At 35.6% G+C, this 72,089-nt stretch overlaps 1 protein-coding gene and 2 long non-coding RNA genes across 3 annotated transcripts in view; 1 reads left to right on the forward strand and 2 right to left on the reverse strand.

Moving 5' to 3' along the window:
* Positions 1-25,108: 25,108 nt before the first annotated feature.
* LOC139190064 (uncharacterized) lies at positions 25,109-33,046 on the reverse strand. Its single transcript, XR_011574050.1, has 2 exons — positions 32,626-33,046; positions 25,109-26,232 (listed from the first exon to the last, which is right to left on the reverse strand). It is a non-coding gene; the product is annotated as an uncharacterized lncRNA (long non-coding RNA).
* Positions 33,047-34,284: 1,238 nt separating this feature from the next.
* Positions 34,285-34,937, reverse strand: LOC103449692 (uncharacterized). Its single transcript, XR_531394.3, has 2 exons — positions 34,799-34,937; positions 34,285-34,613 (listed from the first exon to the last, which is right to left on the reverse strand). It is a non-coding gene; the product is annotated as an uncharacterized lncRNA (long non-coding RNA).
* Positions 34,938-68,034: 33,097 nt separating this feature from the next.
* The window catches only part of LOC103415227 (bZIP transcription factor TGA10-like), an 8,949-nt gene continuing 4,894 nt past the window's right edge, over positions 68,035-72,089 (forward strand). Inside the window, exons 1-9 of the mRNA XM_008353565.4 lie at positions 68,035-68,703; positions 68,981-69,111; positions 69,806-69,900; positions 70,080-70,226; positions 70,368-70,439; positions 70,538-70,597; positions 70,768-70,845; positions 70,929-71,004; positions 71,127-71,398. Coding sequence (XP_008351787.2) covers positions 68,420-68,703; positions 68,981-69,111; positions 69,806-69,900; positions 70,080-70,226; positions 70,368-70,439; positions 70,538-70,597; positions 70,768-70,845; positions 70,929-71,004; positions 71,127-71,398 — 1,215 coding nt within the window. The 5' untranslated portion in view covers positions 68,035-68,419. The remainder of the gene's footprint in view (positions 68,704-68,980; positions 69,112-69,805; positions 69,901-70,079; positions 70,227-70,367; positions 70,440-70,537; positions 70,598-70,767; positions 70,846-70,928; positions 71,005-71,126; positions 71,399-72,089) is intronic.

Below are 72,089 nucleotides of genomic sequence, written 5' to 3' on the forward strand. Positions count from 1 at the left end.
AAAGGCTTTCGTGTGGCAACATTTTTCCTACCCGGTTTAAACTTTGGTGTACATAACTCCCTAGTTTATTTTGTTTAAAATTTTGAATTACCGATTTGTAACGTAAAGTTAAGATAAACGGTGTACGTAACTTCCTGGAATAAATGGGTAACCGTTTAACCATTTATTTTATATATGTAAATTTGGTGAGGAAGGGGAACTGTTGAAGGCTTTTGTACAAGGAACATTTTTCTTACCCGGTTTAAATTTTAGTGTACGTAACTCCCTAGTTTGTTTTATTTAGAATTTTCATTACTGATTTATAATAACATAGCGTTAACATAAACGGTGTACATAACTTCTTGGGAAATGAGAAGGGTATCATGAATATATTACCGATTTAGTTGTTTAGAATTTTGAAGATATATTGCATATAGAAACATTTCAACATTACAATAAGCCATATATGACATTCATCCAAATATTTGACAAATGGTAATCGAATTCGCACAAATATCTATTTCCTTCCACCACATATTCCTGGAATTTACTTTTAAGGTTAGAAAATCAATGATAGCCTCAAGATGCCAATCAAAATTCTAAATCGGTATTATGAATATATTACAACATTCCAACTAAATCGGTAATATATTCATGATACCCTTCTCATAATCGGTATCATGAATATAAATTTTGGTGTATGTAACTCCTTAGTTTGTTTTGGATGAATGTCTTATGTGGGGAACTTTTTGTTATTATAGCCGGTTTAAACTTTATGAATATATTACCGATTTGGTTGACCTTTTTGTTTTGTTATTTCTCTGAGAAAAAAGATAAATGGGTTAAAAATGGTAAATGGGTAAACGAGTACTAAATGGTTACGGTTAAATGAGTATGCGGTTATGAGTATGGTTAACCGTTTATAAATGGTTATAGGTACGAGTATAACCGTTTAGACAATTACCCAACGGGTAAACGGTTATGCAGGTATAAGCATAAACGGTTATGGGTAAATAATCGCGGTTACCCGCCCGTCATAACCGTTGCACATCCCTACGTGCATCCAAATTATTGGATTAAAAGTACAAAAAGAGAAGTTTGTGCACATGCCAAAATGTATTTGTTTGTGTTTTCCAAAAAAAAAAAAAAAGGTGAGATTTGTTTGTAAGGAGGAAGTAATGAGCGGGATATTTTCAACTGTTTCCAGATAAAATAGCTTTCACAAGATGTAGGCTGCCTGCCCTTCGTGGTCGTGGATGCTAAACCAGAAGTCTGGTCTAATTGAATTTGAACGTATGTGTGGTTTGGTATGATTTTATTATGGACATCGATCTGTCGTGCTAATTTATTATTATAATATGGTCATCTGGAATTTGGTGACAGCGACATAATATTATGTTAATATATGTGTGTATATTATATAGCATAAGGAGGAAAGGGATTCCCTCCGGATCCTTTCATCTTAATTCATCAAATCAGGAAATTCGTGTTGAAATTTAATCTAACAACTACAAACAAGAGTCAACTTTAAAATTTATAATAACTTCAGCCGTTGGATAAAATTTCAAATATATGAATCCCGTAATTTGATGAATTAGGAGGAAAATGGAGGATCCCTTTCTACAGAACGAATATAACTGCTTGTGAGCCGTGACAATGGTGTATTACTGTATTTGGATAGTGATGCAAATGGTTAACCAAAAACAGGGACATTTGAAATTTGACCTATTTAATTCGAGTTGGACTATTCTAGTTAGATAGAAAATTCAAGTCATGGTGACAGACAAGTATTGCTCTGCTCTTACAATTTAATCTCTTTTTCGTCTCCTTAAAGTTTTGTTTCAAGAATCATCTCGATATTGGTTAGGCCACTTGGTTCACCGTTATGAGGCTTGTCGGTCTAATAATGTCATGTCATTTGTAAAGTTTTTTTTTAGTGATAATATATTATTGGACTAGATGTAAAGATGACAATGAATTCATTTTATATAAGTTGATACCTTGCGTCTGAATTTGTAAAAAGAACAAAGACTGAATAAATGTGGGGAAAAGTAAAATGTAAAAAGTTAAAATTTAACCCTGTTAACCGGAGACTGTTTAATGTTCAACTGCAATTGTTTGACTGCTAGGAGCAGGACCATATCAAAGATTCAGGGGGGGGGGGGGGTGGGGGGCTCTCTTGTTTATTTAATCTTTACAGCCTGTAACCTATAACCCAATTTATATTCGGCTCCGGAATGTTGTTTGGACCACATTATTCGCCTTTTTAATACATATAGGTTTATGAGAAATTTTTAATTGTGACGAAAATATAAGTGGTACATCACGTGTTTTAATAGAAATGGTAATAAATTTTATTTTTTAAGATGTTAACTTTTTATGTCACATATCTCACCATTTGTTTAGTAACACGTGGTGTACCACTCTGTGTACCGATCACATTGAAAAATCTCTCATTTCGGGCTCATGTCTATGAGAGAGATGCTCATCAAGGGGTTCAATAAATGAGTGAGGATCATCTCTAGATTTTTTTATGAGGATTTTGGGGATCCTTCAATCATGTTTGTTCATAGTATATCGTAATGTCAGAAATTATTGTAAATTTTTTTTATTTAAAATTGAATATAATAGTACTTGACGAAAAATGGCCACGCGATATACGATGAATGAATATGATTGAAGGATCTTCAGGATCCTCACAAAGAAAATCCTCATTCTCAATAAATGTGGTCTAGAGACTAGGGTTTCTTTTCCTTTGGTTTATATACCTAATGGGGCCTTAGTATAAAATGGTTGTTTGAAACTTTTTTTCAAATAACTGATAGCGCTTTTAGAAAAAATATTTTTGGGTTTCAAAAAAATTTCAAATACTTTTTGCATAAAACACCAATTATGTGCTTCTTGTTTGAAGCAATTTTCCAGGATTCACCTGCCACTTTTACAAAAAATTGGATCCAAAAATATTTTCATCAGAATCGCTTTTAATTATTTTAAAAGCATTTCCAAATAAACCAAAAGTTTGGATCTTCTCTTCTACAGAAATAGCACGCGTAAAGCACAAAAAAATTCAAAATTCAGTCGATTTTTTTCAAATTTTGTCATCGAGGCATTTGGTTGAGCATTTAATGGGCTTGTGGATAATTGGCAAGCCATGCTATTGGTTGAGGCATTTCTACATTTGTCCAGGTTATTTAAAAGAAGAAAAGCAAATGTCATCTAACCATGTGCTTTTCTAGAAGCGCTTTTATGACTCAAAACGCTTTTAAGTTTCTTCTATTGAAGGGGGTAGAGTTTTTGCTTCTCAAGAGGCACTTTTACTTATTTCTTATGCAACGATATTTTCCATTAAGGAATTGGGAATTTGTGATCGAACTCGCCATTAATAATAGTCGAACCTAGCTACCTGTAAGCGAGTGGAATGATATTTAGACTATAGTACTAGCAGAACTTAGTAATTATCCGGTGCTAGCATATCTCATACTCTCATAGTCGAAGCAACTAAGTTTACATATAGGCGACTAAATTACGATGTTCGATATTTTGACAGAAAACATGGACAATTTTTCTTCATGAGTAACATTTAACTTGGACTAAATAAGGAAGTTGTCATTTATTTCTTTTTTCAAAATGCGTATAATATGATGAATAATCATATCTAAGCGGACCAAGCCAATCCTCTTTATCAAACGAGGCCTATATTTCTTCATTTTAGAAGACAAGGGAATAAATCGATAATATCAAACTCTTTGATCAGAGTGACACTTGGAAGATTTACAAGATAGACCGTGTATTTCTGTAAAACTGTGTATGAAAGTAGGCATTGCACAATCTTCTTTATAAGTGAAGAGGAATACCTTAAGTGGCACAAATAAGCCTTTTTTATTGTTGGTATTTGGATCATTTTTGCTGACCACAATATTGCTAGCAACCTCTCTAATAAAATGAAATTCGCATACATACATGGGGTTCACTTGTATTTAAAATGTTATTGACAAACTAGTCAATAAATGTGGTACAAATAACATTATTCTTTTTTTTTTTTTTTTTTGTTGATGGGATCATATCGAAACACTGACAGAACTGAAGAGAAGGTGGTAAATGATGCCATCAGAATGCTAAGAACTTCTAAGTTAGAAGCCTCCTTTCCGAACAACATGACCAATGAAACAAATATGACGAAACAACATTCAGCCGCTGCTTTAGCCTTGGCTTTTGCTACATCCATATCAGCATGAATGATGTTTCCGTTGCCACCAACTTGCGATGAATTTTAATGGATTATCTGGCGATTAATTTATCTACTGAATCACCAATCCGGTGAAATCTGCTAGCTCAATCAGTCCTCTTGCTAGCATTTTGAAAGCAGTATTTCATGGAAATTACAGCTTTGGATTTTGGTTAGAAACTACATATAAACCATAACACATGGAATTAAGTAGCAGCAGAAAATTGCATTACATAATGATTCGAAGAAATGGATCTGACTCTGAATAAATTATAGGTCTAAATATTTGTGTATTTACGATGTTATACATCTTCAGCTATGTTGTGAATGATCACTGGAGCTACTGCTACCCACACGCGTTGTCAATCAAATAAGGCTGCTTACCGCCTTGCTCTCTCTTGTCCCCCGGATCGTTCGTGGTTTGAAGAATCACCAGATGCCATTGTTGATGTACCTTTTTCAAGATTGTACTGCTTGATTGTGCTGGGTTCTGTCCAGCCTCTCTGTATTGTGTTGCTCTTTATCCAAATCAATGAATTAATGACATTGTTTTTTTTAAAGGTATATTTGTCGATTTTCTTCCGAACTTGTATAGAGATATCAATTTTCTCTCTAAACTTGAACTTTAATTTTGGCCGATTACCTCTAAACTTTTATAATTAGTCAATTCTCACTTGAACTTTAATTTTAACTGATTACCCCCTGAATTTTTATAAAATAGCCAATTTCGCCCATGACCCTAGATTTTAAAAACCTTCATCCATTTTGATCACGTGGATAACACATGACAACTATATGAGGACAAAAAGAATGGAAGATTGGATGGATGAAAATTAGATTAAAAATTTTAAAATCTAACTGTAGGGGTGGAATTGGCTATTTATAAAATTTTAGGGGAGTAATTGGTAAAACTTAGAGTTCAGGGGGGAATTGGCTAATCATAAGAGTTCGGGCAGGTAATCGGCTAAAATTAAAGTACATGAGAGAAATTAGCAGCTCTATACAAATTCAAGAGGCAAACCGAAAAATATTTATGGAAAAAAAAAACTGTTTTAGAATCACTTAAGGTCCATTTAACCATTATTTTTTTTTGTCAAACAATAGATTTGTTAGATTAGATGTTAGAATAACAAGTTAATATGATTCGAACTCATGCTGTAATAGAAGCGTAACACTCCTCTCTATCACTGTGGTAGATGGCCATTTGCAATCATTAAATTCTTTAGCTTTTCAGTTTTTTTTTTTAATTTTAAATTTTTATCTAAGAAGATTCTTTTCTTTTTCTTAGTTATCGTATTTGTCCCATATATACTTGGGACTCGGTACGACCCTAAACTCAGATCTAAACCAGACTTTAGGCATAAATAATGACATGTCAATATTTCAAAAACTATTCGGTCAATTTAGGCATTGATGATCAATTTGGATTGGGCTTTCACAAGTTTTATAAGATGTTAGGTGAGCGGCAGGCAGGTTGGGGTTTGGTGATTAAGCTGTCTAAATAAATTTAAGTAAATTATTATATATTATGTAAATAAGTGTCTATTTATTCTTAAAAACACATAATTGTATTGGAATAAATAAATTGTAAAATAAAATAACATATAGATTAAAAAGTATAGGGGAGACTAAATTTGTAAATAAAATTTACAAACTAAATGATGTGTCACCAATAGGAATGAGCACATTTATTAACGCATAAGTAGTAATCCAATTATCAACTTCTATGTCATTTAGTTTATCAAGTTTTGTCTACAAATTTAGCCTCTCAAGCATTACCCTAAAGTGTAAGACCATATTGAAAACATTGAGAATAAGCATATAATGAGTGTTTATGCAAGCATTCAACAAGTCTTTTTTATTTTATTGACAAAAATAAAAGGCAAAATGAAAGTTGTCAATTTTCTGTCTAGGTGGGAGTCGCAACCAAAGCTGGTTTAGGCGTGTTTTATTATTTTCAAACACTTAAGAACTAATCAGGACGGTGGCCATCCCCCCAAATCCTAGGCAGGGGAATTAAGCGTGCCCAACGGAAATTACGGAAATTTTTAGAACAGTTGTGACAGCCCTTCTCGAACGTATATATTATTTTATCCTCGAGAGAGTGGAAATTTCTATTATGCCCTTTAATTGTTGAGTTGTGTGTGTATAGGCGAAGGTTTTGGACCAATTAGTTATATTCCTAATTAATTGGACCTAATTAGAACTAAAAGGCCTAAGGTTTTGGTTGATTGACTGCAAACTGGACCACACACACACACCAACCAATCCTGTTGACCCTCTCTCTCTCCTCCTCTCGGATTTTCTTCCATTTCTGTACAACCGTACGGATAACCTCGAAAATAGCTCATTAATCGCAGTCGGGGTTTTGGTAGTTGTTTTCATGCTTCTTTCAAGCTCAGGAGTCGAGTAATACTTTTGGTTGGACGTGAGGACGTCGGGAGCTCGGGAACCAGGAAACCCAGAAAAGAGGTGCACAGTGACTCGACGTGATCACATAGGTTTCAGGTAGTTTTGAGACTTAAGAAGGCTCTATTCTTGCTTTTCTGGTACTTTGGATTAATTTTGGAAGGTTTTGGACGTTAGGAAGCTCGGGTTTGACAAGTTGCAGGGTGGTCGGATTATCGTGACTTTTTCGGCAAGTTTCCGTTGGTTTTAGGTTCCCCAAAGTGGTAAGAATGTGTTCTACTCATTGTAAGCTTCATTTTGGTTCAAATTTCATCGAATTTGGTTGAGAAATGGAAGAGATATGAAGCTTTAAATTTTTTCCAGAATCCGGCAATCGCATCATGACCGGCGCCGGACTCCGGCGAACCAAGGAAGAAGGAAGAGAATACTCTGTCAAAGTTGACGGAATATTCTAACAGCGTCAGGTATCTTTAACAGCATATTCTATATTTTAATAGAATATTCCCTAACACCGTTAGGGAATCTGTCAGTGTGCTAGGCACATGCCTGCACGTGGGCGGTGTGTCTGGCCATGCCTTGGTCGACGCATGAGGGTGCGTGGGACGTTGGAAATTTTTTCTAAAAATATGGGGTTGTTCCTGAGGTTGAGTAGGTTACGGTGGTATATTCAAATACCCCAATTGAGCAATGTATGAGAAGTTATTACCTAGTTTTAGTTATGTGCTTAAAAATAACGTTTAAATAGTTGTTTCACATATAAGTGAGATCTATCATGAGGACGAGCATAGTCAAGCAAGGCTCGGGGGTTACAACCCTTCCATATATCAGTGAGTGGGCTTTTGGTTTTCAATATATACTTATATACTTGGTATTTTTCCCAGAAAATATGTTTACATGAAATTATGCTTTGAATGCCATGCCTATTGATTTATGCTTAGACTATGAATTAGTATAGTAATTGCATATATCTATGTTCGATGCTTTGGACGCTCAGGTAAGTACAGGTGAGTTGTAGATCGTTTATGTGAATGGATGATTATGTGAGATGTGTTGAGAGCTCATAAACCTGCACCCCGGTGTTAGTGCTCCCATCCATGGTTAAGACACATTCCTTCACGTGATGTTCACCCCTTGCACCATATGCTCACCTTGGATCCAACTTAGGTGCATAACCCTGTTGTACAGACCACTTTAGGTGGTTCCGACTCGTAGGTGACCCGCGATTATTCGCACAGTCTTCACGTGATCGTAGCACTTGAGCGAATTTATTTACACCCAACCTTGTCATACAAATCACATTAGGTGGTTTCGACTCGTGTGTAGGCATACTTGTTGAGCTATAGATTCAACCGTACATGCCACTTTAGGTGGATCCGGCTGATATGTTATATTTCATGAGATTATTTCACCTGAGTTACTTATTTTGGTACTTTGAGATACATGGCATAGTATACTATGATTTCCACTATTCTGAGTATAATTTTGAGATATGTCTACATATTCTATTCTCTGGGAAGTTATACATATTTTACGGCAAGGGGTTAGAACTTTTGATAAATGAAATGGTTTTGAAAAACTTTGTTTTTGCCCACTCACACTTTCTATTTTGCGCCCCTCCAGGTTTTAGGTAGGAGTGCTTGTTGGTGACTCACAAGGGATTCACGGCAGCTCTGACAGATTATCACTAGTGTAGGACCATCTTTGGTACTGTATAATTAGCATTCGTCCTGTTGGACTGCACTTAGGCTACTTATGCTCTGGTTATGTGTAGTCACACTTATTCTCGTCTTGCACCTTACCTTATCTAGTGCTCTAGTTGGTTTGGTTTTATTTATTCGCATTTCTGTATATCTTTTGTGCTTCCACACTGTGCACATGGCTACGTCACCCTCACGTGATGACCAGCATGCCTCGATCTAGGTCGGGGTGTGTCAACAGTGGACTTCCATAATTTTAACATAGAAAAATGTTTTACACTGTGGTGTGAAGGAATTTGGGCTAAATCACATAGTGGACCTACCATAATAATGCGATATCGAATTCTTCATTCACAAGAGTCAAATCTAAAAATTAGTATCAGATCTCTAGTTTTTAATGTTTATTGATTGAGACCTTATCAATTTTTAGATTTTGATAAAAGTCCCTAGTATTAATGTATTAATGAATTAAATGTTAGTTACATAATTTTTTAAAATAAAAATTAGTAATTGATTTAGGGTTTTAATACTCACAGCCTTATTAAACTCCTAACTAATTTTCAATTCAAAACATTTCCCAAATATAATAAATAAAATTAGAATAAGTTTGTACCCATTAATTTTTCAAATTTTTATATAATATTTCGATATGTTATAAAATATTTCAATTTTTTAATCTTATATGTACCCATTCATATAATTCTTTAAATTTTTTCTAATCTTAAATGTAACCATACTTAAATATACCAATTTGTTATCTGTAAAATGTACCTATATATATATATATATAATTCATTCAATCTTTTTTCTAAATCCATTTTTTTAACCTATACCGGTACATTCTATGATTTGAGAATTTATTGAGGTCAAGTTTAATAGAAGAAAATTTAATAATGTTATTAAGCCTAATATATATATATATATATATATATATATATATATATATATATATATATATATATATATATATATATATATATATATATATATATATATATATATATCTAAGGCTTGAAATTATACTAAACTTTCATACCAAATGACGCCGATCTAATGATAATAAAAACGGTGAGGACAATTATACCAACGACAATGATGATTAGGGTTGAATGAACTATTGAATGAGTTGTTAATTGAATTATGTGGAACTTGATGTGGTAGATAACTAGGATTAAAGATACCATGAAACCAGCTGTTATAAACAAATAGAAAGAATTGAACAAATGATTGACCGGTGTTTACCTTAAATTTGAGATACTCGATGAATTGACTGTGAGTAGGAATTTTATGCCATTCAAAATCAGTTGTTATGAAAATATTCTTCATAGTGAAAATAATGAATTTAAAGTAACGATGCAAATATATTTGAAAATAAGTTTTATTAAAAACTTACTTAGAAACTTACAATTGATTTACTGACGATTGAGTCAGCAAATGGGAAAATAACTGATGAAAATGATATTAGTGCATGCAGACATCCTTGTCATTTGAAAAAGTATTTACAATTTTGAACTGAGAATTACAAGCTGAATATTGCCTCTGTTCTAAGATGAGAATGCGCAGAAGTTTCAACCTTCCTTGGAATGAGACATGAGGTGTCACATCTCGGCCTGGGCTCCCACCACATCTCGGGCTCGACTCCACCGTAGCACGATATTGTCCGCTTTGGGCCCCGACCACGCACTCACAGTTTTGTTTCTGGGAACTCACACGAGAACTTCCCAATGGGTTACCCATCTTAGGATTACTTTCGCTCGAACTCGCTTAACTTCGGAGTTCCTACGGAACTCGAAGCCAATGAGCTCCCAAAAAGCCTCGTGCTAGGTAGAGATGGGAATATACATATAAGGCTTACATGATCCACTCCCCTGGGCGATGTGGGATGTTACAATCCATCCCCTTTAAGGGCCCGACGTCTTCGTCGGCACATTTCCAGCCAGGAATTGGCTTTGATACCAAACTGACACACCCCGACCCGGGATGTCCACTAGGACTCAGAATCGAGCTGTGCTGGGCGACACCTGGAAGGTGACAAAGCCATAAGGTGTGATGATATGGAAAAATGTGAATAAATTTAAACCTAAGAGTGCCTAAGAACCAGAGTGTGCTGGTGAGAGGGAATGAACCCACTTCACACGTGATGTTAGAGCATAAGTAAGTACAATAGAGTGGGTTGAGAATCATACCATCGAAAGAAATCTTCAATACTACGATTTGCCACGAATCCTCGTCGATAAGAAAGCTCAACTAATAAACCTAGAGGGTGAAAACAAAATAAAGGTGAGTGGCCTTGGAAATAAAATTTTAATAGAAACTATTTGTACCATACTTAACCAATTCCAAAACTACTGAGCACTGGTCAACGTTATACCGTCAAGGACCCAGAAGAGTTTCCCTCCAACCAAGAGGCCAATCACAGCGCGACACGTGTCGACATCAGAAGACAATCATAGCGCAACACGTGTCAACATCAGAAACTAATTACAACACGACATGTGTCAATGTCAGAATGAAACTACAAACTCTCTTCTATAAATAGAGATCATTCTCTCACAATATTTCCTAATGTCATTTGTACTAAATCATTCACTAGTACTCACAAAATGAGAGCTTGAACCTATGTACTTGTGTAAACCCTTCACAATTAATGAGAACTCCTATACTCCGTGGACGTAGCCAATCAGGGTGAACCACGTACATCTTGTGTTTACTTTTCTGTCTCTATCAATTTACATACTTATCCACACTAGTGACCGGAGCAATCTAGCGAATGTCACAAACTTAACACTTTCTGTTGTACCAAAGTCCTCACTGATTTTGTGTATCAACATTTGGTGTCGTCTATAGGAATGGCACTTATTCCCACTCTCTTCAGCTTTGCCAAGCTGGTTTCCACCATTCGTACACTCTTTTTTGACCAGGCATCCCTCTCCAACATGGGGAGCGAAGGAAGCCACATCACACAAAATGACACTCCTCTTGCACCTAGTGCGAAGTAACGAAAGAAGGAATGAAAGAGGGTTGCTCTTCAAGCTAAAGTCGATGAACTAGAAGCTAAGAACAACAAGATAACAATAAAGAATGAGGTCCTCTAGGAGTAGTATGAGAAGCTCTTTGAGACGCTCCACGAAACTAGGCGTACTCAAACACGCGAGCTCGTTGCCCCTGTGGTCATCAACCATCATCTGGGTGCCCCCCAACACGGAGGGTCACCTCCATTCGACATGAGTATCCCTAATGAGGAGCGAGCTAATCATCAAAACATTGATCAACATGAGACTTCTCTCAACCAAGATGCTTCGACCCGAAGTAGAAGAAGTGGAGGAAGACACCTCATTGCAGAAGGGTTGAAAGGATCGAAAGTCGTTTATCATGACTGCCGAGACTTCCTAAAGCAACGTCGAGAGAATCCCCTCCACACATGCTCGAAGATCAATGACCTAAGGGTTTCTGAAAGACTCGGTCCCCTCCTACGACCCAGGCCAACTGCCAATCTAGAGAAGGAACGACATGTCCCAGAGGAACATGAAGGTACGGGGGACTCTGAGGTATTCCGACAGACTCGCCCTAGAAGTCAATACGGCGAGTCCAAGAAAAAACCATATGCCCTTGCTCAAATTTTCCTACTTTCAAGAGGCGATGAAGACTTACGAAAGAAAATTCCAGTGGTACATGACTCCACTCAAGACCCCATTGTCTAGCTCATTGAGGAAATAAACAAGTTGAAGGCCAAATGTCAGGCTGAGATACCTGACTGGAACCAACCCAGGTCTGGCCCTCTCACAAGAAGGATCATCGACACCCCCTTCAAGCGAAGACAAAACAAAAGTTTGGTTTACAACTCTATACTGCAAGGGAGGACCCAATTGAACACCTTAACCTCTTTGAGTCCACCATGGCATATCGGATGCACACCGACGAAGAACGATGTCTTCTATTCCCCTCCACCTTCTCTGGCGGAGCACTAAACTGGTATTGCCGTCTTCCACATGAGACAGTAGACTCATTTAAGGAATTGAGGAAACTGTTTGTCTCTCAACACATCTTCCAGACCGATCATTTGACATTTTGCAGATAACTTGTACACTTTCGCCAGAAGCCGGACGAGTCAATACAAGAGTATGTCGGTCGCTTTAGCCATGAGTATTCTCACTACACTGAGGCAGATGAAAAAACCACCCTCAAGGCCTTCACGGAAGGCCTACGTGATTGTTTCTTCAAGTACATGATCAATGCCAACACTTGGAAAACTTACTCTGAGGTGATGGCACAGGCTTACAACCACGCCTCCGCCAAAGCAAAGACATACCAATGGAACCCCCATATGGTTAACCCTTATCAACAAATGGGAAGTGGAAGTCAAGTTCTACCAAGTGAGGAGATATTAGCCAGTCAGACACTTATTGCATCATCTTCTGCCTCATTTAACTACTCGCTAAGTCACCAAACGTATCTGTCTCTTGGTAAGAGGAAGGATTTTTACTCTCAGTAACCCCATTACAACAAGAGGGATAAAAGTTCGTATCAAGACAACTAGGGGTGAACGTACCGTCGACTATTATGACTATGGGGCCAAGCCTCACTCTTTCAAAGTGGAGGACTAGGTACTGAAGGAAATGCTATTATAAGAAGGCATACACTTTACAAATGTTTTTACTCTCAACCGCTTGAGATCTTTCATCACACGAGCCATTCGGCAAATATTTAAAGAAGAGGGAATTCAGACAACTTCTTCTGAGTCTTTTGCATTCCTAGCACTGGAACACGTGGTCTATGCTGACCTACCCTTATACTCCAACTCAGAGCTTCAACATGCGTACTTTGACACAAAGTATGTGATACTAAGTGTTACAACCAACATGGTTCACATATCAAAAACATGGATCCCTTCATGCATAGCAAAACATTCATAAGCATCACTCATATCAATCAACATAAACATTATACATTCCAACACCAACATGGTTCACATATCAAAAACATGGATCCCTTCATGCATAGCAAAACATTCATAAGCATCACTCATATCAATCAACATAAACATTATACATTCCAACACATTCATACATAAACATCATACATTCCAACATATCCATACATAAGCCAACTGTGCTTTGAAAGGGTTCAACATACTTTGTGTCTTCGAGACTTGCTACAATGTGCCTCGACACCTTGCCCTTATTCTCACCAACCAGGTGATGAAATATGAAGAAGGAACTCATCTTCATGCCACTAACCAGGTGATGAAATGTACAACCCGTACTCTCTTTCATGCCACCAACCAGGTGATGAAATGTACATCCCGTACTCTAATATCATTTGGCAACTTGCCACTCATGCCACCAACCAGATGAAGAAGGAACTCATCTTCATGCCACCAACCAGGTGATGAAATGTACAACCCGTACTCTCCTTCATGCCACCAACCAGGTGATGAAATGTACAACCCGTACTCTAATATCATTTGACAACTTGCCACTCATGCCACTAACCAGGTGAAGAATGAACTCATCTTCATGCCACCAACTAGGTGATGAAATGTACAACCCGTACTCTTCTTCATGCCACCAACCATGTGATGAAATGTACAACCCGTACTCTAATATCATTTGGCAACTTGCCATTCATGCCACCAACCAGGTGAAGAAGGAACCCATCCTCGTGCCACCAACCAAGTGATGAAATGTGATGAAAGGTAATGAAGGAACGCACCTTCGTACCACCAACCAAGTGATGATAGCAACTCACCATTCATTCCACCTACCAGAAGACGAGTGGTACAACTTGTACATGTGAACTCCTAACATTCACAAATAATAAAAAACCCTCAAGCTTGACAACTCAACTAGAGGAGCACTTATGCCCAACAAGAGTTATAGTCACCAACAAAGTCTTATTGCAAGCCAACAACAACTTCAGTGCATGGCATACGAAGATCAAGCTATTCCGCCCTCTTGCATCTAATTCAGATATTTCCCTTCTGTAACAATGCAAACACTACAACTCGTAGAAAGCTTCACACTCTTGATCAAGACAGTGTGAAGCAAAAACCAATTTATGGTGCCAACAAAAGCTTCATCAAAGAAGTTCAACCACAATTCCCAAAAGCTTCACACACTTTTGATCAAGACAGTGTGAAGCAAAACCAATTTATGGTGTTAACAAGAGCTTCATTAATGGAAGGCAACCACAATTCTCAAAAGCTTCATACACTCTTAATCAAGACAGTGTAAAGCAAAACCAATTTATGGTGCCAACAAAAGCTTCATCAATGGAGTGGAACCACAATTCTCAAAAGCTTCACACACTCTTGATCAAGACAGTGTGAAGCAAAACCAATTTATGGTGCAAACAAAAACTTCATCAATGAAGGGCAACCATAATTCTCAAAAGCTTCACACACTTTTGATCAAGACAGTGTGAAGCAAAACCAATTTATGGTGCCAACAAGAGCTTCATTAATGGAGGGCAACCACAATTCTCAAAAGCTTCATACACTCTTGATCAGGATAGTGTAAAGCAAAACCAATTTATGGTGCCAACAAGAGCTTCATCAATGGAGGGGAACCACAATTCTAAAAAACTTCACACATTCTTTATCAAGACAGTGTGAAGCAAAACCAATTTATGGTGCCAACAAGAGCTTCATCAATGAAGGGCAACCACAATTCTCAAAAGCTTCACATTTTTGATCAAGACAGTGTGAAGCAAAACCAATTTATGGTGCCAACAAGAGCTTTATCAAAGGAGGGCAACCACAATTCTGAAAAGATTCACAAACTCTTGATTAAGACAGTGTGAAGCAAAACCAATTTACGGTGCCAATAAGAGCTTCATCAACAGAGGGCAACACAATTCTCAAAAGCTTCACACACTCTTGATCAAGACAGTGTGAAGCAAAACCAATTTATAGTGCCAACAAAAGCTTCATCAATAGAGGGCAACCACAATTCTTAAAAGCTTCACACACTCTTAATCAAGACAGTGTGAAACAAAACCAATTTATGGTGCCAACAAAAGCTCCATCAAAGGAGTTCAACCACAATTCTCAAAAGCTTCACACACTTTTGATCAAGACAGTGTGAAGCAAAACCAATTTATGGTGCTAACAAGAGCTTCATTAATGGAGGGCAACCACAATTCTCAAAAGCTTCATACACTCTTGATCAAGACAGTGTAAAGCAAAACCAATTTATGGTGCCAATAAGTGCTTCATCAATGGAGTGGAACCACAATTCTCAAAAGCTTCACACACTCTTGATCAAGACAGTGTGAAGCAAAACCAATTTATGGTGCCAACAAAAGCTTCATCAATGAAGGGCAACCATAATTCTCAAAAGCTTCACACTCTTGATCAAGACAGTGTAAAGCAAAACCAATTTATGGTGCCAACAAGAGCTTTATCAAAGGAGGGCAACCACAATTCTGAAAAGCTTCACAAACTCTTGATCAAGACAGTGTGAAGCAAAACCAATTTATGGTGCCAATAAGAGCTTCATCAATAGTAGGCAACACAATTGTCAAAAGCTTTACACACTCTTGATCAAGACAGTGTGAAGCAAAACCAATTTATGGTGCCAACAAAAGCTTCATCAATGAAGGGCAATTACAACTCGTAGAAAGCTTCACACACTCTTGATCAAGACTGTTCGAAGCAAATTCAATTTATATGGTTCATCCAAACCTTCGACTACTACAAGGTGTGGCTTGCATCACAATCTCTTGCTCAACAATGTGGAAGCAAAATTTGTATATGTTGTCTCTACACATTTTCAAATTTCTAATTTTCCAAAAAAAAAAAAAAAAAAGAAAAAAAAAACCTTCATCAAAGCTTCACCAACAAAAGCTTCATCAATGAAGGACAACTACAAATTCTCAAAAGCTTCACATTCATGAGATCATATCTAAACATGCTTATTAACTCCAGAAATTGTTTTCTTTGTTATAACATATGTGAGTACTAGTCTTTCATGTTTACATCAATCTTCTCACATATAACTAGTGTAGGGTGTGTAGTCAGAAAATGTGTGTGAAAATAGAGAGTATCTAGTAAGGAATTGAGTGAATTCTCTAAGGCATGTTACTACATTCAAAATGTTGTTTTAATTGATTAAATGTGAGCTAGTGAATGGTGACTATGATTAAGTATGCTCGAGGGTAAAGATTGCTTAAATCTATGTAAGTGATGATCTTTGGCATGTCATATTTCATTGAAAATCCCTGAGGCAAATGTTGGAAGGTCTAGGTTATGTTTTGTTTGTTTCGTTTGTTTTGTTTTGCTCGAGGACTAGCAAAAGCTAAGTGTGAGGGTATTTGATAAGCTCATATTTATATATATTTTACATCAAATTTGCTTGTCTTTTCTTAGTTAGTTCCTTATATTTTTGAGCTATTTACTTTGTTTTTGTGTTTTGTGTGATTTGTCAAGCAAAGAAAAGAAAAGTAGCACAAGTGGGATATTAAGTAATAAATTCGTCAAAACTGCCTGTGCAGATTAGCTGACTTTGGAAGCATGTTGGGAATGGCTCCGAATGAATGAGAGAATGAGCCTTATATGCTTGGAAAGCTACGAATGTCTATTTTCTGGAGCAATTCACGGATTATTAATATCATTTGTCTAGAAGAAGTTATGGGCATTGTAACCTAACACTGAAAGGTTCAGAAAAGGGCTAACCAGATTTGGCTTATAAAATGAGAAAGCAAAGGCACATGTTTTGTGTTTTGCTTTGTCATCAACACTCAGCAGCAAATGGGGTTATGATTGCACTCATTTGCCTTTGGAGCAAGTGGAAATGCACAGCTAGAAAAGAGGATTAAGTGGAAATAGTAGGCAGCCAACGATGCAACAGAAAACAAAGGAAAAAGTGGAACTTTTCCTTTGTCAGCAAATTCGAACAGCAATCATGAACACAAATGGGTGGAGAAGATGGAATTAGCTGGTCTTCCACTTGGTTTTTGTGGCTTTGGCAAAGAAAAAGAATCAAATAAAACAGGAACATAAAACATACGACAGAGGGAGTCGAGAAAAAGAAGAAACACACAACAAAAGAAAGAAAAAAACATACAGAAGAGAGCAAGAGGCACGACAGAGAGCAAGGAAGGAAAGAAGAAGAGGCTTCACTCAATTTATCTTGGTTTTATCTTCTCAAACCCATGTTTTACTTTTGGTTTAATTTGAGAATTATGTGTAACTAAATTTTAAGTAGTTAGGGGCTGTTTTGAAGCCCCGAATATGATTGTAAGTTTGTTATGACATTTCGTTGAATTGCTTTTATGAATGGATGAAAATTGGTTTACTACTTATGTCAGTGATGAATTCTTTATATGTTTTCTATGGATGCATACTTAGTAAGCATATATAGGATTCAAATGCTATGAATATATGTGGCCCTTGTTGAATGAGGACCTACATATGTTCTAGAGTAGTACTTGTTAGTTGCGATTAACATGTGAACCAATTTCTAGGATAAGTAAGACAACGCCAATACTTACCATGCCTTGTGATGACTCAAACTTTTTTCGTTCTTAATGATTTCTACTTGTTAAATCTATGAACACGCCATTCTAGATTGCATGCTAGGGACTACGTTAAGTTGAAAACGTCATTCTCTTAACATACTACGTAAGAAAGAGTAATAGGTTGTGTTCTGACATTGAGTCAACTTGAGCATCTTCTTCCGGAAATAAAAGGAATTTGAATGAAACATAACATGTTTGCATGATTATTTGGTGGTGGATAACAATTCCCCTAACTCGTTTTTCTTAAACTTGTGATCTACTCAAAATCTGTTTCTGTACTGTTTTTGTACGATTTAATTTAAATAGAAAATCAACTCCAAAAATCCCAAAAATTTGTGAGAGTGTCGTACTGTGTGTCTAGTGTTTGCATATAAAATTTCATAGACTTTAGATCAGTGTAAGTCAGTCTAATAATTATTTTTTGGTGGCTGTTCAGTAGGGACAGCAACCAGTTTTTGTGACATTTTAAGTAGTTAGATAAAACAATCTTCTGCGGGAAAGACCCTTATTTTCATATGCTACAATTGACAAATCTTAGTGTTAATAAGGAAAATTAATAGGATATTTGTGTGCTACTTTGTGGTGTGCTTTTATGCCTACCAACCAACAAAAGCTTCACCCATAAAAGTTTCACCAACAAAAGCTTCACCCACAAAAGCTTCTCTCACTACTACCACAAAAGCTTCCCCTGCCACCACCACAAAAGCTTCCCCCACAAAAACTTCCCCCACCATAAAAGCTTCCCCCACAAAAGCTTTCCCCACCACAAAAGCTTCACCAACAAAAGCTTCACCCACCACAAAAGCTTCACCCACAAAAGCTTCACCTACAAAGCTTCAACACAAAAGCTTCACCTACAAAGCTTCAACACAAAAGCTTCACCTACAAAAGCCTCACACTATCTTAATCAAGATAGTGTGAAGCAAAATCAATTCATGGTACCCAACAAAGTTTCAACCTCAAAGCTTCACCTACAAAGCTTCACCTATAAAGCTTAATATATATATATTTTCAGAAATTCAAAAATTCAAAAATTCAAAAATTCAAAAATTCAAAAATTCAAAAATTCAAAAATTCAAAAATTCAAAAATTCAAAAAAAAAAAAAAATTGCCTAGGCCTCCTCTTCTTTAGGCTTAACAACTTTCATAACAAATGTATATAAATGAGGAGTTTTAGGCTACCACTTAGAAAGGAAAATGGTGAAATTTTGTTACTTTGGAAACTTGGCTACTAGCAAGACACCTCCTTCGCCAACTCCCTTGACCGGAGACTTGGGGGACTCCTACCATATGCTACTGCACCTTGATACTAGGAAGTCTCACGACCACTCAATGACTTGGATTTTTTCAAGTCTCCAACCGAGAAGTTTTCCTCACTTGGGAAATTAAGGGAGCACTACCTTAACGTACATGCTTCACTCACAAAGCTTCAACATACAAGCTTCAACAAAAGGAAAAATTCAAAGAACTTAGTAAAAAAGGCCTTGGTGTATTTAAAACAATACGTTGAAATGAAGCAAAGTTTGTTTATAGATATCTCCGATAAGTTACAAATATGTACATATACATGAATCAAAATAAACAAACAAAATGGTACCTTCACAAAGGTTGCTCAGGAGAAGTCTTAGCAGTCGGTAGAACCCCAGAAAGAGGAGGCACCAAAGAGTGATTATTCGGAGCCTCAGTACTAGGCAGAACCCCAAAAGAATGAGGCACCGAAGGTTGATCATTTGAAGCTTCATTACGCAGTACAGCCCCAGAAGACAAAGGCAATAAATGCATTTGGAACAAATCCATAAACCTCTGATGATCAAGAAAAATCTAACCATCAGATTCCTGCAGTTGGTCATGCTTCCTCTTCATGTTTGTAGGATAGTCATGTGCGAGCCTGTGTAACTGTTTATTCTCATGCTTGAGCCCTTTGATCTCCTGTTTGAGACTTATCACTTCAGCCGCCAATGATTCAACTTGGCAGGTTCGAGCAAATAGGCGTTGGGCCATATTAGACATAGAACCTGCACATTGAACACTGAGAGCCAGAGAATCATTAACAGCTAACTCATCATACCGTTTGGAAATTAGTCTGTTATCTTTAGGAGTGAGAAGGTTCCTGGCCACCACCGCAGCGGTCATATCATTCTTTATCACAGAGTCCCCAATGGTAAGAAGACCAGTAGGGGATAAGAAGGATGGGTGCCATATGTTGTCTTGAGAAGGCATGGCTGCCTCTTCACCAAAGTTCAAGTCAAAACAACGGTCAAATGGGCCAGACATTCTCAGAAATGATGAAGGAGAAATGAGGTGCAATAAATCTTTGAAGTAAGGGGAAAATTTCTACAAGCAATAACTCTTTGAATGTACTTCTTGCACATAATTGGTGCCCTTATAAAAGAAATGACAACTGGGTCGTTGGTTCAAAAATTGAAGAGGCACCACTCTCCGGATTTCGAAGAGGCACCACTTTCCACACGCAACATTAGCTCCTCGGTTACCACAGATAACTTTGCCAAAGATCTCTGACAAAATTTAGACACATAAATTTTGAAGGTCCAGCTACCCTATTATTACCCACAAGGGTAAAGGAACAGCACCACTGCTTGATAATTAGAAAGTCCCAATGTGTGTCAACCTCTGTGCTTCATGGCAAGGTAGACTAGCAAAAATGCCCAACCTTTACTCACATTTGAGAAAACACTCCTAACAAGATTGCTTGCTCAAAAATCGAAGAGGCACCGCCCTCCGAATCTCGAGAGCCAGACTCTCAACATGATTACTTTCTCAAAAATCGAAGAGACACTGCTATCCGAATCTCAAGAGTCAGACTCCCAACAGGATTGCTTTCTCAAAAATCGAAGAGGCACTGCCCTTCGAATCTCAAGAGCCACACTTCCAACAGGATTACTTTCTCAAAAATCGAAAAGACATTGCTCTCCAAATCTCAAGAGTCAGACTCCCAATAGGATTGCTTTCTCAAAAATCGAAGAGGCACCGTTCTCTGAATCTCGAGAGCCAAATCTCCGACAAGATTGCTTGTTCGAAAATCGAAGAGGCACTACTCTCCAAACTTCGAGAGCCAGATTTCCTTGGATAAAGCTTGTCTGCAATCTTTACACGCAACATTAGCTTTCCAAATACCACAGACCACTTTTTCAAAGTGCTATGACAAAGTTAAAACACATGAAGCTTGCAGCTCCCACTACATTGCTATGACCAAGAAGGGTAAAGCAATAGCACTACCACTTGTTGTTAGGGAGACTTTTATATATGTCGACCTCCATCCTCCACAGCCAGGCAGACCTGCAAATAAAAAAAATGCTCAACTTTTCTTCACATCCGAGAGGGCACTCTCAGTAGAGTCTCTCGAAATACTCAGCTTCTTTTCCTCCCGATAATACCTCTGCAAACAAGCCACACCAGAGCAAGAGTATCTCATATCATCAGGGTTAAAAGCAAGAGTATCCCATATCATGCTTTTTCCCTGTCTTTTCCTTTGGCCTTGTTCTTACCTGCAAGACAAGAAGAAAAAGAGCAATCAGTCAGCACTTGGAATCAAGCTTCCAATCAGGAACTGACTGCCTGGAACCCCTTGCTTGATTACTTACCTGGAATTGCTCTCGAATACTCATCTTCAACATCTTATGCTTCCAGAGAAGATACCACATATGCCTGAGGAACAGATAGGGCAAGTGAGAAGGATACAAGGAAGCATGTGGAGACAAGTGTAACAGAACACGTGCCGATACATCCACTACTTTGTCAACAACAGAAGTATCCCATATCATCAGGGTCGAACGTACTCTAGATTTGATGGACTTGTTTTGATCCTCAAATTCTTGAGTCAACCTTATACTCTAGAGGAAACGAGAAAACCCTCCAGCCCAGTTCAAGAATAAGCATGTGGAAAGTTACTTTTTCAAAAGCAAAAGTATCTCATATCATCTCTTCTCCATTTACTTCTCCTTATCCTTGTTGCTGTTTACGACACAAAGCGAAGGAGAACAATCAACCGGAAGCCGAAATCGAACCTTCGATCCAGGTTGCTTGTTTGGAAGTCTGATTGTTTACCTTGTCTGTTACCTCATTCGGCAAATCTCCTAGCTCGGCGACTTGGGGGACTCCTACTATAGGGTTTGTATCGCACTTGACCAAGCCCGAAACTACAAGTAAGCTTCAAGTGAAATTGATACATTACCTTGTGCATCTTCATCGGTTAAAAATACCACCCCTGGATAGAGGAAAAGTACGTCCAAAGAAGATGCAACATCTACATATGAGACAGATAAGGCAAGTGAAAATGATACCACACTTCGGTACTTAGAAGTTTCGTGATTACTTAATAGCTTGGATCTTGCAAGTCCCCAACCGAGGAGCTTCCCTCACTCGGGAACTTAGGGGAGCACTGTTTGTACCATACTGAACCAATCCCAAAACTACTGAGCACTTATCAACATTATACCGTCAAGGACCCATAAGAGTTTCCCTCCAACCAAGAGGCCAATCACAACGCTACACGTGTCGACATCAGAAGCCAATCATAAAGCGACATGTGTCAATGTCAGAATGAAACTACAAACTCTCTTCTATAAATAGAGATCATTCTCTCACAATATTTCCTAATGTCATTTGTACTAAATCATTCACTAGTACTCACAAAATGAGAGCTTGAACCTATGTACTTGTGTAAACCTTTCACAATTAATGAGAACTCCTCTACTCCGTGGACGTAGCCAATCTGGGTGAACCACGTACATCTTGTGTTTGCTTCCCTATCTCTATCCATTTACATACTTATCCATACTAGTGACCGGAGCAATCTAGCGAATGTCACAAACTTAACACTTTCTGTTGTACCAAAGTCCTCACTGATTTTGTGCATCAACAGAAACCTTCTAAGACGTTATAACCCCTCGTTGCAACACCTGTATAGTTTCTAGAAAATCATACCACGTATCCATGTGAAATCAAAAGTATATTAACAGTAATTCCATAAATATACCACGACACAGCATCTCATTAGCAATCTAAATAATCATGTACTCAATATTCTATATTAGTAAGCAAGTCGGAGTCAACTAATGTGACTTATACGACTGTACCCATAACTCATCAATCAATGCTAGCACAGAAGTCGGAGTCACCTATAGTGACATGTACGACTTACCCATGTCTCATCAATCAATGCTAGCACATAAGTCGGAGTCACCTATAGTGACCTGTACAACTTACCCATCTCATCAATCAATGCTAGCACATAAGTCGGAGTTATCTATAGTGACCTATACGACTTACCCATATCTCATCAATCAATGCTAGCACATAAGTCAGAATCACCTATAATGACCTATACGACTTATCCATATCTCATCAATCAATGCTAGCACATAAGTCGGAGTCACTTATATAGCTCATCTACCAATTTCTGCACACGAGTCAGAACCACCTAAAGTGGTTTGTACGATAGGCTAGGTGTAAATAAATACACTCAAATGCTACGATCATATGAAGGCTATGCAAAGTATCACAAGTCACCTACAAGTCGGAACCACCTAATGTGGTCTGTACGACAGACTAGCACCTATCTTGGATCCAAGGTAAGCGTGTGGTACGGGAGGTGAACGATCACGTGAAGGCTAGGCCCTATCATCTGGCGGAGCACTAACATCGAGGTGCAGGATAATGAACATTAAATGCATATAAAATAACCATACATACTACAATCACTATCATCAACATGTACTCACCTGTAGCTTACCTGGCTTCCGCAGCGTCATTTGGCATAACCACTTTAATGTCCCAACATTCTTAATCGGACCTATACCAGTGATAGGCCAGAATAAAATCAAGGTTAATATCTATGTTGTTAACCATCATAACTTCTTTCTTTAAAGAAATCAAGTACCATGTTAAATTCGAATTGTTTTATGGAATTATCAGTCATAACTATATACGATAAAAGGAAAAGACCCACTCACCTGAGATCCGCACTACGACTCCCTAACACGTATATCGAGACATCACGAACCATTGTCGCCTAGAATAATTATCAAATCATGTCTCAGAGTTTTTAACGATAGAACACGTAACTTACATAAAACATATCTTCAAGGACGTTCTAGAATGATTTGTAACTCATTGACCAAAAGTCAACCGTCGATCAAAGGTTGATGGTGTCCATAACCGTACATAACTCGATATGGGGGATCCGCACCCCAAGTTTCTGATACGTAACTTCCACATATTCACATTATACTTCTAAAACATTATACTAACGTTTCATTACGATCCAACGGTTGGATCTCTTCAAATTGTCAATTCAAGTGGCGATTAACGTTTTATTTTATTAACTTACAAATCCAATTCACGAAGATCCGTGCGTCGGATTCCCAGTCCGTAAGTTTCTATGATCCTCAAATATTACGTACTATAATGTATTAAAATTTAATGACGATCAAACTGTCGGATCATCCGTTGCTGTAATAATCAAGTGGCGGACCTTAATGGAACTAAGTTCAAACGATGGAATTTCGTCAATCAGACTTCACAAACGGAACCAAGGTATTCAACTTTAGCCTAGGAAGGTCAGGGGACCCATCGGCCCACGCGCCGTTGCAGGTGGTGATTGGCCGCCTCGACTTGCTGGAAAATTCAACTATTTCTAAAAATTACCAAAATTCACAGAAATGAAGATCTCAAAGAGAGGAAAAACTTTCATTCCTGCCATGAAGTCCAAAAGTGGACGGAAGATAGTCAATTTTTCCCACAAAGCCGGCGGCTGCCTAAAGCTTTCCGGCGTTAATTCGTTGTCTACGGTGGTCCAACGGGGTTAAGGTTGGTTGGGATTTTCTCCTGGGATGATGGGCTACAAAGCCCAAGTGGTAGCATCGGCTATTGCTTTGCCGATTCACTGGAAAATTGAAAATGGTGGCCGAAGTATTGTGAGAACCGTCGACTTTCGTGGTCTCAAACCGCTTCATACAGTGGTTAATCAAGGTGGTTCTTGGTTGGGTTTTGTACAGGGGAATAAGAGCTTCAAGATGGTGGTGGTGGCATCGAAAAACTCCACCGGAGTTGGCCAGAATCGGCCTTGGAAGATGGGATGTCGAATTGGGTTGGTGGCGTGCACGGGAAAGTTGGGAGCTTTCTCCTTTTTTTTTTTTTTTTTTGATTAGCTGATTGGTCCCTTTAACCCATTTATCTAATTGGTCATTTACTAACACAAATCTGATTGGCCACTTTCCGACAAGGTGGGAATTCAAATAATTTATAACTAAACTTTGAATAACCAAAATCAAACGTCCATAACTATACCATTATAATTCGGACTCACAAATGGCTTTCATCTATGCGTTCGTACCAACGAGTACTATGAGGATAACAAGTCATACGTCTCACTAAACGTTGGTCAACGAAAGTCAATACCCTTAGCTCTAAGGCATTTTCGTAAAATAACGCTTTTAAAATTTGTAACAACATAAAATTAGGGACGGATCGTCACATGAGGTTTCTTTTAATAGACTGGAAATAATTGAATGGAATGATTGAGGCCGAGAATCTCGCTGTCTTTTGAGTTGGAGGATGATGATTAAAGTTGATGACTGTTAAATCATGCGGCTCCTGTTGGGAAGCAGAATGATGGCTTGCTTTTACTGCTAATGAATAGTGAAAAAGTGATTTTACTATTCAAGAATAGTGAATTGTCTGGAATCTGGAATGATGGTACTGCTTTCGGTGCTGGAAATGACATGTTTCTTAGTGGGGTCACATGCCTAATTATTGTATCTTCACATGTTTGAATTATTCAGATATCATATGGGTTTTGGGAATCCTGATAATATGTTGCTTGAGATTTTTGACTTGTTAAGTTGGCTGGATGCTGTGAGGATGCGTCCGAAGCGTCAAAATCTGAGTCTTCGTCATGGAGCAAAGCTGCTTCTGCCATTAGTTGTTGAGCTAAATCCTTAAGCTGAGATGATTTTTCTTTCTTCTTTGAATTTGTTGATTTGGATGACTTGGTTGTTCATTTCAGGGATGATGACGGACTAATGTTTGATAAAGATTGTTCTGGAATGGTTGACAACGCCATTGTTGGTTGAGCTGGAATAGCTGGAGCTTGAGTGATGGAAAACTCTAAGAGGACCATGTTGATGATCTTCTGAGGATTGAATTTATCCCACCACTTGACTGATCTTAATCTGTAGACTTCACCAATTTCAACTTCATAATTCCACTTTAAAATCCACGGGACTTTGTACTTGGCCATGAACAATAGGAGAAGTGTAATTCTATAGTTAAATCGACTTTTGTCAAATTTCTTCTAGAAACCAGCTGATTGGACTTGCATAAGTTCTTCTGGTAAAAGGCTGGCTATTGGGCCATGAACTGACCACCATTTTGGAAACCATGCTGGAAAATTTAATTTGAAACTTTTGTCAAAATTGATAAACCATGAATGACTAAAGTCTTCTGTTTGATGGAGGAAAATATTAGTCCATGCTTGAATATAATCAAAATAATTGTAATGATTATTGGGGATGAGAACATGCTGGGTATGAAGGGGTTTGGTCTGGTAGAGGGGGAGTCCCCATTCTGATTCAGTTAAAAACTTTATAATGTAAAGAGAATGGTAGAGGATTTTGTTTTCATAGGTTTTGTCGTAAAGTGGTTTAATTGAAATGGATTCAGTCTCACTAAGAATGGCTTGGTAGTATTGAGAGTTTTATATGATTTGGTTCGCTGATAATGAAAATTGGGTGGAAAAACTGCTTTAGCTATTTTTTTTTTTTTTTTGTGCTTGTTCTTGGTGAATGTTGAAAAAGATGTTGAAAAAGATATTCATTGGGGTTTTTCTTGACATATGGTGATGTTTTAGTGTAACTGGCTGATTGGGATAATGAGGATTGGTAAGTTGAAGTTGAATATGGATCATATTGATTGACTAATGCCGTTTGATAATTTGGACGGGGTGTTTGATAATTTGGTCTAAGGTTTCCTATTGTGGAACCTAAAGGAGTGAATCAGTTAGTAATGGCTAAGCCCGATGAAGAATCTGGGCTTGATTCTTGTTTAACTAGTGGTGGTGGTAGAGTGGCTGGAAGCCTCATCTGATTAGTTCTTTTGTCTGTCATTCTTCCTTTACAAAAATTCTCTGGTTAGGAAATCATGAATGCAATTTTGGCTGCATTTAATATATTCAATGTCAAAATCAAAAATACTTAATATGGCTTGCCATTGTGCAAAAATCTGTTTTGATGCAATGTTTTGAACGTCATTTTGTAAAACATGTTTTGCTGATTTGCAATCGACTATGACTAAATTTTTTTGATTTAATAGATCATCTTGAAATTTGCTAATGCATAATACAATAGATAATATCTCCTTTTAATAGTACTATAATTACTTTGTGTTGGATTCCATACTCTGAATGAAAACGAACAATTTGTTCAAGAGATCCGGATGAGATTAACTGTTTGAGAATACCTCCATAATCAATTTAAACAATTTTGAATGAATTGGGAGTTGGAATGCCAAGACAGGGCAAAGTCTTAACATGGGATTTGATTTGTTTGACAATGGAAGTATGAGTATAAGACCAAGGTGAAGGATTTTCTTTGAGACGATCAAATAAAGGTTTGCATTGTTGTCTAAGATGGGGATATAATTCTGCAATATAATTTAATGATCCTAGAAATCTCTGTAATTGGGTTTTGTCAGTGATTTCATCTGGAATTTATCTGCGAATTGGATTACTCTATCTATTGGTTGAATAGTGGACTGGTGGATATTATATCCTAAAAACCTGATTTTGGTTTGAAATATTTTAATCTTTGTTGTTGAGACAACTAATCCATTTGACTTAATTATCCTAGCAAACATATGCAAATGTTTCCAATGCTTATTTATCAATTTGGAATAAATAAGAACATCATCAATATAAACAATTGAGAAATGACTGTATTGATTGAATATTTCATTCATGATATTCTGAAATTCACTAGGTGCATTTTTTAAGGCCGATAGGCATTACATTTCATTCATAATAACCAAAAGGGGTGACAAATGCTCTTTTGTATTTATCATCCTCATGTATTTGGATTTGCCAAAATCCAAACTTCATGTCAAATTTTGAAAATATTACAGCTTGACTAAGTCTCTTAATTAAATCTCTTTTATTAGGAATTGGATACCTTATCCATTCTAAGACCTCATTAAGAGGTTTATAATTGATGACTAACCTAGGGGTTCCTCTTTCTAATTCTGCATTCTTTTGGACATAGAAGGCATGACATAACCATGGTGATTTACTTTTTCTAATTATTCCTTTATTAAGAAGTTATGGAATTCTGCATTCCTTTATTAAGAAGTTCTTGAATTTCTGTTTTGCAGAATTCTATAACTTCTTGACTCATTTGAATTGGTCTAGCTTTAGTAGGTATTTTCTTTTCATCAAAATCCTTATTGTAAGGAAGTTTGACAATGTGTTGTTTTCTGTGCCAAAGGGCGTTGGGAATATCAGAACAAATTTCATTTACAAGTTTCTCTTGAAAATTGTCAATGCTTTGTAACAAAGATTTATTTGTTAATTGTTCTTTAACTCTTTTGTAATTAATTTCTTCCTTTAAGAAATTAATTTGTTGTGATTTATTGGTGACTAAATTGATGGTTTTTGAAATACTATCCTTTTTTTGTAATTGTCTTAATTTTTTGAGGTATGTTTCCTTGCAGAATTCAAATGTGATTTTCTGACCTAACATTCTAGTAGTTATACGATTATGATGAACCTTAAAATGATATAAAAGGGCTATGAAAGGAAGACCTAAAATGACTGGGTCTGAGATATTCTTGATTAAAACGAATGGGGTTTTAAAACAGACATTGTTTTGACAAACATGGGCTTTCGGAATTTCATATTTTAATTGCATTGGTGACTAATTTGCAACACTAAGTATTTCTGTTGATTTATGAAAATACTTAGTAGAAATTAATCCTTCTTGAATACAATTCAAGTCTGCTCCTGAGTCAATCAAAGCAATTATGTCTAGATGAAAGTCTTCAATTATTATTTTGATTTTAGAATACCATTTCTGGATTCTTATCTTGTCTAGAAGTCCTAAGATTAAATTTTCTACTGATTTTTCTTCAGACGGAGAGTCTGAATTTTGACTTGAGGAAGAACCATTGTGTTCTTCATCATTATTATTGACAAGTATTTGTGTTTGGACTCTACTGAGATGTGTACAAATTTCTAGGTTCTCTGATTTTAGAAACCTAATTTCATCTTTGATTTTATTGACTTCTCTTTGTAGATCCTTAACTGTAATTTCCTTTTTAGACTTATTGAACCTTTCTAAAGTTGTGCTAAGGCTTATTTTTTGGGAAACTTGGGGTTGATTGGTATTGGCTTCTTCTTGGGAGACTAATTTCTTAAGCTTTTTTAAGTAAAATGATTTCAATTCTGGATCATCTACTTTACTCATTAATTCGATAAGAAGATTTTCTTGTTCTTCTTATTTATTGAGGACTAAAATCTTTTTACAACAAGTATCAATGCATCATATTTTAATGTCGGGGATGAAAGACTACTTGAGAAATTGTTGGAAGAAGACGAATTAGAACTTAAATCATCTTCGGATTGACTATGGTATATGTCCCTTAATTCTAACACTTGAATTAGCTGTAGTTTCTCTTCTTCAGAGATTTTCAGTTGGCTAATTGTTTTCTTAACTCGACATTTATTTGCATAATGACCGAATTTGTCACACTTGTAGCAATTTCCATTTTGTTCTTGGTTTTTGGATTGGAATTTTCCTGAGGGTTTCTTTTTCCACATGCTGGACTTGGGTTTTTCATAAAATTTATTCATTTCAAAATTCTTGTTTTTGAATTTGTTATATTTGGGATGTTTCTTACTGGAATACCTATTTAGGTGTCTATTTGGATACCTATTGTAGGCTTCTGATTTTTTTCTTTTTGTTGGATGGAGCAATAGGAGATAATCCGTATTGTTCATGTAATGTTGATTTGTCTTTATTCACTTGTTTTGAAGTTTTCATATCAATACACATTTTCAATCCTTCATTCTGGATAATATGAATAATATTTTCATAAGTAAGGGTATGATAGGTATCATTCCTTCATCGTTGACTAAAACATTCCTAATTTTGTGGGCGAAAAGGTTTGGTAATCCATTGATGAATTTTTCTTTCCAAAATGGTTGATTACTATCTTCTCTAAGCATGATTCTGGACATAAACATGTCTTTATACCACCTGAAGTCACTTAAGGTTGGACATCTTAGATTGCTAAGTTGGTCATGAATTCTGGATGTGACATTACTGGGTGTACCTATGAAATGTTCTATGATGGTAAAGAGTAAGGTGTTGATTGCATCTAGGACTCCTTGTCATATATGCTCATGAAAGATGGGTGTTCCATTTTCATCTTTTTTAACTGCATGTTTAATTTCATTTTGTGATTGTTCAATGAGATGTTTTTCCCACCAGGAATGAAGCATTCCTGTAAATCCAGTGAACAAAAGGTCGACAACTTGGGTTTGGCTAAGATTATGATTGGTAATATAACTATTAGCAACCACAGAGATGTGTTGTAATTTGTTTAAAAGTTCTTGTTCTAATAACCCATCTATATTCCATTCATATAGTTTATCAGTCGAAACTAAGAATTGATTTTGGATATTTCGTTCCTCAAATTGAATATCCGGAGTTATTGGTCTTGGATACCAATTTTCGATAAGAGTTGTTGGGTTGACTCGTTTATTTGTGATTCTTTTGAGTTCAAGGTTTTGAAAAGCTTGTTCTACCTTCCTAATGGAGTCTGTTTTGGTTTCATTTTCTGAATCCCATATTGTAGAAATTGTTTTTACATGAGACTCATCTAGATGTTGTAAAACATTGACTGTTTTTTCTTGTTTTAATTCTTGTAACATTTGGTCTATTTTTTTGACTTGTGGAAATTGTTTTCAAAGCGATTATGCTAGAAGAAGACTCTGGGAAGTTGACTAAGGGTTTTTCCCTACGTGTTGGTTTTGGTTGGGAAAGTTTGTTTATTTTTGTTTCAATTTTGTCTAACTGTTTTCCTATGGTGTGTAAACTTTGGTTTGTGAAATTGTTTTGTTTGATGACTGGCTTGACTGCTGCATCTTCTTTGGAAGTTTGAAAGGAGTAGCTGGTATTTGGGTGTTTGCAGTGGAAATTAAAATAGTTTCTTGTGGGGGATGACTAGAGGAAACTAAGATTGTATCTTCTTTAACCCAATTTTCTTTGGTGATGACCTCTAATTTGTTTTCAGGTTCATAATACTTTTTCAACAAAATCGAAGAAAATTACTTCAAATTTGTGCTTTTTCATTAAATTGGTCCACTTATTCAAATCTGTGCTTTTTCATGAAATTGGTCCACTTATTGTAAATGTCCAATTTTTTTTCTTTTGTATACTTATTATGGAAAATGTCTCAACGGGGAATATTTTCTATAGCTTCGATGTCAGCATTAAGTTTCTTCCATCAAATCTTGAATGGTTTATTTAAGACTAGTAATTGATGGTTGACTTGACTTGCTTCAAAGTCTGAAGTTGTTGGAGAATTTTGCTCTCCTTGATTTTGGGTATTGGGTTGATAAACGGGATGAGTGACTTGAGAGGTTGTTTCTATTGATTTTAGCTTGATATTAATCAAGTCATTGATTAATTCTTGTTGGGTGACAGTTGAACTTGTTTCTACTGCCTTTAACTTTTTGTTGATTAATGAATTAATTAAATCTTGATCCTGACCTACCATACTGGCAGATGTGGATCCAGAAAAAGCATTCCTACTGGTGTTAGGGATCTGTGTGACTGGGGAAATTCTTGCAGGTGAGCATTTGATTTCCTGGCTGGTCGGTCAAAGTTGATTTTAACTGTTCCATCAAAATATTGTTCTATGTTGACTAGGTTAAGTAGACTATTTTGAATATTGACTAGTTTGCTTTCGTTAATCAAACACCAATCTGAAGGTAGACTGATATCTGACCACCTAATGGTTCTGGGTATTTTGATGTTAGCATTTTCTTGGTTTGTTTGGATTAAGAGTGTATGGTCTCTAGGACTTTTGACTAAGGCCTGGAAATTCATGTTTGTTCCTGTAACCTTGTAATAGACTCTAAAAATTAGAGTTAATGGTTGGACTCCTTCAAGGACTTGGTATCCTAAAGTTTTTATGTTTAATGTGAGTGCTTTCAGCATGTGGGGGTCTGAAAGACATATAGTGAGATCTGAGAAACAATCAAAATGAATAGGTCCATTGTAAAGGCTTGATTTGATCATTCCAAGTATACTATCACTGAAGTCAATGAATCTTGCATCTCGGAGACATAATAAAATAGAGGTATTAAGGCTTCTTCTTGTTAAGGGTTTGACTGCTATTTGGACTAAACCTATATGAATGTAATTGTAACCATCTTTTCTGTGAGTTCTTATTTGTTCAGGTGTAAATAATTGACAAGTTTCATGTTCTTTGCTAAGAGTATATGCCTTTTCAACTGTTTTGACATGGTGTTCACTTCTAAAAAAGGCTACTGACCATTTCTTTTTATAAATATTTTTAATTGAAACCTTGGGAATATTCCAATCTCCAAAGTCAACATTGTCATCTGTTTGAAATTCTAATTTTTGTTCTTCATTTACCACATCTGGAATTGTTCCTAGACTGGATCTAGAGCTAGTGTTGGCCATTGAATTAGATCTAAATAATCTACTCATATTGCTCAAAATACAGGCTTACAAAACAGAAATCCTATTGGCTTACCTTCCTCGAGTATTTGCTAAACTCCTTCTCCGCTCATGCGATCCGCTCATGCCAATTCTATGGACTTATTGTTTGGAACACGCCTTACTGTTTGGGTTGAGAGTTAAACAAGACAGCTTAGAAGGTGAACAAACAAAATAAACTAAATTGAAAGGTGGAAAATGAACAATAAAGACGATTAAAGAGATAATAACTCAATTACCACTCACTTGGCTCTAATACCAAATAACGCGGAACTAATGATAATAAAAACGGTGAGGATGATTATACCAACGACAATGATGATTAGGGTTGAATGAACTGTTGAATGAGTTGTTAATTGAATTATGTGGAACTTGATATGGTAGATAACCAGGATTAAAGATACCATGAAACCAATTGTTATAAACAAATAGAAAGAATTGAACAAATGATTGATCGGTGTTTACCTTGAATTTGAGATACTCGATGAATTGACTGTGAGTAAGAATTTTATGCCATTCAAAATCAATTGTTAGGAAAATATTCTTCATAGTGAAAATAATGAATTTAAAGTAATGATGCAGATATATTTGAAAATAAGTTTTATTAAACTTACATAGAAACTTACAATTGATTTACTGACGATTGAGTCAGAAAATGGGAAAATAATATATATATATATATATTAGAAAAATGTACTCACGTTTTGGTGAAATAACTTTTTGGTTAGTTTTCATGAACATACGTACCCATGTATATATATATACACACACACATGCATACAATATATTGGAGAATATAATTTATCTTTAATATTTTTTTATCCCATACATTATGGGTTTTATTTAAAATCTCATTAATATAAATAAGTACAATTTTTTTTTAATTTAAAAATTAGAAATACATGATTACATTAATGTCAAGGACTTCGATCAAAAACTGAAAATCACAAAGGTTTCAATCAAAGAACATTGATAGTTAGGGACCGCATCGAAGTCTCCCAATCTAATATTAGTATTAATGACATTTTTTATTGTTTGATACAAGCAGGAATCTAGCCAATATTTCCACAAGCTACCACACACTAGAGAGAGGCATCAAATGGTATCTTATTATCAAATAACAAGTCGTTTCCTTGAGGATCGGTGCTCATTCTAATCACTCAACAAGAAAAAGAAAAGAAAAATAAGCAAGGCTAAACTATAAGTACATGACAATTTATAAAGAGAAAATCTTACATGACAACAAGTTTGTATTCCTAACTAAAAAGTATAAAAACAAAGAAATCTCAATGCATAGGTCCAGTACTAATCCTAGGAGAGCCCAAAATAATAGGCACAATGATAGGAGCATGCGATTTGAGAGATAGAGAGACATGTAAGTAGGTAAAACAGATGGGCACGTAAAGGTTGTGGCCATGAATATTAAGGTTTTGACATTCTAGTTTGAGACAAGCACTTTTTATCTATAGCAGCTAGCAGTGATTCCTATGGACTAGTCCAGTCTGTTAGGGAGAGGACTATGTGGGCAAGAACAACTACGTTATCTCGTTTTTTGAATTCGCATTAGAGACAGACGGTGCACTCTTTCGAGAAACAATTAAAAAGAAAAATGCATTGGTGGAAAATCTTAAGTCGTTTAAATATAAAAATAATTCATGTCCGTTCAACGTAAAAAAAAAAAAAAACAAAAAACAAGGGCACATGGAAACCCATTGTGAATTAGGGTTCTGTCATTTATTCTCTTCAAACAAACAAAACAAAAAATTATTTTATTCCCACGCATGCATCCAAATATGTATGTTAGTTTTTGTATGACTTAACATTTTTTAGTGCAAACACATCTCATCCGGAAACCAGCACATTTGCCTCCCATAAATCCCTCTTTTTTGCATGTAGTTGCACAATTGCTTGACCGAAAGCAAATACCTCGGTATTTATGGCTCGGAGACTCACAAATCTTGGATGACTTCTCATTCTTTGACGACTCCTCTTTTGTCTTTCCCTCAGCAACCATTGGCCCCGTTCCTGCCAAACATGCATCAATATATCAAAGTATCAAACCACATACATGATTTTATAAAATTCTGGTTTTCCTTTTTATCAACCGGAGAAGGAATATTCGAATTCAGAATTTCTTTGACACATATAAATACTGTTATATCTTCGGTTAGGTATAAAGATCAAATTAAGATAATGAAAGAGAAAGATACCAATAGCCACCAAAAGCAAGATGAGAATGAAGACAGTTGAAAACAAACGCCCGGAACGCTCCATCTTGATTTTGTGGGGGATGTGTGTGTGTTTGTGCACGCGTGTGAAATATGTACAAGTGAGATAAAGAGGGAATCGTTGATTCAAAGAATTAACCTTGAAGGTCCTTATATAGAGTTGGTATGAAAAAAATTAAGTGTATTTCCTTAAAAGGCGTTCCTTGATAAAAATAGCGAGTTTAGGGAAAACTTTCAGCTCCGAGAGACAAGAACAAAACCCTATTTTGGCTCATCATTCATCCTACATTTGAGGAGAGACAATGGCTCTTTTATTCCTCCCTTAAATTGAAATATTCCTTTTTGAGGTTACAAATGAGGAGTTCGTGAATCTTTAACCTATTTGTACATATCACCCTACTCACCCACACCACTAGACAACCCAGTTGAAATTGAAATATTACATTGTTGAAATGCCCCCTACATTTTCCCTATCATAGTTGTCTCTTTCTGTTTTTTTTGTTTTTTATTTTTGTTTTACATAATGCTAAAATATTTGGAAATTTTCAGGGCCTTGTGGTGGCTGTAGCTCCTAGGTTAGGCTTGTTTGTTGGACTCAGACCTGCTCATTGTGAGGTAAGTTTTTGTTTGATGCTTGGCCGTCCTAGCCTCTGTAGACTTAGCAAAATCTTAAGCAGTCCATTAAACATAATTAATAATGTGTTAACTCAAACATCAGACAATTACTAGACAGATTAAATTATTGTTTTGATCTAAGATTATTGTTGAACCATTTGATACGATCACTTAAACGAGTGAACTTATGATTGGCTAGCATTCCACATGAACACCAAATAAAATGACAACACTATTAGTTGATACACATCGTGTACTAAGAAACATCGGTTTTTAAACTGTACACCTCCAATTTATAGTTATCAACAACTTCAATTATTCACTCATTTCTTTTTTGGTCGAAAGGAGCATTCCTTAATTAAGTAGAAAATGTTACACCAATCCAAACGGAAAACAAAAGTAACCCAAAGTAAATTGGGGGGAATCAAATACATAAAGCCCAGCCCAATAAGCAAACTAGCACAAATTAAAACCCTAATCCCTAATTTCCAAACGCACTCTGCTGTTGCAGTTGGTATCACGAAGATCTTGTCAGTAGCCACCAAAGCAGCAATACTAAAGAAAGCAACCAAGTGGTCATTTCGACCAAGACATCGTAATAGAAAGCTTACAAACCCACAACTAAAAGTACACCACAACCAAAATTTGCCATTGCCAAACCGAGAAGTAGTTGCCAGATTCAAACCACCATGACAAATCCCTGCAACTATATACAAATATAGTAGCACATGGATAGCCGCCGTTGCAGTCGACACCAAAACAACAATACTAGAGAAAGCAACCAAGTGATCATTTCGACCAAGACATCGTAATAGAAAGCTTACAAACCCACAACTAAAAGTACACCACAACCAAAATTTGCCATTGCCAAATTCAAACCACCATGACAAATCCTTGCAAATATATACAAATATAGTAGCACATGGATAGAAGGTGAGGCTAAGAGGGTGTGTAAAATACCCTACGTCAGCCGAAACCACAAAACACTTGGCCTCGAGGGGATTCCGGCATGCTTGCTATGGAAAGGGAAGTGAGCAAGGGAGATGGATTTGGCATCCATTTTCGATTAGGCGCCCACAGATCAGAGCCCAGGATGGGGTGCGGGTGGATTATGAGGAGGTGAGGTACAAAGGAAATGTGGGGGGAGATGAAGTTCTGGGTTAGCAAAGGGACGATCGGAAAAGAGGGAGGTTGGAGAAAGAGTAATGATCGTCAAAGAAAAGGCATGAAGCCCGGAATTGAGACAAACTCATGGAAAGGAGGAGACCAGGCTAAAAAATTCGAAACAAAGTTGAAAGGAAAGCTAAAATACAAGCAAGGGGGAATGAGAGGAGAGGAGGGGAAAAAAGAGAGGGAGAGGGTTGCCACTGGCACCCAAGCCAAAGGCTAGAGCTGGCAGCTAGGGTTTGACCTCAGTTTGTGTTTCGAAGCTTCTAGTTCTAGAGAGGATTACTTCAAATTCAGTAATGCTATTCATACCATGTTTTTATACCATATTTTCATACCACCTTAGGTGACATTTGATATGAACAGCCGCATCATTTGAATTAATCAGATTTTTAAATTTAGTTCATTATTTAATAAACTAATAATTAAGAAAAACTAGTTAATTAAATGATGATTGTGGTATACGAGGAGTCTTTCTCCTTCTTTTTCTTGGGTTTTGCAAATTTTTCAAATAATGTGGCTATCCACATCAGATGCCACCTAAGATGGTATAGAAATGTGGTATAAAAACATGGTATGAATAGTATTACTCCAAATTTCTCTTCAAGTGAGGACACTAGTGAGTTTCCTTTTTTTATTTATTTATTATTATTATTATTATTATTATTATTATTATTCACTCATTTCATATTTACCCATCGTAACCAATATGTACAGAGCTATAATGAAAAGCATATTTGCAAATGCGTATTTATAAATAAAAATAAAAAATAATTATTTGTATTTATTATTATTATTATTATTATTATTATTATTATTATTATTATTATTATTCACTCATTTCATATTTACCCATCGTAACCAATATGTACAGAGCTATAATGAAAAGCATATTTGCAAATGCGTATTTATAAATAAAAATAAAAAATAATTATTTATGCGCGTGCAAAAAAGTTAGTATTGTCTAATTATAAGAAAAATGTGGTTTGAGTAGACCTGTAAACGGGTCAGGTTTACTGGGTTTGGGTAGAGTTCAACCCAACCCGTTAATTTAATGGGTCACCCGAACCCGACCCGTTAAGCTAATGGATCATCCAAATCCAACCCGTTAAGCTAACGGGTTACCCGTTTAATCCATTAGTCCTTTTTTTTAAATTAACTAATTATTGACTCTAGTAAAAGAACCATGGAAACACCAAGTTTTAAGGGCAATTGAGAATTCAACATCGCATTCCAAAACAATAAAATCGTTTGTTGGACCGAGAGCAGGTTTGGGATAGCATTTCCATATACAAATCTCCAAAAATAGTAATAGTAGCAAGAGGAAATTGCCAGAAAACACGAAAACAACGCTTTCAAATTGCTGAATTTCTACACGAAAACATCGCTTGATGAACAGATACAGACCTTAATTTGAAACCTGGTCTTATTTTGAGCACTCGATTCTTGAAATCCAGATACTGCAGCAAGAACTTAAAGTAGGATTAACAACTAATCAGATGTTAATCCCAAGCTAATCCCAAGGACAAACCTTTAATCACCTCCAAACACAGATTCTGAACTAAATGCACAATTACAGTACTAATACTAACTATGAAATTTGATGGATTAAAAGCAAGATGAAAAACAAATGCATGGTAATAATCGAGAATTAAAGAAGAATGGCAGAGAGAGAACTCAAAGTTCAAACCTTTATCCAAACCATTTTATGCTTTAGTTTCAGAAGAACCCATAAACAAAAACATAAGAAATCGGATCCAAAACAACAAAAAACCCGTATTTTAGAGAGAGAGAGAGAGGATTATCAGGAGCAATCTTTGAGGGAAGAAGATGAGGGAGATAACCGGAGATCGAAGGGAAGGAGCACACGAGTCTCTCAGAGCAACGGCGTGAGAGAGTGGTGATAGACTGAGTCACTGAGGTTTGAGGGTTTTGCTATTGAAATTACACAAAAGTCCTCAATAAACGGGTGAAACGGGTGATTAACAGGTTTTGCAGATTCACCCAAAATGATCCGTTATTTAACGGATGATTAACGAGTTGACTCGTTAACCACCCGACCCGTTTATCATTCATCCGAAAACTAATTTTAACGGGTTAGATCGGGTTAATGAGTCAGATTGAAAATGCCAGGTCTAGAGACAAGGAAAGGTCATCTTCAATTTCTGCTCTTTTATTGGGACCCATCTAAAGCTGGGTTGACGTAAGTGACCCAGTTAGTCACGGATCTGGTAGCTGCAACACTTTTGTAGTTCTTGATCAGTGAAGATAAGTTTCTATTTTTCTTTTTCTCCTACCACATTGATCTCGATGATTTATAAGAAATTCAATTGAAAGGTGCAATTCCAAATCAAATTATTGTACTCAGCAAACAACACATACGCTTAAGAATATTTTTAGCATTCTAAAAATTCATCATACAACCAACTTTTTTTTATTTTTTATTTTTACATTGGGAATGAGTGTATGATGATTGAGTGCAAATAACGACTAATGTACTTTTGTCATTTCATAACTTCAACATTTCTTGGGAGCAAAGTTTATATAAATAGGCAGTTAGCAATAGAGAAGAGTACTGGATATCTAAAACGGGTGAGAAAAACATGGGAATTTGTGTTGAAGCCAAACAGAATGGATAATACTGCCATTCCATGTGGTTGACACTTGAAACAAAACCCATATGAAATTGCAGAATGTAAAACAATCAGACCAAGGAGTAGGATTGTTTCACCTTTTATTACTGTCTTCTCCCGTCTTCTCCTCTCACACCCTTCTTGTTATCTTTTTTTTTATATAAAAAATTCAAAATAAGATGTTGACGTGATTTAATCGTAACCGTTTAAATAGGAGGAAAGAAAAAGAAAAAGAAATTAGTAGGTGATGAGATAATCCTATTCTTCATATCAAAGATTTGCTTTATTTAGAAACTAGAAAAAAGGTGGCTATTACGGCCCCACTTGGGAAAAAACTTGGGCGCAATTATGAAGGCCCATATCGACTTCCCTCCTAATTATGAAGGCCCATATCGACTTCCTTTCCAAAAATTAAGGATACATGCATGATCCATCCCACTTATTGGAACAAAGCAAAAGGTCTCAAAAGCCATTGCTAAATTTAGCAAAATCTTTTTCTTCACCCCCTCTTCCCTGCAAAAAAATTAACCCATCAAATTTTGGCCTTGAAAATGATGCCACCATGAGATTCAGACATCGGTCAGTTTCGGCTAAATGACCTACTTCCATACAATACAAGCATGTATTTGGATGTGTTCCTGCCCTAATCACGGCTGTCCATCCCTCCAAGCAAGGTAAAGAGGACTTAATTATCCATTGCTTTAGAGGTTCAACAAGTTCCTTGGAAGGACTAAACTTTCCTTTTGCAGTAAAATGATTAACACAAAACAAGGGTGCATGAGTTGCAATGTGGCTTTGGATGGACCTGTCGATTTCTATTAGTTTTCCCATTAGGAGTCCTGCTACGTTAATCTTCAGAACCGTCCCAACTAATGCACAGAGGTTAAAAGATGAAGAGGCAAAGAGGTCTTCCTACTATCAGCAAACTCCATAACAGTATAAATCTGCGGCACATCATATATAAAATAAGGGTATGAAAAAAATATATATGAGGTTTGGTTCAAAGTGAGACCCAAGTCATTGTTCGCCTTGCCAGGCATGTGCATCTTTGAGTCGACTCAGCTAACCTTTCGCTCATCCAGGTTAATAGAACCTGACCGATAAAGAAAATAGATCCAAATCTATAGAAGGAATCTATACTTGTGTACATTGGGACACACTAAGTGTTCACTACTTACAGTCAATTCACTGCTTACTGTTTAGAGTGAATAGTATGGGCAATTTTATTGCCCTTGTTCTCCAATTGCCATTGCCCTCCACTAATAGGTGGAGATATTCTAAATTAGAAGTGTTTATGGCTCTTTGAATTCCTTAATGGAGAATCATGGCCATTTGTTCTCCATTGAAGCACTTTCGAGTGCTTTTACACAAAAACTTTGAATTTCAATAAAATTTTAGCCTATTTATAATAAAAACACTTTTAATCAAAACACTTATATGTAAAGTATTTTATAGAGAAGCAGATCCCAAATGAAACTTGAATGACCAACCCATAAAAAAATAAAATTAAAAAAAAAAAACAATTCTACAAGGTATGCCAAAAAGTAATTCATAAAAAGAAAGATTAAAAAAACCGGTGGCAGGAATATCAAGAGTAACGCAACAAACATAGGCACGCTTGATGAAACTTAGCAGAATCGAACAAATTAAATAGTGGTAACTGAACGAAATGGAGACACATGCATGAATTTGATGAAATAGAAAAGAAAAGAAGATGCGTATTGCTATTTGACTTTGTTTATAGTAAAGTTAGACCCAAATAATTTGCATAATTAATGGCCCCCATTAGAGAACATTCCTTATTTGAGGGCAACAAGATTCGACCACCATACCCCTTGATTAATTATTGCTAAACAACTTTTGAATTGACTGTTATTAAATTTTTTTCGACAAAGGAACAACGCTAGTGGTTGAATTGTTAAATGTTAGGAAAGCGAGAAACCAATGGAGATCGAACCTCCATCAAAATACATAAACATTATTATTTTTTGTTACGGTAAAGTGCCATCTACGATTGAGTGTTATTAATTAAACTAAGTATACAGTTTGTGGGGGACTCTGAATGAATGAGGATCCTCTCTGGATCCTCTTTGTGAGGATCTTGGGATCCTCCAATTAAATTCGTTATCATATATCGTGCGGCCAGAAATTATTGTAAATTTTTTTATTTAAAATTAAATATAAATAGTATCTAACGAAAACTGGTCACATGATGTACGATGAACATATATGATTGGACAATTCTCGGGATCCTTATGGAGCAAAAAATAATCAAGAAGAATATGGAGACGAGACGTGGATTTTTGGGTGAAAAAGACAAAATTAGCCTCGAGGCACTCTGGAACTCCCACGCGCAAGCAGCGAACAATCAAAACTCAATCAAGGTCAAACGTGATCAAAATAGGTAGTTATTCAAAACCTATTTCATCCATCCTCATCAAATCATCCCCACAAGATAACCTCCAAAATATTTATTCAAAATAGGATTAATTACCTAAATTAATTAATTAATTTCCTAATTGATTGCAAGAAATTATTTTGACATAATATCTTGGAATTATACCCACAAACCACCAAATATGGCCGATTCCCATCTCTCCCAAAGTGGCCAACCACACCCCTATAAATACCACCTCATTTCTCCAAAAACTTAAGTGGAATCCTCTTGCAAAATTCTCTAAATATTTTTTCCTCAAAATTCTAACTTTGGTATCGGAGGTTCTTCAGCCAAAGCACCCTTCCCCCTCATTCATCGTGGGCGCATGAGGCTCTTGGCCTTGACCTAAGATATTAATTGTTTTTGCAGGTACATTTTCGTCCAAAAACAAGAATGAAGAAATTTATATTCATAATCCTCACAAAGAGGATCCTTATGCAACTCTAAATATGTCCAACTTGTGCATTGCTAATTCAATCGTACGGCCGCCAGCTGTGACTGACACATCACATATATATCCTTCGTAACAGTATTAATCATCTTGATTATCAAACCCATTAATTAGTTTCCTAATAATATATTTGTCTTGGTAATGCAATTGGAATTGGTTATTTGTCGGGCGTAAACCCAACTAACAAGATGTGCGTAGTTGACCTAAATACATTTCTAATTAAAAAGTCAACCCAAAATGTATTCTTGTTCTTCATGCAGGTGGATAGACATATATAGTTGGATTCTAAATAACATATACATGGCCGATTGATTGAATCTGATAATGTTGTTGCCCTATCATTATCGTACGTTTTATGATTATAAACCTCTTGATCATAATATATAATATTCAAGGTGGATTAGGCCTGTAACCTAAAAGTTAGACTATCACGATTGATTTGTACAAAAATTCAAGCTCTTATGTATTACAAATTCAGTTACAAGATTCAAGACTTGAAGCTTTAATTTTTGTTGGATCTGAGACCCCAAAACATTTCGATAGTCAAGCTAACGTGCTTTTAATGAAGATCAGGTTTTGCAGATTGGTAACGAGAAATAAAAATTCTAATCCACCCTCCAATCACATTACGATGATCTCCAAGTCCCTGAAGCAAAGATGTGAGAAAATGGTAATCCAACATTACCTTCACCACTCAAAAGGCTATTTACTTTTAGAAAATTTGGTTTACGTCAAACAAGAATTTCATATTTTAACATAAGTTGATGCATATTTCATTTTCTAGTTAGCTCAATAAAAATAATTTTTCTCTTCATAAAGCAATTTTCACTCCTAAAACCATCTCCAATGGTGGCTTATAACCTAAATTTTCCCTCCCCCCCCTCCCAAAATCCACTCCAACCCAAAACCTAAACCAAACCTAAAACCTAAAACTTAAAATAAAGGCAAATACCGGTCATAAATTTAGCCCACAAATTGAAGTGGGACCCACGGATGAGAGTGAAAAGTGGGCTGTGAAGCCCAAACACACTTGCTCCACGCGTAGACACGCAAGTCATTCAGCCAAGGTGGACCCCACCCACGTGGGTGTGTCCCCCGCCGTGTCAGAATATGTCTGTAGCCAACGACTACTTTTCTCCATCGCACGGCTGTGGTAATTGGACCGTTGGTTAATCCAACGGTCCACATTCAAATGTTTTTTTTAGTTTTATATTTATATATTTATTGAATCCAACGGCTTAGATCGAATATAATCAAATCTAACGGTAAAAAAAAGATCTAATGGTCTAAATTTAAATCCAATGGCTAAAATAATTTAAAAAAATTATTTAACTTAAAATTCAACCAAAAACTCTATAAATATCTATGTATTTGTTCAAACATCCACACAAAACTCACATTTCTCCTACAATTCTTCCAATTTTTCTTTCTATCATTTCTTCTCATTTCCAAAATTTTCAAGATGGCAAAAGAGCATGTTAGAGGTCGTAATTGGACCTTTGACGAATATATTGCTTTATGTTTGGCATGGATTTCTGTTGGTGAAGATGGTGCCGTCGGCACCAATCAAAATAGAAAGGTATTGTGAGGTAAAATCGTTGATAAGTTCCATGAAAACTCCAACGCCGGTCAAAGGGAAGTTGGTGGTGTTTATGATCAGTGAAAGATTATCAACAAAGCGTGCACTTTGTGGAAGGGAAGCTTGGAGAGAGCCATGGTTGACATGCCTAGTGGAAGGGGCACCTTAGAAATTGTGAGTTTCTTTGTTGATATTTTAGTTATCATGTACATAATAGTATTTTGCAACTAATTGTTTTTATGTATTTTTTGCATAGGGTGACAAAGCAATGGCAATTTACAAGACAAGAACTACACCAAAAATCAAGCTTTTAAGTTGCATCATGCTTGGAACATCCTCAAGGATTGTCCGAGGTGGGGAACCAATGCGAACCAACAATGTGGAAGATTATTTCATAATGAAGCCCCATCCCCAAATGATGTCAATGAAGGTGTGAATTTTGCCGACAATGAAGGTGTTGAACAAATGAACCCAACTTCTTCTTTTGCAAGGCCCTCGGGTAGAGATAAGCAAAAGGAAGCAAAGAGAAAAGGGAAGTCCCAAGATCCGATACGTGCACAATTTGCTAGCGAAATGACAATAGTGAACGAAAACATGTGCCGTCGGCAAGAAGAATCTGCCCAAATGCTTTTGGCCATGAAGGAAGAAGGGAATAGGGAGCAAGAAAGGTACGAAACTAATTTGATAATGGAGGACCTCGACAAATACACTCCAGAGAGGAAGAAATACTTACGTGGTAAGCAAAAGGAAATTTTACGAAGGAATGCCACAAAGAGTATATTTCAAGATGATGATTCATCTCAAGACTATCACCCAAGTCCATCACCAAGTCAAGATGGTGGATATCATTATTAAGTTTATGTAGTCTATGAGTTTTCGATTGTATTAAGTTTATGTGGTTTATTAATTGTCTTTTTTTTTTTAAGTTTATGTGGTTTATTAAATGTCGTTGGTATTAAGTTTATGTGGTTTATCATGATTTTCATGTATTGATTTAGTGATTTTTCAAAATTTATCGGAATTTAAATATTTTTAGGTTAAAATGTTCATAAAATTAATTTAGGATAATCTACATAATTTTTTTTTAAAAAAAAAAGTTAATTTAAAAATATAGGCTTAATTCATTCTTTGATAATCTCGGGCTAAAATTTTAGGTCAGAAGGTATGGAGTAGAAAAGCTGTTTTCAGGCTGAAACCTAAATTTTTTTGGCTAAATATTTTTAGGTTATAAGCTACCATTGGAGATGGTCTAACTGAGGTCAAAACCATTAGACTACAAAATACTATTAATCTTAGGGGATCCCTAATCTTATTTGTTTTGTGTAAACCCAACTATATTGACCATTCAACGTCCCTAGTAAACTATTGCAACTAGATGCTTCATCACCTCCAATTACAATTATTATCCGATCATGTAATTACCCGGTAAACTTGCTACTATAAAAAAAGTAGTTCAGTACACGTCAACTAATGATAAAAATATAGCTAGATTTCTTGGAAGATGTCCAGATTAATTAAGTGGTTTCATTATGCATGCCTTAAGTTTCCTCAACTACTAACTCATACGCGCCTATGAATGTTATAGTCACATTGACTTAAGGATTTAATTATATATCTGGAAATTGATAAATGCTAATTAAGGAGATCTTCTTAAAAGTGTGATTCTTTATGGACTCTCCGTTATCTCATGTTTTCGGTACAATTATCATGCGAATATTATAAAGCATTGTGTCAAAAACATAATATGGCGGAGTCACCTCATGTTTTTTGTACAATTCTCATGCGAATATTATAAAGCATTGTGTCAAAAACATAATATGGGGGAGAGTCCATAAAAAGTCTTACGTTAAAGAAGTTTATTTAGCATTTCTCATAATTAAATGTATAAATATTGCTAAACAATGAGAGTCAATGGCATATGTGTCATGTCAAAATATTGATCATTCGGCATTTTTAATGTCATTTTCAGGTTGGAAATGTCGACTCATCCACCGAAAGGATTTGGTGGAAACCCTAGCTACTTGAATTAATTATGGCCTTAATTAAGCAGAACGGTATCACAATCACATTGTATAATTATTTAATTAGAAGTGTTTACTAATCCTTGGCTGTGATCTTATGTACCTAATCCAAAAAGTTTTGTATCTTTCCTTTTTGGTTTTATATAACTCATCATTCATCAAGTTTTCTGTTTCGAGGGGAAGGGTTGAAGCATTGCCAATAGAGATTAAAGAAGATAAATTAAGGGTAATTACAGTGGGATTCATACAGAACAAAGACAAATATATATATATATATATATATATATATATATATATATATATAAAATTAAATAAGGACGATTCAAACATTGTGTTTTATATGATAGGTGTCAAAGGAGCCGAGGGTTTTGTATATGCTTTTCCGAGCCCCTCCTCTAATATTTATCTACTGAGTAATGCTAGGGTTTTGTATATTTGTCACCAATAAAAAACGTGCTTATTTAAGTTTGTAAATTTTGTTTACAAATTTAGTCTTCTTAACATTACTCTTACCGATATGTACGTAATTTAAATCCTAAAACATATTTGATAATGATAGTGTATATATAATAAGAAGCAATATTCAAAACCTGCTTACGCTTAATTATTTTGATAAAGTCCCTCTTGAAAGTATTCCTTTTTACAAGAACAGTAAATGATACCATTGTTGGGGCAACTTGTTCACGTTTTTATGGAGAAATAATCTACACTGTTTAAGTTTTGCATCTAACAATCATTCCTGCAAAACATCAACAAGTTTGAAAACTGTTTAACTATGATGGATTGTCGTGAACCTTTAATTTTTTACCATAAAGTAATGCATGTCGTTGTCTATTTAGTTATTTTCTTGTAGTTAGATGATTTTTTAGGAATAATCCTTTTTTTCTTTTTTTGAGGTCAAGGAATAATCCTTAAGTAATCCTAACAAATATTGAATGGGTCGAATCCTTGAACCAGATAGAGAGCAGGGCAGCGCATGCATTAGATGAATAGAACAAATTTGGAAAAGAATATTTTACTGCATCTGTTATGTAAATAGGTGATCCAACAATTGCATGCATGCAGTCGTGATGTTAAAACATGTTTGTGCAACAAAAGGGGTGCCACGTACAAGGTATAACACAAAACAAGTTGAATAAGTTTCAATTCATTAAACGTCAGCGAAACTTTCATGCTAAAATATGTGGAACAATACTTGGCTACTCAAAGAGGAGTAGGAATTCCTACTCAAAATTTCTCAAAATTGTTCCATGTCAATTTATAGAACTTTTTGTTTATAATCAGAACCGTTCATATTATAAATCACCATATAAAGATCACCTCTACAAAAAATCAAATAAAACTAAGGTCGTTTAGTCACCAAATTATTTTAAAAACAAATGAACGGTATTGGTAAAAGCATTATGAACCGTCTATGTATTTGTTACAATAGATTGACCAAACGACCTTAGTTTTAATTTATTTTTTACATAAATGATCTTTACAATGTGATTCATAGTATGAACGGTTTTGGTCATAAGCACAAAGCTCCGCAATTAAAACACTAAAAATTTTGAGTAGGAATTCCTACTCATCTTTGACTAGCCAAGTATTGTTCAAATATGTGATATCATGTTTCAAAGAGTGGACTTCATTAGATATCGGTTTGACTTTTGATAACAAGATTAGTCCAGCCTTACACACACACACATATATATATATATATATATATATATATATATATATATGTGTGTGTGTGTGTGTGTGTGTGTGTGTGTGATGGTATAAAATAAAAAAGGTCCTTCAAGTTAATGAGCGAAAGAAGAGATCTAGTGAGGCCCCCATGACTTTTAGGTCAAATGGGACATGGATGGCATGAGGTGAGGGTAGAACTTCAGGGATTTTATTTCCTTGTAACAAAACTCCTAGGCAACCAATATAGTTAAATTGTTACGCCAGTTCTATATCATATTTCCAAATAGACAAATTAGAGCCCGTAAGAAACAGAAGCCAAATATCCCAATTGAATGATTAAATATTGTATGAAATTTTCCACAGCAGCTTTCTTCATTAGATATCGTTTGACTTTTGATAACAAGATTAGTCCAGCCTTTTACATATGTGTGTGTGTGTGTGTGAAGGTATAAAATAAAAAAAGTCCTTCAAGTTAATGAATGAAAGAAGAGATCTAGTGAGGCCCCCATGACTTTTAGGTCAAATGGGACATGGATGGCATGAGGTGAGGGTAGAACTTCAGGGATTTTATTTCCTTGTAACAAAACTCCTAGGCAACCAATATATTTAAATTGTTACGCCAGTTCTATATCATATTTCCAAGTAGACAAATTAGAGCCCGTAAGAAACAGAAGCTAAATATCCCAATTGAATGATTAAATATTGTATGAAATTTTCCACAGCAGCTTTCATATTATTTCTTCGTTCTTTCTATATGGATATATTGTCTTACTATAAGTAAGGATCACTTAAAAAACACAAAATAATATGAATTTCCAGCTCAACTGGTGCATGCCGAAAGGTGAGAAATGAGTTAGAATATACAAGAAATTATGAATACAATCCTTTCCAAAACTCAAACGAAATAAAGAGCATATCATCCATTACAATTTACAAATTACTCAATCATTTCTATTATTCTTCCAAGTAAAAGAAAAGTTCATTTACCATGAAAATTTGAGGGCTCGCCATATATATTTTACTCCATTCATGTTTTAGAGCAAACCTTCAAATTTTCATGGTAGAAGAGTGCTAGCAATCTTTTCAATCATTTCTTTAATTCTAATTTAATCAAAAATACCAATTTGGATTCTGAAATTACTTCCGCTTTCCATTTAGTTATTATCAAGAAAATAATTAGACAAAAAGGAAAATAGTTCCATAACGCGTGTCTACATCACAATCCATATTAAATATCCTCTTTTTTTTTTTTTTTTTTCCCTCAGAATCATATCTAATTAGCATATTGTTGTCCTCATGCTCGGAGTTGTTGGAAAACAAGAAGTAAAAATCGCGGGAAAGGTGGGTGCCGGTCTTGGTGGGTCCCCAGAGACCTACCCACGGCCAAGAATTTGAGGTCCACAAATCCCAGCCGTCAGATGCTTCCAACTTTCAACCGATTCATTGTTTGACATCTGGATTGTTACTCACGAAAAAAAAAATAGAAAGTCACTTTTTTCACTAAAAGAAAAAAGTTTTGTTTTGTTTTACAATACAACCTCTTTAAAACTTATTGTAACCCCTTTAAAACTTAGAAAAACTAATAAAAATAACTTAAAAATTTTAAGTTTTAACGATAAAGACAAAATAAAGAGTAAAGTGAATAGTACCATGATTGACTTTTTAGTGTAAAATTGTGGTTTTCGTTAAAATGAACATTATCAGGAGTTTTTCGTTAAAATCCCCTTAAAACTTTTAATTACAAAAACCTCAAAGCAGACAAGATTAAATTTTAAAAGAAAGTCATTTTTACTCATGAGATTTGAAGTTAAGATCTTTCATATATATGTGAAGGTCAATACAACTAAACTGAAAACTCTACTTATTTACTATTATTATTTAAGAGGCATGTAATTCTTTTCTTCTTTTTTTTCTATTTGTTTTCATACAATTATATATTTACACTTACAAGTGAAAAAAAATAATGTAACTTTTTTCGAAGAGCCAAGTGTCTCTTGAATTTAACTTTATTTAAAGGCTATTTGATAATCATTTAGTTTTAAATTTTTATTATTATGGAAATTGAAAACTTGTTTCGAAATTATAGTAATAAAGTAGAGAGTAAGAGAGAACTGGAGAGAGACGAGAGAAAGTGGATGAGGAATTACAGTGTATTTTCTTCTCATTGAAGTAACTATTTATAGGTTTAGGGTTTACACAAAAAGATGTCTCCATTATTTACATATTATATATTGGCTCCAAGTGGACAACGACATAATTAACACTATTTACAACACTCCCCTTGGATGTTTACCAATCAATGTTGCTATGAAAAAACTTTGCTTGGAGAACCCAGTAGGACAAAACCTTAACGAAGGAGAAAAATCGGGCACCACGTTTATGGAACATTGACACAGTGTTGGATGAGCATAATGTTGCATCACTAAAACCTTTCAAGAAAAACTCAGTGGGATAAAAAACATGAGAAAAGAGCACAACACGCTTATGTTTGGTGTAGCATACTGTCGAAGGCTCCTCCTGACGAATAACTCCATTTGATGAATAACTCTCCCATAAGATATTAAGCCTTGATTTGATTGTCCCCATAATTGAGGTTGATATAATTGGGCATTGGTCTACAGAAATTGAATTTTAGTAGAACTTGTTCTTGGGAAGTATTAGATTTTATCGGGAGTTGACAATAGCCTTTTTAGTCATGCAAAGAATAAATATATACAAAAGGAAAATATAGTATTTGAAATAAACTAGGAGGATTTTAAACTCCATGACGAATATAAGCCATATATATACAAATCGCATCATAGGGCTTTAGTACTCCTCTATATATTGCAATAATATAACTTTAGTTCAAACTAATAAGAATACTCATTGAGATAATTCATACCAAACTTATCTAGAATACAATACATTGGTATCAAGTACATTGAGCTTTAGGCCTCTTCATTTAAAATCTTTGATAAGAATTTCATGGCATTTTCTTACTTTAAAAAATTGCTTCGAGAGATAAATTTTCAAGTGGTTGGTATGTAGTCTGCACATTCTTTAAACTATCATTTCTCCCCTTAACAGATTAATCTATGTCATGAGATTTGCTACGTTCTTTAAACTGTCTTTCTCCCCTTAACAGCGAGAATAATTGTCTCATCAAAATAACAATTTGCTAGAATGTGGTAAATATGAACACTTAAAACAAATCAACTTGAATCCCAATTTTGATGGATGATCCATCTATGTGTACCCAATTACTTGTTGGTTGGAAAATTAACCTCAACCAAACCGATCATGGTGATGGGTGTGATAAAAATGCATCTACCAAGAAGAAAGAATAAAATGTATAAAGATTATGGTAGGGTTTGAGAAGTTGTGTGCTCAAAATCAATCCGAAGTGACATGATACATTTAGGAAATTTGGGAATTACTCTTGTAATAGAAATTTAATAATATAACGACCATCTTATAAATACATCTAGATCTTTAGTAATAAAATCAACAATTAAATGTTGATAAAGCTCAGAAATATGCTTTTAACTTCTCGAGAAGAAATACAGGGGTCCAAAGTCAATTTACTTAAATGGTCGGAGAACTAATTTTTCGTATTTTTCATGTGAGGGACATGCACAATGTGATAACATTCATCTAAGAACTAACAGATGAAAGTATGCAAGTAATATCAAAGAAATACAGAGGGAAAGATCGAAAGGAATAGAGAGAACTAGAGAAAGAAATGAGTAATAGTTTTTTTATTTCATAAGGATCAAGAAGTATTACAAAAGACCCCTGATGTCTTCTTATATAGTCTGCACATGTAGCTTATTAACTAAGCCACTTGTGTAACTAATTCTTAATAAACTAACTAACTCCAATAGCTGATGTGGCACTTATGATGATGTGTCAATCACTATATATCTTCAACATCCCCCCGTAATCTCAACTGGGATTTTCCAGCTTGAGATTGTAAAAATGTTTGACAAATGAAGGACTGTGAAGACCTTTGGTAAGAACATCGGCAGTTTGCTCCTCAGTTGGAATATACAACACCTCCAGATCGCCTTGCTGCACTCGTTCTCGTACAAAATGGTAGTCTGTATCAAGGTGTTTGATTCTTGAATGAAACACCGAATTGGCACTTAAGGCAATAGCGGACATGTTGTCACAGTGAATCGTTGGTGGAGCATCCAAAACTACCTCCAAATCCTTCAATATATTTCGAATCCAAGCTATGTCTGCAGCAGTATGTGCTAAGGCTTTATATTCAGCCTCAGTAGAACTCCTAGATACCGAGTTTTGTTTATTCGATTGCCAAGAAATTGGATTATTGCCTAAGTACACAACATAACCAGTGATAGACCGACGAGTATTCAAGTCGGCAGCCCAATCAGAATCAGAAAACGCAGTAAGCTTTGAAACTGTGTTTGCAGAAAACGTAAAACCAATATTCATGGTTCCTTGAAGATAACAAATGATGTGTTTAACAGCGCCAAAATGAATATCAGTTGGTGAGGACATAAACTGACATATTGTGTTTATAGCAAAAGCAATATTAGGCCTAGTAAAGGTCAGATATTGTAAAGTTCCCACAATGCTTTTGTAGGAAGTTGGATCTGTCAACAATTGTCCCTCAGAGTGTAACATTTGATGATGAGGTTTACACAGAGTGGTTACTGGTTTACATGATTCCATACCTGCTTTATGGACGAGATCTTTGACATACTTAGACTGATTAACAAAAACACTGTCATCTGCTTTATATTGAACTTGTAAACCCAAAAAATATGTAAGTTGTCCCATATCCTTCAACTTGAATACCTCAGATAATTCTTGAATCACTTTTTTGGATCTTCAAAGGGTTAGAACCAGTTAAGATGATATCATCAACATAAAGTAATAAGATGATGATATCATAATCATCCTTTTTGACAAACAAACTTGTATCAGAAGCTGATGCATGAAACTCCATAACTGTCAAATAACTTATAAACTTCGAATTCACGCGCGTGGAGCCTGTTTCAAGCCATATAATGACTTGACCAATTTGAAAACATGAGAAGGATATGATGGATCAATAAACCCTTGTGGTTGCTGCATATAAACTTCTTCTTGTAAATCTCCATGTAGAAAAGCATTCTTGATATCTAATTGTCGAAGAGTCCAATGATTCATTGCAGCTAAAGAAAGAATAATCCTTACAGTAGTATGGTGGACAACAGGACTAAATGTGTCCAAGTAGTCAATACCATGTTCTTGGGAGAACCCTTGAGCTATAAGCCTTGCTTTATACCGGGAGACACTGCCATCGGGATTTTTCTTCACTTTGTATACCCATTTGCTTCCTACAATTGTTCTATCTTCAGGTGCAGGAACCAATAGCCAAGTTCCTTGTACTCGAAGGGAATCATATTCCTCTTGCATTGCCTTTTGCCACTGTGGAATAGTAGCCGCTTTCCGAAATGTCTTAGGTTCTGAAGCATCAATGATCTCAGAAAGAAAGGAATAGCCACCCGTGAAAGGTTCTTATTCAATGATTTGGAGAGAACAAAGCTCAGGATATTGTGCTACTAAAGCAGCATAATTTTGTCTCTCAATTGTGCCACTCTTCAATCTAGTGACCATTGAGTGAGTCGATAGGGCAGTATGTAAAATGAGATTAGATGGAGATAAATCAGGAAGGATTACCTTAAGTTGTGACTCGAAGTGGACAGGCAACAAGGATTGTGTACCAGAGTGATGATGTGTAGAAGAGCGATGATGGGAAAAGCTTGGAGATTCATGTAGAGTAGTGGTATCAGTCGAATTTGTATCTTGATCACTAGGTTGAATCACCTGTGTATTGTCCGAACTAGAAACATTCAATTCACCAACCACATTTATACTTTCACCATTTGCAGGAATACTGTGATGTGAACCAGTATCACTTGCTGATATATGTATAGAACTAGCTGCTTGTAAATCATGTTGTATTTGTGTATGAGGCATGACTCTTTCACTTGGAACTTGTAACTAAATCAAAACAGGTGTCTGATAACCCCTATTTGCAACTGTAGAATCCTTAGATGACAAAACTTGTTTAAACGGATATACATCTTCATCATGTACTACATGCCTTGACATAATGAACTTTCTAGTCTTGATATCATAACAAATAACTCCTTTATATCCATGAGCAAAACCAAGAAATACATATTGAGCTGACCGTGGCTCCAATTTATTCTTATTGAATGGTCTCAATAGAGGATAAAATGCAGTACCAAAGACTTTAAGATGCTGCACTTCAGGAACACAACCAAACACAACTTGATAAGGAGATTGCATCTTCAAAGTTCTAGATGGCATCCTATTGATTAAGAATACATCATGAGAACAAGCATGATACCATAATGCAGAAGGTAATTGAGCATCTAATAGCAAACTAATAGCAGTCTCAACTAAATGTCTATGTTTTCGTTCAGCAAGACCATTTTGCTATGGTGTATAAGGACATGAAACTTGGTGTATAATTCCTTTTATCTCCAACAATTGTCTAAACACATTACTCATCTATTCACCTCCACCATCTGATTGAAGAACTTTAACAGAAGCATTAAACTGATTATCAAGAAATGTAAGAAACTTGGTAAAGATTGGAAAAACATCGGATTTATTAACCATTGAAAAAATCCATACAAATCGAGAGTAGTCATCTACAAAGCTTATGTAATACCTATAACCCTCTATTGACCTCTGCGGTGAAGGACCCCATATATCTGAGTGTATCCTTTCAAATACAACTTTTGACCTAACGGGACTTACAGAGAAATGCAACTTAGTCATTTTGTCTTGAATACAAGCAGTACATATAGATGGAGGCAAATTTATATTAGCTAATACTTCAGACTTATTCAACATTGCAGTAAGCACTTCTTCAGATGGATGACCCAACCTTTTATGCCAAACTGCAGTCTTTAGCTTCTTTCCAACAAAAGCTGCATATCTTTCAATACTTGGTACTCTGGATCTCGACAGTACTGTTATTGGTATCTTGAAGAGCTCCCCATCATCACTCTGGCCTTGGTACACAATCCTTCGAGTTGCTTTGTCATGTATCAAGAAGATCAGATCATCACAGACAAACCAGCAATTATTATCTCTACATAATTTCTTAACAGACAACAAATTCATTGTAATGTGTGGAACATGTAGCACATTTTGCAAAATGAGTGACTTTGGTTTAGTGTTAAGAATAGAAGAACCAATATTTTTAACCACCAAACATTCTCCATTACCAACAGTGATCGTGGCATCACCATTATAAGGAGTGATATGATTTAAAACTTCGACACGTGATGTCATATGATGAGTTGCACATATGTCAACTACCCATGTATCAGCAGCTGAAAAACCATGGATATTTGAGTCTTCAGTTGCAACATTTGAGCCTTGAACAGCCATCCCAACAAGAGATGTAGGTGGTACACTGCCTTGATAGGAGAAGTTATTTCTATGAAAGCATTCCAAAGCCCGATGACCTCTTTTCCCACATATCTGACATACTAAGATCCCTCCAGATGATTGATTGTTATTAGCTCTAAAGTAACAGTTTGGTGTTGTATGACCTCTTCTAGAGCAGATTTGACATTCAAGAGATATAGTATTTCTGTAATTTGTATCACCATTCCAAGTGTTTCCTTATTTGCTTCCATTACCAGAGAAAGAACTTTGAGAACCTCCATTTTGAACACCTTTCCCGTTATTCCCAAAAGTAGAATATGGCCTGTAATTATTATTCCCACCATTATAACCACCAGAGACTTTTCGATTGTTGAAATTATTCCCATTAAACCTCCTATTGTTATTACCACTATTGTAATTATTCCTCCCTTGAGACCTATGTGCATTTGAACTCTCCCCTTGTTCATAACCTGGAGTATTGCCCTGAGATCCCTGTGTATTCAAGCCATTGCCCTGAACATACATGGCAGCCATAGAACTTGATAAAGTTGTCAGTCGAGACTCAATACTGCCTTCAACCCCAATTAGTTGAGCTCGAAAATCTTTCATGGAAATCGGAGTGTCTCTTGCTAAGATTACCGTCTTGATCATTTCAAACTCTGGAGGTAAACCAGAAAAAGCAGTAATGACCAAATCATTCTCAGTGATTTTCTCCCCTGCAACAATCAGTTGATCCTTGATAACCTTCAATCGAAGCAAATACTTGTCAACTGAATCTGCACCTTTCTGTACAGTATGAAACTCAGTCTTGAGTTGATTAACCCTGACAACAGATACAAAGGCATATCGTTCCTGTAAAGATTTCCAAGCTTCTTGAGAAGTTTTACACCCAATGACATTGAGACTCCCCACTAAAGAAATTAAAGTTGTTGATGCACAAAACCGGAGGTCTTGGAACAACGTAAATCCGACCGTGAATCTGCAAGTAATGTAAATAACACAAGATGTATCGTGGTTCACCCCAAGGTTTGGGCTACGTCCACACTGATTGTATTATATTTCTCTGTTGAAGAAGGAGAGAAAGAGCTTAAAGCTTAGGGGATGTGAGGAGGCTTAGGGTTTGTGAGGGTGAGGAGGCCATTTTATAGAATAAAGGCTCATCCCCTAATTACATGTTTGCCCTTTCCTTTATTACATAATTACATTTAAGTCCCCCGAGTATTTATACGAGGTCTAAATACGAGGCCCTAAATATGGTATAAACAAAAGTAATCACACCCTTTAAGCACCGACTGAAACTGATAATCCCATTTGACAAAATTATCTTCTTTCAACTTAACAGTGATCATGCCCAAAAGACTTTCAATTTTGACAGAACTAAACGCCATATTGTTGATAGAAACTAAATCAAGAAATTAATCACTCAAACAATCTTCAAGAAGTATAACAATTCCAAGAACACACACTACTGGCTATCGGCCTTGTTCGTGTGAAAAACCCAACAAACACTCAATACAAAAGCAATGGCTATCGACCTTTATGCTTTGACAGATAACGCTTCAACAATCATTCAATCAAAAAAATGGCTATTGGCCTTCAATATCATACTCCAAACATCAAGAAATGGCTATCGGCCTTCAATATCATATTCCAAACATCAAGAAGTGGCTATCGGCCTTCAACTTTCAGTCTTTCACAAAGGATTCATCATTGCGACAATTACACAAACACTTAGAGTGCAAAAGGAAAAATAACACTTGATAAACTCGAAGTCTGACTTCCCAAACGCCAAAAGCTCAGTAATCCACTAAAGCACATCACAGCAATCAAGACAATCTTTCGGCACAGCACAGCGGAAATACACACCACGAGATCAAACCCTCGGCAAAGATACCATGATAACATTCATCTAAGAACTAACGGATGAAAGTATGCAAGTAATATCAAAGAAATACAGAGGGAAAGATCGAAAGGAATAGAGAGAACTAGAGAAAGAAATGAGTAATAGTTTTGTTATTTCATAAGGATCAAGAAGTATTACAAAAGACCCCTGATGTCTTCTTATATAGTCTGCACATGTAGCTTATCAACTAAGCCACATGTGTAACTAATTCTTAACAAACTAACTAACTCCAATAGCTGATGTGGCACTTATGATGATGTGTCAATCACTATATATCTTCAACACAATGCACAAGGTAGGAGAATAAACAATCGTGGGCATCCCAAATAATTCACGCCAAAATAAATTCAACACTCGATTCAAGCTGCAATTTCTGAAAGGAAAGATCATTCTCAACTCAGTAAAGAAACGATGTCGCCCAAAGCAAAAGGAAACCCCTATATAGCATTTAGTACTACAATGTGTCCATCATTCAAAAATCACCTACGACAGAATGAAGTGGAATTCCAATGAAGAAAAATAGAATATGCGTTGAACATGATTTTGAATGAATTCGTAAAATAATATTCTTTTAAAAATTTTATGGGGCTGAAATGGTTATTTCATAGAAATGTATATAAGTCATTTAATAAGAAACTTTTGTGTGAACATTTTTTAGGGTACTAATAAAAATCCTTCCCATAAGTGGCATTCCAATATTTAACGAGGATCATATTTCCTAAAGTTTTGTAATAAATGTTGGAAAAAAAAAAAAAAAAGGTGAAGCAAACCCAAGAGGGTTGGAGGGTTTGTTTGTACCCTCTCTTTCCCAAATATTTATTACATTTTTTTCCCAACTTGATCTTACCAAACATGCGATAAACAAGTTGTGATTGTTTTCCCCCTCCAAACCTTGAACTAAAAAGGGCTAATTGTGGTGGTTTTTTCTGTGATTCTTCGAGTTAATGTCTTGGGTGTTTTTTTTTTCATAACTCGGCCATGATGTGCAGAGCTTTGTGTTATGATTATTGCCTTGGAGTTTGTGAGGTTGGCATAATTAGGGGTGGGTTCGATACGATTACCGTACCAAAATTTTCGTACCAAATTTTCGGTATACCGAAGTTCGGTATTGCCAAATAGCTCGGTTGGCATGTATGGCAATGGTAATTGCACTTTGTTTTGGGCCAAAATCTGTTTTTGTTTTTTTTAATCAATTCAAGGGAAAAACTTCTTTTTATACCTTTATCTCATACATTGTAAGCCTAAATTCATCTATTATTCATCATTCACAATTTATACACATAATAATTCAAATGATGCATCAAGATTCATGATGAAAAGTAAGCTTACAATTCAAATAGAAGTTACGAACCAAAACAAATAGAAGTTAAAGTTTCAAACCAAATGAAAGTTGGAACTAAACTTCAAAATGTAAAATTCATTGATCAATTCTTCAAGCTTGAGATGTCGAAGCTTTTGGAGGAAGCATTAAACTTGTAGAAGATTGAATTTGTATCAAGCCTACATTACAAACAAAGAAAACATATTAGTAGCAAGAAGAATTAAAGTTGAAAACCATTTAATAACAAATATACGAAAAAAATTAAAGCACATGTTACTTGCTTCCACTTCTTCCATTTCTTTGTAAAATTGAAGCATATCATCCGTTGGTTCCATGAGATGAATGAGACTATTCGACCAAAAGTGTTCGACGGAACGGCTGACGAAATGAGAGAGAGAGTATAACACGGCTGAAAGAAATGAGGGAGTAGTCTATCGGGTTTTATTTTCAAATTATTGAATATATATATATATAAAATAAATATGTGTTATATAATTATATATTATTTTATATTTTCGGTATGATACGGTAATATCGTGATAATAGTATCCACTACCAATACTGTACCATAAAATTTCGGTACGGTACAATACCGTATCATTACTGACTTGCACAAAATCGGTATGGCACGGTTGGCACGGTAATTTGGCAAAAAAATCCACCCCTAAACATAATAGCTAGCTTGAAAATGATTCTTCTAGTGTGATTTCTTGTTTTGCTTCTAGCTTTTCTCAACTACTGTAGCTTCAAATTTCGTTGGAAAAATAGTATTTTCCTTTTGTTATATATGGTTTTTCATTACTATGATATTTCAGGATTAAATTTGAAAGATAACACAGACGTGGTAAAATCAAATAAAAACCAACTCTCTCTCTTCCCACTTTATTTTCTCATCTGCCCATGACCCCATAACACAAGAACCCAGATCTCTCTCTTTCCAGAAACCTTTTAGCAAGCAACCATGGCTGATATTGCTAATTCGGAGTCGAGGACATGGTGGTTAAGAAAATACAGTCTTAATCCCCTCAAAAGCCTCTTTAATTTGTCAATCTTCAAAAAACCCATGTCTAAATTGTCGATGCGAGATACGATGCAGAGCAGTTGCAAATGCGATGCAGGTGCCGCCTAAGGTGATTTTTAGAACTTTGATTTCAAATACATAGTGCTTATGATTCGACTACAAGGTTACCTGGATTACCTTTGTTCTACTCGCATAATGCTTTACGCATTTCATCCTTCGTATGTATGTTGTGTTGTGTGACTAAGGCTTTTGTTTATTTTAAATAGAGTTTTTGCTTGGTTACATGTTCACAAAATGGAATAATGTAGTACATTGAACAATGTACAACCTATTTTTAGGAAAAGTAAGTAGATTCATAAATTTTACTTGGTTGTTAGTTCGTAGAATGAGAAACTAATACAACGTGCAATGGTACCTCAATTTTAACTCAATTGAAGCAATGGTTTCTCAACTACAAATTCATGACCATTGGTCCCTTAACTCATCAAAAGGTGCAACTACAATTATTTTTCTCAACTCCATTAGAACTTTTGTCAAAACGAATCATGTGCCACGCATGTGAGGCTGAATCAAGGGGCAAATATGGAAAATCAAATGAGAAAAATTGTAGCAATGGTCCTTCAACTTTAATTCAATTGGAGAAATAGTCCATCTAGTTTTTCCCAATTAGAGTAATGGTCCCTCAACTTTAACTCAATTGGAGCAATGGTTCTTCCAACATGACTCATTTGACGGAATTCTAACGAAGTTGACGAAAATGACCATAGCCGCGCATTTTGATGAGCTAAGGGGCTAATGATCATGATTTTTTAGTTGAGAGACCATTGCTACAATTGGGTTAAAATTTAGGGATCATTGCTACAATTGAGATAAAATTGAAGGACCATTGCTATAATTTTCAATAATGAATACCTTGATAAATTAATAAGTTATTAATTAAGTGGTAAGTTAATAAATTAATAATTTATCAAATAAGTTAATAAATTAATAATTTATCAAATATTTAAATTCTGCTAAATTAATAGATTTTCTTGTCCCAAGACTATTTATTTTTTGGGGTTTAACGGTACTAAGAGTATCTTTAAAGGAGATGTCAAAATGTCCATATCAAATATATTAGTAAAAAAAAAACACACACACTAACATTCTCCAATCGAAGTATCAATTCCTATGTGGCGATGACATAAATTGGTAGCAAAGGGGATTGCTATCAAATTAGACAGCACCTTCAAATGTTTTTTTTTAATTTATTATTAAATGTCTTTTATCAATTTTTATATTAGTTTAATCATTTATTATAATTAATATTGAGTTGACCGGTGCAATTATCCTACCTCTTTCTTGTTTCGCAATTAAGGAAGGTGAATGGGGTGTCAATTTAATAATAAATTAAATGTTCTTTATTAAATTTTTATTTAATTATTTATTTTATAATGTAATAAAATAATACTTTAATTTGACATATCGGTAGAAGAACAGAACTTTAAAAGATGTAAAAATACTACATAGGCGTTCAAATTTAAATTTAAAACCTTTTTTTTTTCTTCTGACAATGAAGTTACTGAGTTTTTAATGAAATGTTTAAGGGTTTAGATGGGTACCTTCTCCAAAGAAATATAAAGTAATGTTTCACTTAGGAGTTTAAAGGATTTTAAAAGAGTCTACATATCATGGGGTACTCAATTAAGGTTTTAATGAACCCATAGAAGTTTATGGGTATTCAATTAAGTTTTTTAAGACTTTTATAAAACTACGAAATTTGGGTGTATACATTCAAGTTTTTCAAGTAGGCTATAAAATTCCACCTGTGTTCAATTAGGATTTGATTTTAAAGTATGTTAAAAAATGAAGCTTGCGGCGGTTACTAGATTAGTTATCTTCTAACATTAGTCGAAAATGAATAGAAGGGCCCATTTAGTAATAACCTTTTCAAAAATACTTTTTCTCATAATACTTATACAAGAAGCACTTTTGTTAGTATGATTGACACATCCTGACCTGGAAAGTCCACTAGTACTTCGAATCGAGTTGTGCTGGTCAACACCTGGAAGGTGACGAAGCCATAAAGTGTGATGATGTGGAAAAATGTGAATAAATTTAAACCTAAGAGTGCCTAAATACCAGAATGCACCGGTGAGCGGGAATAAACCCACTTCACACGTGACGTTAGAGCATAAGCAAGTACAGAAGAGTGAATTAAGAATCGTACCCTCGAAATAATCTCCAATACTAAGAATCACCACAAATCTTTGACGATAAGAAAGCTCAGCTAATAAGACCTGGAGGGTGAAGACAAAACAAAGGTGAGTGGCCTTGTAAATAAAATTTTAATAGAACCCATATAAAACATTATAACCCCTTGCTACAACACCTGTATAATTTCTAAAAAATATCATAAATATACCACAATACAGCATCTCATCAGCAATATCAAATAATCATGTGATTAATAACTCATACTAGTATGTAAGTCGGAGTCACCTATGGTGAGGTACCTTTTGGTACGTGGGACGGGACGGAACGGAGTGGGACAAGGCATTCCGTCCCACGTTTGGTGTGCCTAAAACAGGTGGAACGCGATGTTCCACAGGACGAGTTTTGGGTGAATTTTCGTTCCACCTCACCCCCTGGAACGACTCGTTCCACATCCGTGGAACACAAAATTATAACCTCTCCGTCTCCTTCTTCTTCCTCCTTGTTTCCATCCGATGACATCTTTTCTCCTTTTCCGTTCCATCCCGTCCTGTCTCGTCCCATTCCGTTCTGTCTCATCCCGTCTGCATACCAAACGATACTTGTACGACTTACCCATATCTCATCACATATTCATCATTTATGCTAGCTTATCGCATATTCATCACATATGCTAGCTCATCACATATTCATCAAATATGCTAGCTCATCACATATTCATCAAATATGCTAGCTCATCACATATTCATCACATATGCTAGCTCATCACATATTCATCACATATGCTAACTTATCATATGCTAGCTTATCACATATTCATCACATATGCTAGCTTATAAGTCAGAGTCACCTCTAATGATATATACGACTTATCCATATCTCCTCATATATCTCATTAATCATTGCTAGCATATAAGTCGGAGTCACCTATGGTGACCTGTATGACATATTCGTATCTTATCACATATGCAAATGATATGTCAGCCGGATCCACCTTTTGTGGCTTGTACGGCTAAGTCTATAGCTCATATCTCAATCTAGCCGGAGTCACCTCTAGTGACCTATACGGCACTACGCTTGCACACGAATCAGAACCACTGTAGTGATCTGTACGACAGGACTGGGTGTAAATGAATACGCTCAAGTGTTACGATCACGTGAAGAGTCACCTACAAGTTGAAACCACCTATAGTGGTCTGTACGACAGGCATGTGCACCTACCTTGAATTCAAGGTGAGTGTATGGTGCGGGAGGTGAGCATTACGTAAAGGACTATGCCCTGACCATGGGTGGGAGCACTAACACCGGGGTGCAGGTTTATGAGCTTTAAATGCATCTAATACCACATGTACGACACATAAGCAACATGTACGACAATGCCGGAGTTGCCTACTATCGCAACATGTACAACCGTGTCGGAGTTACTTAAAACATAAATGTAGTCATACCATAACCCCATCAGTTCAACTAATATTGTATACTTACCTAAACTTACCTGTGTGTTCTGCGTTTTTTCTTGCACTCCAGAGTGTTCACAATAATTATGTGCAAGGAATATACATATGGATATATCAGGATGTAAATCTGAATTTCAACCATATCATAATATTACTAGATATATAAACACATAAACCAATGGCTTAAAATGCAATAACTGTAACGCCCCACACTCGAACCATTTACTTTTGGGAATAATTATCGGTGATAAGCTCAAGTAGACACTAGTTTAATTAACTAACATTACTTACATTTCCTTACTTCAATTCCTTGATTCTTCACACATTGATTTATGAACAACAATTAACTACCAAATCATAAGGTTAATTCTCACATTTTCCACCAATGTCCCTCACATTGTTCAATTCCCCAAACAAGCTATTGTCCCAATTATTTAGTCTCATTTATTATATGGCTACATCTAACGTCTTGTTAGACTGCCTATGTACCCTAAACAGGGATCAAGCCATTCGTAGTTCGCATTAGTACTTCAAAGGATTGACAGTAATTATATGAAATATTCAATTTATAAACGTTTGAGGAGATGTCAATCTTATACACACACACACACACACACACACGATAGAAGAGAAAAGACCTACTCACATTAGGTCTGCGCTAGAACTCCCTTGCACGAATGTCGAGACATCACGCACTGTTGTTGCATGTGACCAAGTATCAAATCACGTCTCAGAGTTCTTACCGATATAATACCTAATTTACATAAAACATATCCTCAAGGACCTTCAAGAATAATTTGAGACCCATTGACCAAGAGTCAATTGTCGATCAAAGATCGACAGTTGGGTCTACAACCTTGTAACCTCGCTTCGAAAGCTCCGCATATCAGATTTCCAATCCGAAACATCCAAAGATCCACATTATGCTTCTAAAATAACATACTAAAATTTCATTATGATCCAACGGTCGGATTTCCGTCAATTGCCCAAAACTAAGTGATGGTTAACATTTATTTTATAAACTTACAAATCCAATTCGGGAAGATCCGTACGTCGGATTCCTGATCCTTAAGTTCCTAAGATCCTCAAATATTATGCACTATAACTTATTAAAGTTTACTGACGATCCAACGGTCGGATCGTCGATTCATATTTTCACCAAGTAACGTATTGTATAGAATTTAGGTCTAAATGATCAACCTACGTTACATAATCACCAAAACTGAACTTAAGGCATCTAATTTAGCCTAAGAATAATATTGACGGCCCCCCTGGCCACGCGCCGCCGTGGGTGGTGGTCGGCCGCCTCGACTTGCCGGAAAATCCAACTATTTCCAAAAATTACCAAAATTTACAGAAATGAAGATCTCAATTAGTAGAGTAAACTTTATACCTGTGACCAAGACCAATTTGATCAAAAAGAGCTCCAATTTTGTCAAACCCGTCAGAACCCTAGAATTGGGTGTGATTCGATTCGACCTCCAAACTTGTTCTGACGCCTCCACCACTGCCTGGGCTTTGTTTCTGGGTTCTAGGGAAGTCTAATGGTGGTGAGATTAGCAGAAATGGTTGCAGAAAATGGCGAATTGCCGTCGGGTGCCCTTTAAACCCACGGCTTCAATTCTTCCAAAACCAAGCCCAAACAACCTTGTTTTTTGAATGATAAAGGAAGGAAGACTAATGGTGAAAGATTTCCAAGTGATAACTCGACTCAATTAGCTGGAAATTCGTCGGAATTTCGTCGGATTTCTCTGCCCAGAAATCGGGCCGGCGCACAGGTCTAAGAGATATCCGGGTCGATCGTCTCCTTTTCCTTCTCCCTCTTTTCCCTTCTTTCCTTCTTCTAGTTGGTCACTCACCTTCCTCTCTCCTCTCCTCATTCGGCCTCTCCCTCATTTTTCCCAGATTGGGCAGCTTTGCCCAATCCCTTTCTATCCTCTGTTTTTCCTTCCTCCCGACGCTTTCATCTTTCTTTTTCCTATAATTCTAACAACAACTAATAAAATAATAATACTTATAAATATATACATATAAAAATATATATAAATAGTAACCAAAATAAAAGTACTTCTCGGTTTAGAGTTCCATAGAACTTTAACCGTAACTCCAAATCCTCTTCTGCTTGCGCCTACGAGCCCATGTTGTTGAATACTTCAAGGATACGCTAAAGCAAAATTTCATACGCCTCACTATACGTTGATCAATGAAAATCAAAACCCTCACCTCTAAGGGCACTTTCGTAAAATCATACATTTAAAGTTCATAAAATCGTAAAATTAGGAACGGGCTATCACAATGATTAGAAGTAATTTTAAAATGACTAAAAACGTTTGGGATTGTGGTGCTTTAAAAAACAAAGGCTTATTAAACAATTTGGATCAAATGTGTTTGATAAAACAATCTACCATGCTTCTAAAAAAAGTTTTTTTTTAAAAGCATAGTGATCAGTGCCCATTTAATAAAATTTTCAATTGGCAAGTATACCTCCACATATTTTACAATCATTGCTGCTACATTATTCTGTTGAACAATTATTGTATTATATTAAATACCATATCATTTTTAGTCATTTAACATCTTCACATCAATTCATATAAAAAAAAACTATAACAAATACTCAAACACTAAATTTTTTTTTTGTTAAAAGCACTTTTACAAAAAAAAAAAAGGAAGAAAAAAAGAAAAAAGAAAAGCTTACAAAACACTGAACAACTTTATTTTTCAGCTGTTTATTCTCACAGTATAGCATAAGTAGTTTTTTTTAAAGCACAACAATACCAAACTAGCTCTTAGTAAAAATGCAAGTGAATCCGAAAAAAAAATAAAAATAACACTTGAAGTACTTCCTGTGAGAATCACATAACTGGTGCTTCTTCCAAAGTGCACTTCAAATGCTTTTCAAACCCAAAAACACTTTCATCAAAAGTGATTTCAATTATTTTAAAAGCACTTCCAAACGATCTAATGATTTCAGTCTTTTTAAAATCACTTTCAAACGATCTAGCCCCTGGAAGGTGTGTTTCTCCTTAAAACACTAAAAATATTTTTATAATCAATATAAACACTTTTAAGCTAGCCTATCTACTAAACGTTCCCATGGTTTTGATTATTTGAAAAATGATTTTAACATTCGAAAAGCATTGCCAAACAAGTCATAATAACTTGCATGTCTAATAAAAATGATTCTTTGCACCGTTCCGTTTCTTTTTTGTTTCTTTCTTCTTTTCTGATTACTGACAAAAGTTCCAGTAAGTCATCGATTTCAGTTACGTTGAAAAAAAAAAAAAAAAAAAGATGATACCGACAAAAGGTTATATAACTTCGGTATTTAACATTTTTTTTAAAAAAAAAATCAAAGGAAAAAAAGGAGAAATTATTATGTATATACTCTAGTGGTTAGGGCTTGAGTGATACAATATATATATTTGAAAATAAAAAATGAAATATTAAACTATTGAGAAACTGAATTGTTTTATTGCTAGTTTTTCCTAAATAAAATAAAGGAAAAATTAGGTTTACATTCTTATTTTTGTTACTCTATTGATTAAAATCCTATTCATTTTCAATTTTTTATCAAGGTCCTTAGGTATTAATAATATCATTAATTATTTGAATAATAATTTTTTTTATTTTTAAATAAATTCCTTTAATGTTAAAAATGTTACAATTAGTATATTTATATTTATAGCTAAATTTTTTATCATATATTTTTATTTTAGTTTGTACCTATTTTTAATTTGCAAATATTTTTTAATTTGTACCAATTTTCTTTTCATTTTTAATTTGTACCCATTTATTATTTTCTTTTTGTGCCCATATTTTTTAAAGTTTTATTTGTGTTTGTACCCATGTATATACCGTCACGTGACATTGTATATTTAATCAATGATAGAAAAATTACATATGGTATATTTATGTTTTATGCCTAAACTTTGTATTATATATTTATATTTTTAGTTTGTACCCACTTTTAATTTGCAACATTTTTTTTTAATTTGTAGTATTTTCTTTTTAGTTTTATTTTATACCCATGTATTAATTTCTTTTAGCGCCTATATTTTTAAAAATTCATTTGAATTCATAATTTTTAATCTTTTATATGTACCCTACTTTATTTCTAATGTATCCATTCTTCTTTATTAATGTACCACTTTTTTATATGTGAAATGTACCAATTTTTTTGTAACATGTACCACTTTTTTTTAACACTATGGATACATTCTTTTGCCATTTATTATTTTTACATAGTTTTTATCCATTTATTCAATCAAAATGTTTGAATTTTTTTTATTATAACCGTTTCTAATAGTATTATAATGAGGGATTTTAAATTTATAGGATTATAAATCTCATAAAATATTAAACAATTAATGTCAAAACTATAAAAATATAAATATTAATAGTAATATAATGAGGTGTACAAAGTCAAGGGACTTTGATCAAACTTTGTATACTATTAAGGTTTTAATCAAAGAAAGTTAAGGATTAGGGACCGCATCCAAAATATCCCTAAAATAAATAACAAAGACGATATATATTGTCACATCCCGACCCGGGGTCTACCACATCCCGGGCTCAACTCCGCCGTAGCACAACATCGTCCGCTTTAGGCCCCGACCACGCCCTCACGGTTTTGTTTCTGGGAACTCACACGAGAACTTCCCAGTGGGTCACCCATCCTGGGATTGCTTTCGCTGCGATCTGGCTTTACTTCGGAGTTCTTATGGAATCCAAAGCCAGTGAGCTCTCAAAAGGCCTCGTGCTAGGTAGAGATGAGAATATACATATAAGGCTTGCATGATCCACAAAAAAAAGAATGGTATACTCATTAACCAATTATTAATGTGACACTATGAATTCCCAAAAAAAAGAACATTGTTTGGTGAATCATTTTGAGGACTTGGTATAAGTGTGGGCTAGTAGGAATTAAATTTACAAATTTTCCAATAAAGGAAAGTAGCATCTATATCCGTATTCTCCCACTCTTTGAAATATGAGGTGGTCATCGTCTTGATAACATGTCAAGCATGTATAATGACATTTCCTTTTAGTCCAAGTACAATAACTAATCATTTGCCCGAATAAGTTTAACTTTATCGTAAGCATAAAATTGTTCAACAAAATTAACATAATCGTATGTAATTAATTATATTTTCGAATTTAACCATGACCAATCCACTTCTATGTGTTTGCAACAAAAGGTGAATAGTAAAAGTTGAAAACATGCATGGCATGGTCAAGGTAGTTTGGTCATTTCACATGAGGCTAAACAGAATAAGCTATATAGAGTGGTTTGGACCGCTTGGACAAGGAAGCCATAAGCTGTTTCCCAATTTAAAATAAACAAAAGTGGTTCTCCCCCATCTCTTCTCTGGTTTTGAGAGAGAGAGAGAGAGAGAGAGAGAGAGAGAGAGAGAGAGAGTATTTGAAGAACCGCTTCATCTGAATATTTGGTTGCAGCAGAAAATAAAGTCGTCTACTTCTTAGAGCGAGAGAGAGAGGGCTGAGAGAAGGGAAAAAAAAAATAGCCTCGTCTCTTTTGTTTCTTTACATTGAATTCCATTATTTTGTTCTCACTCCTTAATTATCAACACAGCTTGCAAGCTCTCTTCAACTCACAACCGACTTCTCTCTCTCTCTCTCTCTCTCTCTCGACATGTGGATGATGTTCTTGGTAGGAGGAAACAGAAGGCTGTTTTACCATTAATGGGGTTTCTAAGAGGTTTTAATTTTGGAGGAGGAGGAGAAGAAAATAAAGGAGATCAGCAACTCTTAGAAACAAAGCTCTTAGCTTCTTGTGCAAGACCTACTTCTACATCTTCTTCTTTTCCCATGGCCTCCAGTATTCAAGAAAATAGCAATCAACTTGAACACCAACAACAACAACATCATCATCAAATACAAGATCAGCATCATCAGCATCAGCAGCAGCAGATTCAATATGGGATGATGCAATCATCATCCTCCAATATTCCTGCTGGGAACTTCATGTAATTATATATTTATCATCATCATCATCACCACCACCACCACCATCATCTAAGTGAAAAAGCCTAGCTAGCTAGCTAGAGATTAATTAAATCGTTGATTTTGTCATCTTATAATATTATTTTAATTCTATTTTATTTTTCCAAAATATAATATTTACTTAACTTAATTGGTGTGTTGTGATGATATTCTTGTGTTAGCGTTTTGTCTAAGATGTGTTTTAGCAGGTGATTATTCCTAATACCTTTGATTTTTCATCTTTGTATATATGATCACCAGATCAAACAAAGATGGTGGAGCTGCTTATGATGTGGGGGAATTGGATCAAGCTCTTTTTCTCTACCTTGATGGACAGTCACAGGACCATCACAACCCTTCAGTTAATCATGTTCATCATCAAGACCAACGACGTAAGCACCTCTGTCGTTTCATTTCCCCTTCTCTCCCTCTCCCTCCCTCCCTCTCTCTCTCTCTCTCTCTCTCTCTCTCTCTCTCACTCTAGCTACATGATTCTCTGTTACCCTTGAGAGAGAAAGATATGGAGGTAGAGAGACAAAGAGAGAATCATCACAAGGGAATATATTTTTCCCTCTCAGTCGTCTTCAGTCCTTTCTGGGTCGGAAATGGAGAAGAGATTTTGCTTGGGTCACAGGGAAAGCGTGTTCAACAAAACTACTTCCCCCCCCCCCTCTCTCTCTCTCTCTCTCTCTCTCTCCAGTACTTTCTTTGACCGGATCCACAGAGAAAATACACACAAAGGAAAAATGGAAATTCACAAATTTCCATGAAAAACCACCTGTCTCTCCTTTTTTATTTTGTTTGTTTCTTCTTCTTTGGAGCTTGGTTGGAACCTGACACACATGCAGCAAACCCTCTGATCATGACTTCCTTGCTAGAATATATCCCCACATGTCCTGAGAAAAATGTATCATGACCAATTCAAATTCCAAGTTCATCTGGAATTCCTCCTTTAATAATATTCTAGAGCTCCCTCGGTTAATTCTTCCTCTCTCTATTTTGTTCACATGAATATTGACCAATTTCTACTTACAAATATATATAGGATTTTTATAGTTTTGAGAATTAATTAATTTTTGTGTGCAGATCCCCATCAAAATAACTCGTCATCTGGAATGAGGCCTCCAACTTTGAATATTTTCCCATCTCAGCCGATGCATGTCGAGCCATCATCAACCCAAGTATCTTACTCTAACCGTTATTGAATTGTAGATATTATATATACTACTAAGTATTTTAGTGCGTTTCTGGTTGGTTATAAAGCTATTTTATTTTATTTTATATAAAGCTAGTTATTATTAGCACATTGAAGTATTGAATTATAGGTGTAAAATGGTTTCGTTTGGGTTTGGTAATATAGGCAGCTGCAACGGGATTAGTTTCTTCTTCAAGTAGTGGTTCAAAGAGACCATCATTGCCGTCCATGGAGTTGGCCAACCCACGCAATGATTGTACTGCCCCTCCTCCTCCTTCTGGACCTCCTCAACAACCTGCCAAAGCTATCAAGGTAAGGATCATGGACAATTTAATCAATTATTTACCATCTATATATGAAATTATTAACTAGAAATAGTTTCTTTAAATTAAGTGAAATTATAATGACTTTGCTTATTTTGTTGTACGTGTGTTACTTTGAATGTTTTGGCAGCGTGAGGGTAACCGCAAGGGACCAACTACATCAAGTTCAGAGCAAGAAGGACCCAAAACGCCGGACCCTAAGGTGACTTGGGTTCACTTTTTACAATAAAAATATTTTCACTTCCTATTTCTTCTCTACAACAATAATTTCCAACGTTTGGTGTGATTATTCCTTTCCAGACTCTGAGAAGGCTTGCTCAGAATAGAGAAGCAGCCAGAAAAAGCAGGCTTAGGAAAAAGGTACTGATCAACCCGTAGCAATTTTGCAAGTCATTTACCTTTTCCTGTTTTTTTTTCTTTCTATTTTTTTTTTTTTTACTTTTCCATTACCAAAATTAACAGTTAACCTAGGTTTTTTTTTAAAGTTTAATGATCTTAATCTAATTCTTAAACCTTTTTCTTTTTTCCAGGCATATGTTCAGCAGTTAGAGACAAGTAGGATTAAGCTAACTCAACTAGAACAAGAGCTGCAAAGAGCTAGATCTCAAGTGAGTTTACTCTACTAACTAGCAATTTTTTAGTGGATTTGTTTCCTAAACATTTCTTTAAGACTTGGGTTTTGATTTTATAGGGTATGTTCCTTGGAGGAGGACTTGTAGGAGGAGAGCAACAAAACCTTCCTGTTGGTATCAACAACATTAGCTCGGGTAATAAAATAATATTTGTTCCATTTTCACTTTTTCTCTCTCAAGTTCTGCATCTCTAGCTCAGTATAAAACCCTAATTAAAACCCATCTCCATCTTTCTCTCCTTATTATTTCATTACCAGACGCTGCTGTTTTCGACATGGAGTATGCAAGGTGGCTGGAGGAGCACCATCGTCTCATGTGCGAGCTCCGAGCCGCAGTGCAAGAGCATTTGCCGGAGAATGAGCTGCGGCTTTTTGTGGACAACTGCTTGGCACATTATGATGAAGTGTTGAACCTCAAAGGCATGGTTGCCAAGACCGATGTGTTTCATATTGTTTCTGGTATGTGGAAGAGTCCGGCTGAACGTTGCTTTATGTGGATGGGTGGATTTCGGCCCTCTGACGTTATCAAGGTTTGATATTCGTAGCTCATTAACCCCAGAAACTTAACCAATACATATCTTTCTCATTAATTAGTTGTTATTCCATACGAACTATATATATTATTTTCTTTTCGTAAAATTTTCAAATTCATGAAAGAAGTACAACAGTAAATGTGTGACAAGAAAATGACAAAAGGACACAACCCGATTTTATCTACTTGACTTAGGTTACACAACTAGTATGAGGAAAAAATTATTGTTTCTACCATATTGGAAACCCAGATTGAAAACCTTCCTCTTAGGTTAGATCATGCATGCAGCAATACCATAGGTATCGTTTGGTATGCAGACGGGATGGAACGGAATGGAATGGGACTGGACGGGACGGGACAAGACGGAACGGAACGGAGAGGGAGCAAAGATGCCCTCGGATGAAAATAAGGAGGAAGAATGAGACAGAGAGGTTATAATTTTGTGTTCCACAAATGTGGAAAGAGTCGTTCCAGGGGGTGAGGCAGAACGAAAATTCATCCAAAATTCGTCCCGTGGAATAGCGCGTTCCACCCGTTTTAGGCGCACCAAACATGAGACGGAATGCCTCGTCCGACTCCGTTCCATCCCGTCCCACGTACCAAACGGTACCATATTGAAAACCCCTAGATTTTTAAGCCCTTAATTAGGGTTAGCTTAAGTGGTAAGGGAGTCTAGGGTAATAGGTAAT

Source organism: Malus domestica, chromosome 12, assembly GCF_042453785.1.
Source record: "Malus domestica chromosome 12, GDT2T_hap1".
Taxonomy (NCBI): domain Eukaryota; kingdom Viridiplantae; phylum Streptophyta; class Magnoliopsida; order Rosales; family Rosaceae; genus Malus; species Malus domestica.